This window comes from Vigna unguiculata, chromosome 4 (assembly GCF_037176805.1).
Source record: "Vigna unguiculata cultivar grain cowpea cultivar isolate G323 ecotype 2 chromosome 4, ASM3717680v1, whole genome shotgun sequence".
NCBI classification, from domain to species: domain Eukaryota; kingdom Viridiplantae; phylum Streptophyta; class Magnoliopsida; order Fabales; family Fabaceae; genus Vigna; species Vigna unguiculata.
This window is the reverse complement of record NC_140795.1, coordinates 34,546,611-34,618,699: the sequence shown is the minus strand read 5'-3', so window position 1 is coordinate 34,618,699 and position 72,089 is coordinate 34,546,611. Positions and strand designations below refer to the sequence as shown.

The window sequence follows — 72,089 nt, the reverse complement described above, 5'->3', positions numbered from 1 at the left end:
ATTACACTAAAAATAAGTCCTGAGGCTGCTTTGCACGTGTCTTGCTTGATGTTGATTTTTTATCTTATTTGCCTAATCAAATTTTGATGAAAAGGCTAGGATTTCTGTTTATTGTTGATGTGGGGTATGAGAAATTATAAAATGATTGGTCATGATCTATCTATTTGTAGACGATTACAACAAGATGTGAATGCCCTCTAGGTTCACTTTTAAAGCTTGTGGAGCTTGTGGACGAGCCTATGATGGACCATATCCTTATGGTTGAGCCTATGATGGACCATAATAGGGTGAGTGAAATCATGATAATGTTTCTGTTGTGCATGGATCTTTTGTTGTTAAGATTCTAGGTGTTTCTACTAGTGTTGGTGTACCATTAGATTTTGATTCCTTGGCTGATATGTCTTCTTTGTAGGATGTCACTCCTATTGTCAATAGTTTGTAGGGTTTACAACACGATTCACCTTATAGTAATTTTGAGGCAATTCTTAACTATTTGACTTCTAAGGAAGATCATTTTGAGAAGGAATTCAAAATAGCTTCTAAATGGACTAATGCTTGATGAAATTTATGATTCTAATACCAAAGAGGATGATGAGCTAGTTCAAACTACAAGAAAACCTTATAGGGGTAGGTCAAAGAAAGTTAATACTAAATCTACCAAACACTACGCCAAATTTAACAATAGATAGCGCACTATAGGCATCACTTCTATAATTAAATGCTATAAATGAAGATATCGACCAAAAGATAGCACTTTATTAGGTAAACACTATTAGAATGGGTATACATAGATATCGTTCTTTCAGAAAGGCGTTATGTATGTTTCATTTATATTTAAAAATAAATAAATCATTTTAAATAGATGAAATAGATAACGTTTTATAATCAATTGAGAGCGTTTATGCAAAAGAGCGTTGTCTATGTATCATAAAAAAATTCCCTCTCGCAATACAATCTTTCACGTTTGTGTTTTCTTTTCATTTGTAACCCTCACGTGGTAACAGTAGAAGCCTCGTCTCCTACCACAACAGAAGCAGCTGCATCTCCAACCACAGCAGACACAACCGCGTCTCCAACCACAGCAACAACATTCACATCCTCCAAGCACAACAACATCGATATTTCAAGTGGGCACTATCGATTAAGGGTTTGGAAAATTCGTTCTTCTTCTCCATCGATTTTTGCAATGACGAACCAGTTCTCCTATCTTTTGGTAGTGGGCTAACAACGACGAACTAGCAACCACTGCACAGTCCTTCTTTGAGTACCAAATTCTCTTCCTTTCTCCTCTAATTCTTTGTATTGTTTTTATATATCTTTGCCAGCAATGTGAATATATATGCACTATCGTTAGAAGAAAAACATGGACTTCAAATTGTTTGTAATTTAGGGCAAAAAATTAGGACTCATGTTTGGCAATGGTAGGGGGACTAGGGAATATTTTAGTGGAACAATAATTTTTTTGAGTAAATAGTGATTTTCTAGAGTTTCTTATGTAATCTATGTTTGAACTCAGAATACATTTGTATTTGTTTGCTTAAACTTTTTTTTATATACTTTGAGCATATTTCAAGTTTGAGTTCAAGGAAATACTAATGGATCTTCTAACTATTACTTTAAGGAATTGAAAATCATGAACGACATATGAGACACCTTTCTGAATAATTCTATCTTTTCACTTTTACAATGAAGAAAGAAAAATAGGACAAAGAATGAAAGAAAAAAACTCTTCCTTTTAATTAGCAGCAGGTGTTCCAAGATTTATCATTTAATTAGGTTTATAAAGCTAATCTCCATCTTTGGATTGTATCAATTTGAAAGACAAACAATAACATGTTGGAAAGTTAAGAACTAAAGCAGAGGTTGATAGGTAATAATTATGAAAAGATTCATATAAAATGATAAAATCATAGTTTTGTTTATATATTAATAGCTATTATATGCATGAGGATTGTGAAAATACGACACTACCACTTTTGGGGTGAAGGTAGTTGGAAAAACATGTAACAAATGTTGAACATGTAATGTATATTATACCAATTGTTTTTTTTTCTAGTTTTGAAATCCTTGTTTAGGTCTTCAATAAACAATCTAATATATGAAGTAGCTTGATTCACCCCTGGCCCTTAATTGTATCATATATTATGTAGCTTGATGCTTGTGGTTGGCTGTTAACTTTTTGGCAAGTGTACCAAATCGTTACAAGTAGTAAAGTGGTAGTCCAAGTGTCGTTTTCCCAAGGGATTTGTGTTTGTTAATCTACTCGCGATTATTTACTAGTTTTAGCAATTATGAAAAACATTTTTAATTTAATGTAAAATAAAGCATGCAAAATTTATAAAAATGAAGATGTGAATCGATAAAGAGCATCATTAGGATTGGATTTCATGAATCAACTTAATGTAACGCTACACAATATATACATCCCTTCGTACTCACATTCATGTTGAAAGCATACTTACTTTAATCCCTTAGAAGCAAGTTCTAAATCATATGTTAAAACTCTAATTCCTTAGCCATTTTAGCATACAATTTGCATTAAGATCACAATTCTAGAATGACCAAGAGTTAATGTCTATTCCTAGATCATAACTCTTGAGATGTTCTATCCATGTCTAGTTCCAAATTCATTTTCCAATGATTTAGTAACAACAAATAACATGATATTCCTATCATACACATTAAATATCAAGATAGAACAATTGAATACGAAGGAAATTATATTGCATAGGAAAAGTCACATAGTGTCTGAATTCATTACATCCAATCCTAATGAAAATAGAGACTAGCTACTCCTAATCATCTATAACATACAGATTTGATGATTCGCACGAGTAGATGGAAGAATTCGCTGTAATTTTGTCCACAAGATGCCCTTGACCGAAGCTTTCATCAAGTTTTTCAGCGTTTCCACCACAAAAAGAACCGACTTCTTTCCTTTGATTCTCGAAACTTAACCAACCAAAACGGTCTGCTCGCTGGGCGAGCCCTATCTCTCGCTGGGCGAGATGGTCCTGGCAGACAACTTTGTAGTCTTCCATTTTCCTATACAATTACTTATACAATAATCTAAGAAAATAAAAATACTTCTAACTAAACAAAACACAAAATACTAATAAACTACCTAAGAAATAAACACCAAACACATGAAATAAAGACAAATAAGAGAGGTTAATAAGCTTAAATACCAAGTATTTATTAAGCTTATCAACTCCCCCAAACTTGAATATTTTCATGTCTTCATAAAAAACAAATATATACAAACACAAACAAAAGTACTGACCTAAACTGAACAAAAGAACATGTGATCTTCAAACATATCAACTTTACACAAATTAAAGAAAATTCCCCTGCATTTCCAAAAGTTACAAATATATGGCATGGTGCTTTCATCAACTCAACTCCTCAACTAGCATGACATATGACAACCAGTGAAAGGATTCTTCAACTCTAAACAACAATCAGTGTTTCCTCACAAATGTGTTTGACAAAATACCTCACAAAAAGCATGTTATAAAACTACTTCATCAATTTTTGCACATCATCTCATTCACACACTTCACACACTTTGGTTAGATCAAAAGGTCTTTTTAAGGTTGAAACTTGGTTTGGCTTAGAAGAATCATGGTTTTTCATGGAATCAAATTACCTTGAAAGAGGAGAACAATTATATGCATAAACATTCTTGAACATTCTCACTCCCCAAATACAAACAATACAATCCACCATATTCTTTTCATAGCTCAACCTCACAATTTCATATCATGAACCCTTTTCATTAATTTGCCTTTGGCCTCTCTTTTTTTTTTTCATTGAGAATGTTGAGCTTTTTTCAATCATCACAACTTAAGATTTTCAAGCCACTTACTCCTCATTTCTCAATCACATGTTTCCCCCAAACTTAATCTCAACTTATACCCATGTTCACAACATAAAACTTGTTCTCTTCTTCCATGGTGTAAGGTAAGATAATATCTCACAAGGCTCAAGGTAAGAAACAATACATCAAGGCTCAAAAAGGGTTCACAAATGGTTTCACAATATGCTCAAAGGTTAGCTATTTGGCCAAGTAGCTTCATTACATAACAACAAACAATTGCCTTTTTCATCCCTAACCAAGTGTGTGAGTTTGCATTCAAAGAATCATGCAAAATCAACTTTATCGCAATACCATCTTTCCTCTCATGCTCTCATGCAACACATTCTCAACACTCATACATCCAATCATTGGGCATGTTCAAGCACAGAATAAGGAATGAATCAAAGTGCAACCACATCCAAATATCTTACTCAATCAGATTTGCAGGCAAATAATCCCCAATCATGCAAAACCATATGAAACAAGATCACAATGTTACTACATAACGGAACTACACAATATAACAGTACCAAAATGTCAGAAGTACTCAACAAAAAAACAACTAAACAAACTAAAACAAAAGATAACACCATCAGATATGGCCCTTAGAGCCAACGACTCCAAGCAGGCTCCTACTGCTCTCTTTACTGTTGAATCCATAGTGGATCAGGTTCCTGAGGCTGTTGTGGTTGTTGTTCTTCCTGCTGGTCTTCTTCCTGCTCCTGCTCTTCCTCATCATCATCAAGCACATCACCCCCCCACTAAGATGCAGGCCTGCCCTCAGGCCAAGGAATATACTCCTCAAATTGGGTACCTGTCATGATAGCATCATCTGGAAAGTCTGGCATACCTAACGATACCTGGTACATGCTATCCATGATGGACACCTGGCCACGGTGGAGTGCATTATGAGCAGACCACATATCATCCTGTTTGGCGAACATCTTGGCCATGGTGGCCTGAAAAGTCGCCTCAAAATCAGCCGAAATAGGTTGGGAACAGTGTGGCTGGCGTGTAGGTGCAAGACCATCACGTGGCTGGCGAGCAGGTGTTGGTGCTGGAGCATCAACTGCCCTGTTGGTGCAGTTTTTGTGAAAAAATTTCTTATCCAAGGGAGGAGCTAGAGATAGCAGCACATTAACATCAGAAACAAGGCCCTTCTCCCTGCAAAGTGTTGTTATAATGGCAGGAAAACCCAAGTTTACATTGGCAGCATCAGCAGTATAAGCTATGTCATGTGAGATAAGTGCACCAACATCCATATCTAGCCCAGTGATTATCCCAAAAATGAGATAAGACCTCTCCAAATTCAGATCAGAAGTGTGTGTGTTGGGGCGGAGATTGGTGTAAGAGAATGCACTCCACATTTGAGCCAAAGAAGTCAAGTGTTTCCTGAGGAGCCGCACAGGTGTGCCATTAACACCCAACACAAAAGTATGGCCAAGAAGACATAAGACCGAGGCGATCTCATCAAAATCTTTTTGACAACTCATGAATGCACTGTAGGGAGTGTCCTGGCCAGGAGGAGCACATGTTGTCCTCAAAAAAGTGTTCAAGGTGCGCCTGTCATATTTAATTGTCTTACCGCGCACCTTAGCTTGACGGGGCCCATTTCTGACTTGTTGATAGGCGTTGGTATAAAACTCCTTCACCAAAGTCTCATCTATCTCATTAGGGAGATCCCCTAACACCCGATGCCAATTCCTCCTCTCTAGCTTAAGTCGAAATTCATCATACTCCCCCGGATTGAGCTTCACTTTCCGCTCAGGAATGAGGCTCCGAGACATGATCTCTACAAACCGCTCGGCAGCATCCTCAGAGGAGAACCTGTGTTGGTCATAGTTCTCCATAAATTCTGCCTCCATATAGTCCGGCTGAGGAGCATGAGAGGAGGAACCACGAGTCACTCTCTTCTTTTTTCCCGCTGCAGCAGTCTTGGGAGAAGCCATCTACTCAAATAACACAATAAAAGCACTGAAAAACAATAACAAACGTGAAAGCACAAGAGCAATACATAAAAATCAACACAACAATGCTTAGTCGCTAGGCGAGTTCTCGCAGGACACTAATAAAGAAAACAGAAAGCAGCAGTGGCTGGGCTGGGCGAGTCTAGTCGCTGGGAAACTAAACTCTTCTCGCAGGATGAGCGAGTCACGCAGGCCTAGCGAGCGTTTCGAACAGCCATTAACGAGTAAGGAACTCACAATGGTCACAGTCGCTGGGCGAGTATGAACTGCCAGCGACACACTTCAGAACCCTAAACAAAACTAAATTAGAAATAGAAATTGGTACAGTCGTTGGGCGAGCAATCAACACACCAAGCGACTGCAAATGCACGGTGCAAACACACCCACAACCGAAACAACACGAAAACCACAAAACACATGAACAAAAACAGATTCATCAACCAAAAAAATTACTAAATGAAATCCATAAGCATATTCTAATTCACAACAAAATAAAAGAAGGAAAAGAGAACTTACCTGGCAAAAAGAAATAAGATGAACGGAGAAGATGAGCGAGGGAGAGAAAAGCTGAGAGAGACGGCGCAAATGAAGCAGGAGAAGGGAAAAATTAGGTTAAAGTGAAAACAGAAGGGTGAAACTGTAATTCCAATGGGGCAGCGCGAACGACTCGCTGGGCGCCTAGCTGCGTTCGCTGGGCGAGCGCTTCTTTTCAGCATAAGTCGTCAGCATTGACCCAACTACTCGCTGACAGCAATAAAAGCTGCCACACTTGCTGGGCGAGAAAATTTGCTCGCTGGGCGAGCTTAGGCGTCCAGCGAATTATTTCGTGAATTAATTTCCAAAGTTGAAGTGGTCATTGTCGCTGGGCGAGAGGTTGTTGCTAGGCGAGTCTGCATAATTTTGTATCAGATTTCTGCAGAAAAAACCAGACTCACGTTTTCGCTGGGCGACGAATGTCTCGCTGGGCGAGAGGATCGAAACAACAACTCCAGAAACGAAACTAAGAAACAACAATAAACATTGGGTTGCCTCCCAGGTAGCGCTTCTTTCACGTCACTAGCTTGACGGGTAACAGCTATGGATCATGCACATGAAAAACACTTTTGAGGCATTGAACCTCACCTCCCAAATAATGTTTCAATCTTTGACCATTCACCACCCAACTTCTAAGTGGATCTTCAGATGAAGGATCCATCAACTCAATAGCACCATAAGGCTTTACAGCCTTGATAGTGAAAGGTCCAGACCACTTGGATTTCAACTTGCCAGGAAAGAGTTTGAATCTAGAATTGAAAAGCAACACTTGCTGGCCAGGTTGAAAATCCTTTTTCAAAAGCTTTTTATCATGATAAAGCTTGACTTTCTCCTTGTATCTCCATGAACTTTCATAAGCAGTCAATCTCATTTCATCAAGTTCTTGCAACTGCAGTTTCCTTTTCTCAACAGACAAAGAGGGATCAAAATTCAGAAATTTCAAGGCCCAATAGGCCTTATGTTCCATTTCCACTGAAAGATGACATGATTTGCCATAGACTAACTGGAATGGGGTTAACCCCACTGGAGTCTTCATGGCTATCCTATAAGCCCATAGAGCATCATCCAGTTTCATAGACCAATCCTTTCTAGATGATGCCACAGTCTTTTCAAGAATCTTCTTTATCTCCCGGTTTGACATTTCAGCTTGGTCGTTGGTTTGAGGATGATAAGGAGAGACAATTTTGTGCCTAACCTCATAATGTTTCAAAACCTTGGCTAACTGAGCATTACAAAAGTGAGATCCTCCATCACTGATGAAGACCCTAGGAACTCCAAACTGGGAGAAAATCTGACGTTTTAAGAACTTAATAACTGTCTTGGCATCATTTTTCTAACAAGCAGCTGCCTCTACCCACTTGCTGACATAATCCACTGCAACCAAAATGTACTCATTATTGTATGAAGAAGGTACGGGACCAACAAAGTCAATTCCCCAACAATCAAACACCTCAACCTCTAAGATGGCTTGCAGTGGCATCTCATTTCTTCTTGAAATGCTTCCAACCCTCTAGCACTTATCACAACTCCTCGCATGAGCATGAGCATCTTTGAACAAAGTAGGCCAGTAGAAACCGGATTGGAGCAACTTGGCGGCTGTCCTTTCTCCATTAAAGTGTCCACCATATGGCGAATTGTGACAATGCCATAGGATACCTGTAACTTCCTCTGCAGTGACACACCGCCTCAAGAGATTGTCAGCACCTAACTTGAACAAGTATGGGTCGTCCCAAACAAATTGTTTGGCATCATGTAAGAATTTCTTCTTTTGATGCCATGATAATTCCTCTGGGAGAACCCCTACAGCTTTAAAATTTGCCATATCAGCAAACCATGGCCTTTCCTGAATGAGAAGCAAACTTTCATCACAAAATGTCTCACGAATCTCTCCCTCCTTATATGTTACTTCATCATTGACTAGCCGAGAGAGATGATCCGCGATGACATTCTCACTTCCCTTTTTGTCCCTGATCTCCAAATCAATTTCTTGAAGCAAGAGGACCCAACGTATCAAACGTGGTTTGGAGTTAGGTTTGGTCAAAAGATACTTAATGGTAGCGTGGTCAGTGTAAATGATCACTTTAGACCCAACAAGATAGGATCTAAACTTCTCTAAAGCATACACGATTGCCAAAAATTCCTTCTCTATTATTGCATAGTTGAGCTGAGCACCATTCAAGACTTTGCTTGCATAGTATATGGCATGAAAAACCTTCTCTCTTCGCTGTCCAAGAACAGCCCCTATGGCATAGTCACTCGCATCACACATCAACTCAAAATCTTGAGTCCAATTAGGTGTTATGATCACGAGGGCTGAAATCAACTTCTCTTACAAACTATGGAAAGCCTTCAAGCACTCAGCATCAAACTCAAAAGGAGTATCTTTGACCAGAAGATTGCAAAGGGGTTTAGCTATCTTGGAGAAGTCTTTAATGAAACGTCTATAAAACCCAGCATGACCAAGAAAGCTTCTAACACCCTTCACATTAGTTAGAGGTGGTAATTTCTCAACAACATCCACCTTTGCATGATCCACTTCTATTCCCCTGGATGAAATCTTGTGGCCTAACACAATACCTTCACGAACCATAAAATGACATTTCTCCCAATTCAACACAAGGTTCGTATCTATGCATCTTTTTAAGACTACATCCAGGTTTGTCAAATAGAGATCAAAGGATGTTCCAAAAACTGAGAAGTCATCCATGAACACTTCAATACATTTCTCTGCCAAATCAGCAAAAATTGCTAGCATGCATCGTTGGAAGGTAGCAGGTGCATTACAAAGACCAAAGGGCATCCTTCTATATGCAAACACACCGAAGGGGCAAGTAAAAGTTGTCTTCTTCTGATCCTCAGGAATCACTACTATTTGATTGTAACCTGAATAACCATCCAGGAAACAATAGTAGGCTTGCCCTGCTAACCGTTCCAACATCTGATCCATAAAGGGAAGAGGAAAATGATCCTTCCGGGTGGCTTGATTAAGTTTCCTATAATCAATACACATCCGCCATTCGATGACTGTCCTAGTTGGTATCAACTCATTCTTCTCATTTTGAACAACAGTCATGCCTCTCTTCTTTGGCACTACGTGCACATGACTTACCCATGTACTGTCAGAGATAGGATATATCATCCCTGCCTCTAACAATTTTAGTACTTCCTTTCTCACCACTTCTTTCATGATAGGATTTAATCTCCTTTGTGGTTGTGCTATAGGCTTAAAGTCCTTTTCCATCATGATCTTATGCATGCAATAGGTTGGACTTATGCCTTTCAAATCAGAAATTTGCCAACCTATAGCTCCTTGATTTGCTGTGAGAACTTTTACAAGCTTTTGTTCCTCACTTTTTGATAGAGAATTATTGATTATGACAGGCTTCTTTGAATCATCCTCCAAAAACACATACTTGAGATGATCAGGCAACAATTTTAGTTCCACTTTGCCTTGATCATCTAACTTCCCTTTTTCCAACTTCTCCACTTCATCCTTAGTGGAGTTAACTTCTTTCAATTTGTCCAAATGTTGTGTAGCCTCCTCAACTTCAGATTCCTCATCTAAAGTCAAGTCATCACAAGCATCTATCAATACTCTCTCAAGAGGAGACTTCACAAACATTTGGCTCTTTGCAGAGTCCACTAATTCATCCAAAACTTCCACCCGAAAGCAATTGCTACTATCACTAGGATGTTGCATAACTTCCTTAACATTGAAAGTCACAGTTTCATCTTGCACACGCACCTTAAGTTGGCTATCATCCACATCAATGATCACCCTAGCAGTCTTCATAAATGGTCTACCCAAGATAAGAGGAACCTCATTGTCCTCTTCCATGTCTAAAATGACAAAATCCACTAGAAAAGTGAATTTGTCCACTTTAACAAGGATATCCTCTATAACACCATAAGGACACTTGGTAGAACGATCTGCTAATTGGAGTGTCATTCTTGTTGGTTTAACCTACAAATCACCAATTCTCCTTAACATGGAAAGAGGCATCAGATTGATACTTGCTCCCAAGTCAATCAAAGCCTTTCCAATAGGTAATTTGCCAATGGTGCATGAAATAGTGAAACTGCCTGGATCTTTAAATTTAGGTGGTAGAAGTTTTTGGATGATTGCACTACAATTACCTTGGACTTCTATTGTTTCCTCTTCAATGTATTTCCTCTTCTTGGTGAGCAAATCCTTCATAAATCTTGCATATGAAGGCATTTGTTGAAGAGCCTCAGAGAAAGGAATGCTAATCTCCAATTTCTTGAAGATATCCATAAACCTTGAGAATTGTTTCTCTTTCTCTTTTCTAGAATGAGTCTTAGGATAAGGAAGAGGCTTCATAACCTTTTTACCTTTTCTTGTGACTTCCTCATCCTCTTTTTGCTCTTCTTTCTCTCCATTCTCATCAACCACACTTTGCTCACCAATAACATCATCCTTCTCTTTATATTAAGAAAGTAAAGGGACATGGATCCCATTATATTAATTTTTTATGTCATTTCATTTGATTGCATTTTTCATTTTATTTTCTACTCAATCAAATAATTTTATTTCCCGTTTTTCCATTTTGTTTAGTTTACTTCCTTCTTTCTAGGTTTCCTTTGAATTGCTGATCCTGCTGCTTTGCGCTTCAATTTGGGGTACTAGTGCAAAATCAGAAACTATGCTAATGCTTTGATTTTATTTATGTTTAAGGTTCGAAAGGTGAATGAGAATGGTTGTTGTCTGGTAAAAGAATTGGACCCCTAAGTTCAAAAAAAAAAAGGTGTGGTCGGCCATTGGGAAGGAAAGAGATAGCGCTAAATTGTGATTTGTTTTAGTATATACTATGTAGGTAGTGAAGGAGGCTCATTTTTTTTTTTGCATACAAATTTCATCCTTATCACTCTTTTTCTTCTTCTCTTTTCTTTTATTTTTTTTATTCGGTATTTGATATCAACAGGTGCATCACTTTATTTGGTTTGATATATATGAATTTTTTTCACATAGTTGTATTTTCATAATTTCATTTTGGAATATTCTGTCAGTAAAGATTCATCTCCCGGGTTTGGTAACATTTTATGTTATAAAAACTTTATATAAATTGAAGCAATAAGTTGAGTCATGATAAAAACATGCTTTAAGTATAAACCATTAGGAATAAAAAATAATAAAACTTAATTTAAAAATATATCAAAGTAGGACATTGCGTAACCGTTGCATTATTTATCTTAAGCTTATATTGAAGTAAATAAATTACTAGAATTACTATAATGTATACTAATTATTGGTTTTTTTTAAACAAAATTTATATTGGTGGATGAAACATTATATGCTATAATTTAACTGATCCTTTCATTTTTACTAATTGTATTTTTATTTTTTTTTAAATTTTGCAGTTGTTGACTTTTATTACACACAAATCATAGTGTCTTCAAAGTTGATGTAACATGAATATTATTTTATAGTTTGTTATTGGAAATGGTGTTAGTTTGAAGAATATATGTATGCATGTGAATTTTCCTTAGCTTTCTATTTTAGAGATTAAAATTATTAGATTAGGAATAAGAGTCTTATTATTATATTGTATCTTGACTTCTATATAGCTAATATTATAGTAACTAACATGATAGCTCAAGAAAATATGGATCGGAAATGGGTGTTTCCTAGTCAATTATCAAAAGAATATGAAGATGGGGTGAAAGAGTTCCGTAGATTTGCAGTTGAGCATGCAAAAAACCCTAGTAGAATCATTTGTCCTTGCTTAAAGTGTTGCCATTCAAAGGTAGTGAACGCAAATGAGTTAGAAGCACATTTAGTATGCAACGGAATTGATAAAAGTTATTCATGTTGGACCAAACATGGTGAAAAAAAATGATATAGCACATAATGGGGATGATAGCACAAGTTATGCACCACAAAACTGACACAACATATGACTTAGACCAAGTCGAGGAGATTGGAAACATTATTGAAGAGGATATGCGAGATTGTCCTCAAATGTTTGATAGGTTGACAATGGATGCAAAGACACCATTGTATAATGGTTGTACTAGTTTCACAAGACTATCAACAGTGTTAAAATTATTCAATTTGAAAGCAGGAAATGGGTGGTCTGATAAGACCTTTACTGAATTACTATCACTTTTGAAAGATATGCAAAGACATATTTGGTCTTGATGAACATAAAGAAATCACTAATGCATAAATTGTTGGAGAAATTATTGACTATGCATGGCTTGGTACAACTACAATTTTTATATATATCGGGTACAATATACTACTTTTTTATAATTGACTTTAATCTTTGGTGAGTAGCTTTTATGATTTTACTAACTTTTAATTCTTATATCTTTCTTTTGTAAGGTACCTATATCAAAATTTCATTAAGCCAAATCATAAGGGGTTCTTCTTTTTATCACCCCAAATAACAACACATGAACTACCAATGAAAGAGAGAATCCAAAAAATAGAGAGTATATTTCTTGACAATGGGGTGATTAATAAGTTTGTTCTTGCTCCTATCAATACAGGGTAATACTTTTTTTCCTAACTTTATCAATAATGTATTATTTGCAAAGTTAGATGCACAAAATCTAATTTTGTTGATTCATTTCCAATTTTAGCCAACATTGGGTCTAGCTTGGAATCAATCTTAAAATGGAGATAATTTATTATCTTGACCCATAGGCGAAAGACATTAATATGAGGCAAGATTTGAAGAAGTTGTTTGACATGGAAAAATCTTCTTAATGTGATTCACACATATATGTATACTTTTTGTATATTTTTTTTTACTTATATATACTTCATTTTTTATTTATTAACAATGGTTATACAAACCTACCAAGCTCAAAGAGGGTCTATGGTTTCAAAGTCTAAGTTAAGCAATATCAAGTGGACACCAATTAAGGTAGATTACAATTGTGTATTTGAAGATCAAATGATGTTGTTTTATTTGAAGGTTAATACCAATTGTATTAATGTTTTCTAGTGTCTAAAACATTCCAACGACCATGATTGTGGGTATTACATTTGTCGATATATGAAGGAAATTGTCACATATTGTAAAGGAGGGACAATTCCAATAGATGTAAGTTATCTTAATTGTATGTGTTATTCATTTGTAGTAGGATTTTGATTGACTAATTTAATTTAATTTTTCTTTGTTGTAGTATTTTTCTAGTTGTAGAAGTCGACAATATTCTGACAATCAAATCATTAAAGCCAGGGAAGATTGGTGTTTTATCATATTGTTAGTTGTATAATGCCTTATATAACAAAATAGGGAAGGTTAGGAACAATGTTTTGTCTAAAGTGTTTTGGCCCCAAAGTCTAGCAAAAAGGGAACATGATGGATGAGTACTGCAAATCTTAGTTTTTTTCTAATTTCTTTCATGTAATATTATACTTTTTTAAAAATATATAAACATCATTAAGTTTTTTGTGTAACTATGTAAGAATTTCAATGCCCTTTCATTTCAGTTTTGCTTGATTTCAAGTTCGAAGTCTTTATACAGGCATGTGAAACAAAGAATAGAATGAACATGTCCAAACTTGGAAACACTTTAAACATCATTCAAACCATTTAGGTCTTGATAATTGTGTTATTTGTTTCTGTTGGCAGATGATCTAGTGAAACTGCTCATGTCTTGTTGGTTCCGTTAATCATATTATTAGTTAATTAATCAACATGGTCATCATTGTCCATTAGGGATGCAATACTATCCATGAAACTACTCACTCTACAATCTAAATCACATTTGGTTAGTTTTGATTGGTTGTTATAGTTGTCATAAATGGTTTCTACAGGTACCACTAAAATGAGAAGGAATGAACAAAAAATTAAATAAATTATAATAAAAAACAATCAAACCAATACACAACGCTTATTTTAAAAAATGTTATCTATTGATGAATTGAAAAAGTGTTATCCAATAATGAAAAATAGACAATGTTTGTTTGAACAAGCACTATCTACTAATGAATTGAAAAAGCATTACCTATTGATGAAAAACTGCTCTCATAGACAACGCTTGTTGAGTCAAGTGTTGTCTATGAAAGCTTTGATAGACAATATTTTCTAAACAAAGCGCTATCTGTTGAAAAATATATAGATAAATCTTGTTTAGACAAGCGCTATTTATCAAGTGTCATTAGACAGCGCTTTTTTACAAGCGTTGTCTATTAATAGATACTGCTCCAATAAACAGCCCATAAAAAGCGCTATCTATTAAGAAAAAAAACGTTGTAATTGCCAAATTTGACGTAGTGAAAGTAAGAATTTCTAAAAAATAATAATGAGTTTTAAAGATCTTTTAGAATGTGAGAGTTAGCTAATAATAAATCTTCTTATATGCTGATGAATTTCATTATTAGTTGCTTGGTGTTGCATTAGTTTACTATTTTTCATTGATGTATTTACTTAGTTTTTCTTTTCATTATAAATACCTTTTGCATATGGATGCAATGTAACTTTATCATCGGTTAGGCATGGTCCCCATTGTTCTTTGTTTTTTTTTTTTTTGTTAAAATTTTCATGTAATGAATGGTATCTAGCATGAGTTTATATAGAAAAAAAAGTAAAATTAATAAAAATGACTTAATTAAATTTTTTAATAATATTTAGTTTTAAAATTTAACTTAAAAATTAAAATCAACCTAAATTATTTGTTATTTTATTTTTATTCTTCATATAAACGTTATTAAAATAAATACTAAAAGCATTGAAATTTTAATTTGAATATGATGACATATTCGTCTTTAACTTTATCTATACTCATATATACAAAGGAAAGGAGATTCCTCATTTTGCTATCTACATTTTTTTCTAATTTTTTCTTTTAAATATTTTTTAAATTAAAATAATTATTTATAAATTTTACTTTTTAAAAGACTAATGTTTTAAATTTAACATTTTTTTTCGATTTGATATTTTCTTTAAACTTTATTTTATTACAAAAATAAATAAAAATTATCTTGATTTTATGATTGTAATAATAACAAAAACAATATAATTATTATTATTATTAAAAAGTTGAACCCACGTACATGTGTTTTCATCACTGTATATAATGTTAATAACCTATACAAATTTGTTTTAACTTTAATTATAGAAATATGATATTATATTTTTTAATAACATTTAATTATTGTAATAATTTTATTAATATCGGTTGGATCTTAATTAAATAATTGAATGTTGAAATAGAGTTTTAACTAGTTCAAAAGACCATGTTTATTTTTAATATATTGGTAATATGAATAAATAAAGTAAAATACATAAGAGAATCTTGATACGAAGAATCTCCCTTTGGGATTCTCAAGTGAGTAACATTTGTATATTTCACTTATTTTTGTTAATTGCAATTTAAACATTTAATTAATCCATTTTTTTTTAATTTCAATATCTTAAATGACTCTAACCATTATATATTCTTAACTTAATATTGGGTTAAATATGATTTTGTCGCTTAACTTTAAATGAATTTTGAAATTAGTCAATTTCAAAACTTTGGACTAATTTAGTCATTTATCTTTCGAAATACGTGAATTTAATATTTTTAATCAAATTTCATTAAGTTTATTTGACATTTCAAGTGCGTTTCATAATAATACTTGATTTAACATTAAAGCAAAAATGTGTCAAACAGTATAAACAAGTCAAATATAATCTAAAATACGTACGAAGCATCAAATAAACCTAATAAAATTTGATTAAAATGACTAAATTCACGTATTTCGAAAGATGAAAGACTAAATTGGTCCAAATTTTTAAAATAGACTAATTCTAAAATTCACCGAAACTTAAAGGACCAAAAATATATTTAACCCTTTATTTATTTTTTTTATTGTGCTTAAATCCAGTTTTGATTTTATCATTTTATAAATATGTATGTTTAGTATTTATACAAATGTAATTATACATTTAGTCTATACTAATGTATGATCCGATTTGTAACAGAAAACATTAACGTATCCATCAATAATAACTATTTTAATTTTATTCAAGTAGATTATTATACACTAATTTTAAATAATACATTTTGACGTTTGTTACCACTGAAAGCACCTTTACATTTTTTTTAGTTCATACGCGATAAATTAGAAATGAAGTTCTTTAACTTTTAGTTTAATATATGCACATGTACTTTAATTTGAATCACAGTTTGAATAGTGTATTTATTTGTGTTTGACATATATTCATGTTTAATATTTTAAGATATTATACTAATATTTATCAATAAAATATTTTATCATAAAGTAGAAGATTTTTATGATGATAATATTTTGTAATTTTTTATGACGACAACTTTAATATGTACGATTTTAATTTGGATTTACACAATAATAATTATATATTTATTATATTTTTAAAAATTATTATATATTTTTTAATATATATATATATATATATATATATATATATATATATATATATATATATATATATATATATATATATATATATATATATATCACTATCGTATCATATTATTTTAAAAATAAATGTATTAGTGTACTGGATACATGTCATGTCTTTTATAGGTATCATATCCATACATCATAGGTTAGGGACCATTTTATAAGAAACAAAATTAGTAAAAAAGAATTAAAACTGTGAGAAAAATGATTTAAGTCTATTGATTATATACACAATATTAATTAGTTTTAAAATTGATTTGCTACGACCCCCCGGCTTATACAGAACCGATTCTTAAATGTACGCTTAAATCTTAAGATGATTATTTAAAACTATTATTTTGATTCAATGATTACAAAAACAATTTTTACATATCAATATTTTATTAAGTCTAATAGAAAACAACTCAGCAAAGTAGAATAAATAAATAGTTGGGGCTCATCATGATTTTGAAAGCGTTAAATTACAATTGAGTGTTAGTTCCCTTCGTCTTCAGAAACTGATAAGTGCAATCATTAACAAGGGAATAAGAACAAGGAAGTGATGCTACTTCTCTTGTTCTCCTATGTCTCTTTTTCTTTTTTTTTATGGAAGTTTATTGATAAATCAAATTTAAATTAATCAACCTCATATATATATATATATATATAACCCTACTGAAAGAAGAAAACGAAAACCTAAGAAAAGAGATTTCTGATGACACCTTCATGTTAGCAAAGCTTGTTGTAGGTTGAACATATAATTCAACCAAGTAATTCAATTTTCCTTTAATGGGCAAAATTTTGGATTGTGCGAGGATTCTAGTATTTTACGTGAAAGGTAAGGTTTTTCGCATTCATAAAAGGGTTTAAGTAATAAGTTGAAGTTCAAATAGATTTCCTTATAGAATTGTTGGATGATGTAATTTTGGATCTCGCGACAAATTTATGGATTTCTCATATTATCATATTCTAAGCGTATGTTTGGTCAAATATTGAATAAGTATAAACATGAAGAGTAAGAAGAAAAAAAAACTCACTTACCACTTTATTTAAGATTTTGAGTTATATATATAGTGTATTAACTTTTTTTTATTGTTCTTACCAAATTTGGATGAAGGATGTCCAAAGTAAAAGGAATGGACTCTTTGAATTTATAATTTCAATAGTTGGTTGTCGAGCTATTTGAATAACAAAATTCACCTATAAGTCTCCTACTTGAGACCTAAAAGAAATGCGATTTATTTTTAGAATCACTTTTCTTTTTCATAGACGGTGTCAATATTTTAACTTCATCGACTGAAAGAACATTATTAGGATCAATCACTACATTTGAAATATTGTTTGTTTTGAAACCTGAAATTCTTTCACGTTTATGTCCTTAAATATGTATTTTGAGTGTAAAAGAAGAAACACATTTTTAAATTGTTCTTGACCTCAATTCTTAAAGAATGTGAAACTATTAAATATATTTAAACACTTGTATATAATATTACAACAAAAATTCCTAAATTTACCAACAAAATTTTACTGATAAAAATAAATTTGTCAACAAATTTAATTTACAGACGAAATTTAAATACCAATGAATGTTACTCAGAGAAATAAATTTGTCAATAAATCTGTTAGTAACATACATATCAATTACTAACGGATAATTTTGTCAATAAAATCTTTCCATAATTACATATCTCAAAATTTGTAGGTAAATTCATTGGTAATTCATCCATTTAAAGTTTATTGATAAAAAATTCATTTAAATTTTATTGATAAAATGTCCATTTAAATTTTCCATAAAAGTAATTTTAAATAAAAGAAAACATTTATTCCAAATTTTCTTTCTTTTATAACATGATATTTTTAATGCTATTAATTATCATGTTTTATTATTCTTTTAATTTTTTGTCTTAATTCATTCATTCATTAAAATTTTGTAGATAAACATAATTTTAATTTTAAAAAGTTTATTCCAAATTGTTCTTATAATTTTCGTGTTAATTAATTAAATATGTAATTCAAATGTATTATTTTTGTTACTTGTTTATTTTTATTTTTATTTTTATCTCTCTTCTTATTTTTGTTTTAATAAAAGCTATTTACGATTGTAATTTGTAATTTGTTTTAAAACCTATAAAAACCCTAATGTAGGTGAATTCCTGATGCTCTAACCCAGTTAAAAAATATATGAACATTACAAACCCTAACTACATCTCATCCTTCAAATCATTTACGCTGCCACCACTTCTCCTTCTCGAGGTGTCGTCGTTGGAAGCCCGCGACCATGTTCACTAAAACCAAAACCTCCATGTTTGCGGCTGCGCCTTCATCACTCAAACACTGGTGGTGCTCCTGCTGCTGACGGTCAATGGTTGTTACAGATGTGATGGTTGACAGTTCAGTTTCTTTACAATTTCAGTTTCCTGTATTTGCATATTCAAGTCATTTCCTCCTTTTTGCATTAGGATTGGTTGTTACTTTTCGAAGGATCTGTATTGTAGACAATGAAACATGAGGGGATTGAATTGGCAGGAGAGGAAATAAATGAAACACATGATATGCACACATCTAATGTGCTTCAGAGGCCAAAAGCTATTTACAATTTTTACGATGAGATTTTACACCGAGAGGACCAGAAGAAATGTGATGTGAAAGCATGTTAATAATGCTAACTATACCAATGTAGTTGTTGCAATGAGCGATTCATCTGATGGACCACTTAATTATCTCCACATCAAAAATAAAATTCAATTGTATATTTAAAATTTAAATTTAAAATTGAAACAAAAGAAATTATCAATAGTGATAATTACTGAAAGATATATTCGTAAGTAATTATCGAAAAATATATCCGTTGATAATTATCTAAGGATTCAAATTTCTGTTGGTAAATATTGTCGATTGTGTTTTTATAATTAAATTTTTACCCATTGAAAATCTGGCAGAAAATGCAATTATCATTGAATTTATGTTATTATTGGTGGATATTGATCGTTGGTAATTCTTTTTATTTTTTAGTGTGTTAATTACTTGTTGATCTTAATTATATTGTTTGATGTAAAAGAAGTTAAGTCGAAGATCAATCCTCGTAATCATATTGTGTTTTATAAAAAAGAATAATCTATTATTATGAGAGGGAGCTAAATATGAGTACTATAGTTATCAAATTGGATAACATTATGTAAAAGTTGGTCTACCGGTGGTTAGAAAAGAAGGTGAGAGAGTTTGTTGGTTCAAATCTCCAAATAACAAAACTAATAACTAATATTTATTGATAAAAAAATATCATAATATAAAAAAATATAACATGACTAAGTGCATGTAATAGAAAACACTATTTTTCTAAAGTTCTTTAGATTTATGCTTTTAATTTCTAATCTAATTTTTTTACCTATTCATATTTTTGAATTTTTCCAAATCTTAAATATTGTGTTCATTTAATAGTATTAACTTATAATAAGTTCATTAACTTGTTATGTCATTAATAGTTTAACGAAATAATTATATATAATTTGTTATTCATTATTAACTAAACTCACATTTTGCACTTATATAAACACAACAGATTAAAAATAATCAATATAAACCCATTAATAAGTTTATTTTTTTTATCCGCAAAGTATAAGTGTTTATATATATATATATATATATATATATATATATATATATATATATATATATATATATATATATATATATATATATATATTGGAAGTACTTGGGGTACTCCAATCCGTATACAAAAATATATATAAAGTGTTCCTAGTCATTCTACCTTTATATATCAAGGTTAATGACATGTACATTTGATATCAAAGATCCCTACCAACCAAATAAGTAAAAGTGTTTCTATCACATCTATAACTCATAAAGCAATATAGATTTATGTGTACATTGCTAGGGAAGCATAATCAATAGTTATGATTCCAGGACTTTGATCAAATTATTCAATAGTCTTTGTTTCCATATAGAGGTTTCAAATGGTGCTCTTGGAAACACATTGCATATTTCTTCCGTCACATCAATATCCCTCGTTCATTGCTTGTTGTTTTCCTGATTATGCCTTCAACATGTGTTCATCCCAGTTGTGAGTGTTTTAGCAATCACCCTTTGACATTGTAATAGCATGCCTTCTCCTTGTTTTGGGTAGTTTTCAATTGCCCATTCTTCTAGTCCCTTCTGCCCTTTATATATATCCACACCTATAACCAAACAAACCTGGAATATATTTGTTAAAATTCAACCCCTCCCCCTCCCTCTCGCCTTCCATTTAACCACCCACCCCACAAATGTTCTTACCTTTGTAGTCCAATATTTCTATGGTTTGCTATGATATAGATCTGATACAGTGTATATGACACATGCACCAATCCGAAAAAGAGAAGCTTACCTTAATGCTTTTATGTTTCATCCATGCCCACACTCTTAGTTAAGTTATACAAAATATTTCTTCTGCATCAGATATGGCATTGCTAAACACAACATTGTTCCTATGTTTCCATATACTCCACATGACAACCACCCATACCCCCTTCCGAATTTCATTCCCTTAGTGGTTGAGTTCCAATACATGGAAATGTAGAGAGCTTTTGTAAGGCTGATTATAGTGGACATTCAAGATCCTTACCCATTTGTTGCACGTGTTCCAAACTTTAGAGGCAACTTTACAATCAAAGAACAAATGACTTACGCTTTCTTCTTGCTCTCCACAAAGGGCACAACCATAATTATTCAATAAAACTCTTCTACGTCTAAGGTTTACCTTTGTAGGTACTCCCTTTAACATAACACGCCATGCAAAAAAAATTGCTGGTGGAATAACTTTAACCCTCCATAGGCTTTGAAAGAATGGAAGTTGTTCTCCATTGCAGATGTCTTGCATCTTTTCATATGCTGATTTAACTGTATATTCCTTATCTTCCCCATCCATCCACTGTAGACTATCAACTCGTCTGCTATCAATATTTATCCTCTCTAGGTCTACCATAAAAGATTGAAACAAATTATTTTCCCATTCAAACCATTCTCTCCTCCATCCAAGATTCCATTCCCATTTATCATTTTCCCACTTCCCACATTCGCTTATGGTTCTTTCTTTTTTATTTGAAATTAAATATAATTTAGGGTAAGAATCTCTAAGTGCTTTCTCCCTTGCCCAACATCTTCCCAAAACTTTATTATAGTCCCTGAACCAACTTTCCAAGTCACACTTTCCTCAAACCAAGTTCTTTCTTCACCTAATCCACAAACCTTTCGGAGATCGTTCCACCAACGAGATTCTCTTTGTCCACACTTTCTATCATCCAAGCTTTTCCATGAACCATACTTTGAATCTCCATTAATAAGTTCGTATAACATTTTTTTCTATCACTAGTTAATTCAATTCCTTGACAACAATTTTTTTAAATACAAATCAAAATTTATTATTAGCATACAAGATGTGGCCACAAAATGTGGATAATGCAAATTCAAAATATTCACTTTCGATCAGAAAACAAATTCTACTATTATAAGTGTGAAAGACAAATAACAAGTAGCACTTACAAATAATGAGATCAACTTTAAACCATAAAAATAAGTGTTCATACCTAGATCTAGAGTATGGACCTTTGTAGAGGTGGCAAGATCTAAGTGGTGGTTAGAATGCTCTTGAAGGGTGGAATCGAATCCTTATTGTCTGAAGGGGGGAGATCCACCTGCAACAGACTTTGATGCTCAAGTTAGTAAAAGAGCTTTAGGATCTTTATAAGTATATGTAGGGATGTCAACAGGGCGGGTAGGATACGGGCAGTAGCTCCCCCATACCCTACCCGTTGAATAAATATACGCCCCGTACTCGTACCCATATCTGTCGGGTATCCGTTATATGGGTACCCACCTATTTTTTTCATATCCGCGGGTATCCACGGGTATCCACGGGTACTTGCGGATATTTACAAAATTATTTAAAAACAAATATTTGATCACAAATTCAAATAAAATAAAATAAAATACATCACTGTCATAAATTTTAAATAAAGTTTAAATAAACTCAAGTTCATACAAGTCTAAATAATTATAAAAGTAAATATAAAATGACGTTCAATACAATTGAAAATTCAAATTCTTTCATTAGTGCTTTGATAAAAAAATACACTTTCTCCGATTGATTCCTAAAAAATAAACAAAATAAACAAATAATAAACCTCAATCGTCATATGCCAAGTATTCTTATTTTAATTTCATCATTTGACAACAAGCATACCATAAACGTCATTGTCTATATAGGATTTTATGTATATGTCTAATTTCAAATAGAGGAAAGAGAAGAATGTCAAGGGGGTGTATCTCAAAGAAGACAACATATCAATATTTGAAGTATTGAAGAATGAAGACAAGATGTGCAACGTAGAAAAATTAGGCCAGAATGTTTTTTACAATATATATATATATATATATATATATATATATATATATATATATATATATATATATATATATATATACAAACAAATAGAGGAAAGAGAAGAATGTCAAGGGGGTGTATCTCAAAGAAGACAACGTATCAATATTTGAAGTATTGAAGAATGAAGACAAGATGTGCAACGTAGAAAAATTAGGCCAGAATGTTTTTGACAATATATATATATATATATATATATATATATATATATATATATATATATATATATATATATATATATATATATATATATTCTGAGGGTATTTTTGTGAATTAAGGCGGGTACGGTATCCACGAGTACGGATACTATGATACCCGTACCCGTCCTGTTAACATGCGGGTATCAAAAATACCCGTACCCACGGATAACAGGTATCCATTTTTAATATTTGTTTCCTACCCATTGCGGGTTTTATCCGCGGATACCCACGGGTACGGATTTTTTTGACATCCCTAAGTATATGAATGAGTATGAGAGACTGTGTGTGTTTTTTCAAGAGAATAACTATGTGTATTTATAGGGTTTTTGGGTCCTATGAGGTTTGTTGTAAAAACTGATAGACTTTATTGGTCGCTAGGGTCATTACCATATGTAGTATTATCCATGCCTATAGTTACTCCATGAACATCATTTTCACCATAATTCAGTGGCATAATATAAAGGCAGAATCATGTTGCAACAAAGATTCCATCATTCTATCACCCTTTTGGTTGTTGTACTTGTAAGACCTAGAAAAATTAAATAATTAAATAAATAATTATTTAATATAAATGTGGGTAATGGAATGTTTAGGGCATTTAATGTGGACAGTTATGACAAGGAATAATACTAGTTCAAGTGGTTGAGAGTACTTGGTTATTACGGGAGGAATGAGGTTTGAGTCCTAGGTATGTCATTAGTGTGTTATTTAATTATTTAATTATTTTTGTAATATGCTTGACCATAGTGCGTGATAATATAATCTTAGATGTGTAGGAATTATCATAAAAAATGAATTGGTTGATTGGTTGTGCATTGGTTTGGTAATTGTGTGGTTGTGTGTTTGAACCTTGATTGAACCTAAATAGGTTCCTTTTTCGCCAAAATTCTTTTTGCCATGAATGAGAAGGGTCAAAAACCCTAGCCATCTTAAGGAGCAGAGATGGAAGAAAGGCTAGGAAACCACCTTGTAATGGCCCTTGAATGGTCATTAATCCATTTTTTTAATAATTTTCGTTTTCTTGCCATTAATCCTAATTAAGGAAAATTAAGAAGCAATTTGAGAGAGAGGGTTTAGGTTTTTTAGACTACCATTTGGTGAGGACTGTGAAGGAAGTATTCTGAGCACAAAAACCTTAACCAAGAGACATTGGGGGGAAATTCTGCAAGGGTTAGAGAACGAGTTGGAGTTAGATTAATTATGGTGCAAGAAGGACTCTAGGATTTTCAATTGGAGCAATGAATACCAGGTTAGGGGAGCTACATTGCATCTTTAATTTTATTCTATGTGATTTCCTATTATAATAGATGCATTGTGTGTTTCTGTTCTGAAAAATCTGGGTTTCATCGCGTTTCTGGAATTTTTCCAGAAACCGCCAGGTGACTTTGAAGGTCCGTCAGGCAACTCATGTTGAATAAACCCAATTTCTGGGTTTTTGCTTTGAATTGTTTGGCAGTGATGAACTGTCGCTAGGAGACACGCGTAGGTGTGCTATGTTTTCAATGTTTGTGGGTTTCTAGGGACTTTAGGTACTCGTGGGAGTCTTTGTAACATGGAATACTGGGTTGATAGAAAAATTGTGTAGGGGTGAACCTATAATTACTACAACTGAATGAATTGGAGATTTCATGAATATGAGGGTTTGTAACGATTTGGGGAATTTTGGGTAGCATGATTTGGATTGAAATTGCTTGTGATTTTTCTGTGCCATCTAATGTCAATCAATTATATGTCGAATCGAACGTGTTAAAGAATGGTGGTAAGGGAAATTGGTTGACTAGAATGGATTTTGGGGAAATTAGGATTCGTGCAGGTGTAGTACCAATATGGAATTTTCCAAAAAGTGATGCACCGCTTGGCGACACATAGTTTTGTGCCAAGCGACATCTAGTGACAACAATATTGGAGGTTGATTATGTGATGCTCTAGTTGAGGGGTTCCTTTGGGGGTCCAAGTGGAATTAGATACGGGGAAAATAGGTGAAAATGGAACCCTTGGTAACTTGTATACCTTAAGTCATAAAAGTGATTGGGAAAGTGGAGTAATTAAAATTGGGAGGTGAAAATAAGTGAGGAAAATTAGTGCAAGATGGCTGATATTAGTATTGGATAGCATGAGTCATAATTCGTTGTAGTAACGGGTCTAAGTACTAATCATAAATTCGGTTCTCCTTTTTTCCTAGAGTTGGAATGGCAATTAATGAGGTCCTATTTATAGATGCATGAACTTGTGGTGATGCAAAAGTATGGTTGATACGTGGCATTGGATTAGTTGGAAATTACAGTGATGTTTTGGTATAATGACGAAGTTCAGGTATGTTTGGGTGACTGTGATATATGGGTGAGGAGTATGATTTGTTCTTCCTTAATTCTAAAGGTTGGCATAATTAAGAGAGTAATATATATGGGAATAGGTATGTTAACAAGGCATAAGTGGGGGGTTTCAAGACCCGTTGAAGGGGATGTATGTGACTTGGTAATTATGTTGTGTGTTTGTAGATGCCTTGAGTGAGATTAAAAATATGTTCTGTTGTGCCTAAACTAGTAAACTCGATGTATTAGTGTAGCCCTAGTGGTGAGGTCTGAACTGCCAAGCAATAACTATAAAACAGAGAACTTCTGAAGCGTTTGGCGCCTGGCGCCTGACGAGAGAGGTGATTCCGCTAGGCAATACCTGTGTGGAAAGTGCTCATTAGGACGTATGGTGCCTGATAGTGAGGATAGTTTCGCTAGGCGATATTTGAAAATTCAAAGACTTCTGGAGCGGGTGGCACCTGACGACGAGAGGCTTTTGCCAGGCGGTTTGCAACCAAACTTTGCCTGACAACGCTTAGGCAGTGCCAGACGATAATGCAGGGACATAGGTTTGTTCCAATGGATTGGTGTGTGGTCTACAATGCTTTGGATGATACCTTAAGTTTGGAGCTTGTTGAAGCATTCTTTAAGTTGTGTCTCAGAATGAAGTGTAAACACGTGGCGATCCCAAGTTGTTGCCTGGTGATATTGAAAAATCGGTGTGAGTATGCGAGTTGTGGCTCGTATGGATGGGCTCCACTTGATTAGGAAATCACGAGTTGTGGCTAGTGATGTTTTGAATCTTGTGTTGAGCATACGAATTGTGGTTTGTATTGGGAACTCCACCTAGCGTTACGGATGGTGGTTCGTAACAGGATGGTTCCGCACATGTATCTACGAGTTGTGGCTTGTAGAGGTGGAACCACGAGTTGTGGCAGCAAAGGTTATCTTAAGGTCATCATTTGAGGATGTAGAACGTGGATGAACATGGTTGTTGCCATGTTTTATGGAATCGGAGGATGGTGGTACTCCAACAAGTGTGTGTTCACTTTATTTTGGTTATAAATTATTTATGTTGTTAGCTCACCCTATCTATTTGTGTTTGGTAATAATCGTGTAATTCGTTACATAGGAGCATATAATGTTTCAGGTGGAGTTGGTAACGCTTAGAGTCAGAGAGCATATGTGTTTTTTTACTATCTTTTGTAAACAAATACTTTTTAAATGGACATTGAAATTTGTAATGGCTATTTTGAACTCATGTATTGAAGTTATAGTGCTTTAAATAAAGTTTAAATTTCTTGCGTTTTGAGAAAAAGGTTTATTAAATGCAATTTTTGTATTAGTATTATTTTATTTTATTTAAATTAGTAATATCAGGCCAGGATGTTACAGTGCTCATCAGTCGAATTGGAATCACAAGAATCATATTATAATTATAAATAAAACTCTTAACCCTTTTTGCACATAATCCAACCTTCAATGCTTCATCGTTGCTCATGGTGGTTCTCCCAACTGCAATGGGAGTAGAATTTTGGGTACCTCTACCATATGGTGACTGTTGCCGCCACTTCCCACTCTTCCTTATTTTTGACTATGTTCATCATAAATTTGATCACAGCAAGGAACTCAATCCTTTCTTCTGCCTCGCCAGAACTCATTTTTGACTACAACAAGTAGATTTTGGAGTGATTCAATCCCCCTAGTGACAACCTCCAATTCGCTATTGTCGAAACCATGGGTTGCGAAATGTAATTCCATCTAGATCAACATGAGATTGTATTGGAGTGCATAAGTATATTAAGGGTGCATAATGATTTTTCTAGAATTTGATAATTTTAGACCATATTTTGAAGGTATTTTGTAACTTTGATCTTTATTTTCACACTGTATATGAAGTTAATTTAACTTTAGCTGCAAGAACAAATATTAGAGTATCCAAGAAAATATTTTATGCAAGTCAAATGCTATTTTCGATGCATTTTCATCTCATGAGGCCATAATTGGAACTTGCAGTACTTGTTGAGGCATGTGTTATCAAAGCAATGGAAAAAAAACTAGTTTGACACTAATTATTCATACAACTTGAATAAAACATATTTAATGAAAGAAATAGAGTGTTAATATAGTGTTCTTAAAAGGCATTGCAAACTTCTAAGCATAAATACTCATGGTAGCTAATTGTGTGCAGTTATGGACCTAATGTAAAAAGTAAATACTACAATTGATTTTCTTTACGGTCGATGTAATATTTATTTTTTATATCAACTTAAAAGTCCATTCATATAAAAAGTCATTAAAATAGGACATGATATCACCTTCCTCTTACTTTTTCATTGTGCATGACATGACATGAACTCTTTTCTTATATTTCAATTTATTTTCTATTACAATTTAAAATATATAGAAAGATATATAAATATGGAAATATATAAATATAGGAATTTAGTTATGTTAGCAAAATGATTAATATAGTTCAAGTTATTTTGGTTAAGTGTTTATAACAACTGGATATCTTTGAACCAAAGTTCGATAGATGCAATAACTTCTCTTATGTCAATAGACACATTATTATTGCTCACATATCTTCGTGTGACATGTTTGTACTTAAGACAAATAATAAATTTACTATGTTTTGTAGAGAATGTTCTCTTATCCAATTACCAAAAAGATCTTGCGAAAAATGTAATCTTTAGAAGATCTCTGGAAGACTATGTTAAAGCTTCTTTTTTATGAACAACTTTTTAGGAAGGATTGTAACACCCTAGGTGGATATTACTAGACAAGGCAAATATCATATAATTTCGTTGGAATTAAAATAATATATAAAGTTATCAAGCACAGGAAAATTTAAAACTTATATTGATGAAGTTCAAATACGCTGAATTCTCCTTATTAAAAATCCATAATAAAGCTAAGCATCATAAAAACTTATTACAAAATGTTTACAAATAAAACATAAAGTAATCTTCCATAGTCTGCCACACTCCATCTCTAGGCATCAACGTCCTCACCTTGATTCACATATGCTCTCACGTGACACATACACGATCATTGCCAAACACAAACAGAAATGGTGAGCTAAAAAGGAAAAATAACACAATAAATAAACAATAAGAATTAACCCTCTCCCAATCTATCTTAGCCAAATTTAGTTCATCGACGCCTTTATAACGTTCCACCCCAATCTCATAACCAATATGAGAAAGATCTATTCACAACCTTGGTCCTTAGGGATTATCATGCTTCCATGAACCTACCTGCTCATGGTCCAACTCTACGGACCTCCCCGTCCGTAGTCCAACTCTACGAACCTGCCTGCTCGTAGTCCAACATGCGTGAACACCTGCTATGAACCTCCCCGCTCATAGCAGCCTCAGGTGTGAGCACGGAACATACGAACCTCCCCACTCGTATCCATACACTAGAGTACAACTGATACGGACCTCCCCACCTACATCAATCACGCATTTCCAATCTTCATTACAAACCTCCCCGCTCGTAACTAATCCAGCATTTCCCTAATCAAACCATCAAAATCATCTACAACAGACCCCTGCCCCTGAACTATCGTCTAACGCTACCTAAGCGTCGCCACGCGAAACCCCATTGTAGACCACCTGGCGGTTCCAATACACCATCGGGAATCATACTTCGTAGGACACCCCTGTTTGAAGTTATCACATGGCAGTCCAATCCGCACCGCCAGGCGTTACACCAGTAATGCAATTTTACTGATTTTAAGCACAACATGAACAATTCTAACACCCCAAAACTAATTGAAGAAAAAGACAACGAACACGTGACCCATTTTTTTTTTTGAAAAAGAAATGGTAAGATGAACTGTATAATTACACCTAAACCATTTCTAACGTGAATTGTCCCACCAACACTTTTATTAAACCAAAGTAAATTTTGACTATGTTTTTAAGTGTGCTGCACCTTTCACAAGCAAAGAGAGATAAAAACATATTACATTTGGGCCCCTAGTTTCTAACAAATACCTAATTAAGCATGATGGAAAAGAAAATACCAAATGTATAAAAATAATTGCAATTAAATTTACGTGTGTGTCATTTCTTGTACCAATCAATTAACATATGCATTTAAAGAAAAAAGAAAGAAAGAAAGAAAGAACTAGCCTTAAAATATCAAAACTTCAACACGTGATAATACATTGAAAGTGCAATCAAATGATGATGCGTCATAAGAGTGGTGAGTTTTTGAGCTTTGACCTTCTTGGACATGACGTTGGAGAACTTGTTGCTCGTGACCCACTAGGGCGACATGGCAAAGAAGAGGTGGTCAAGAGGAAGGTAACGAATAGGCATGCCACGCGTGGTGTGCACGTCGATGGTGTTGTCGTCGTCACCACCTCCACCTTCTTGGAATGCCACTACCATGTGCAAGGGTATGAGAATTGAAAGAATGAGTTTGGCTTCGGTTTTGGTTATAAATGAGAAAAAAAGAGAGAATTAGAAAGTGGTGTGTTGTATGTATTTGATTTCGAAGGAAAGGGTTATTGACCAAATAGGTTTGTTTCCCGTCGTGTGAAAATAGACTCACTCCCCACTTTCTTGAGTGAGACTTTTGTTCTAAGTGAGAGAGAGAGAGAGATGCATATCTCTTAAGTTGCGCACATAACAACAACAAATGCAGACGAAAGTTATAGTGGATTGAGGAAGAAGAGATGGGTGCTCTACCTCTGTTCCCACCATGGTTTGTTGGAAGAAAATTGAATGATTAAAAATGGGTAAAGGAAGATGGATTAGTGCGTGGTGTGTACGGTGGAAGAAGATGATCCAAGATAATGGAATGGAGTCGTGTGCAAACACACTCACTCCTCACTCTCTTGTGTGATCCTTTTGTTCTAAGTGAGATTGAGAAAGAGAGAGGTGCATAGCTCTTGAGTTGTGCACACAACAATAACAAATGTAGATGGAAGTTATTATGGATTGATGTAAATGTAGGATCTGATTGTGAATGAAGGAATTGGAAAGAAAAGAAAAGAGATAGGTGCTTTGCCTCTGCTCACATGGTTTGTTGGAAGAAAATTGAATGATGAAAATGGGTGAATGAAGATGGATTGATGCGTGGAGTGTAGGGTGGAAAGAGATGATCCAGGATGATGAAATGGAGAGTAATGTATGCGTAAGGATGATGATAAAAAAATATTGTTCTCACGACTTCACTGCCAAAAAAAAATTCACCACCAATCCAAATTTGAGCGAGAAATTTGTCACTCTGTTTATTGACAGATAAATTTGTCGGTAATAAAAATTTTAAATTATCGACGGATTTTACAAATTTGAAGTTATGCAATTATCAACTAATTTTACCAACAACAAAAATATATCGGTAATTGAAATTTGTATTACTGACGAAAATAAATTTATCAGTAAAAAATTTAAATTTTTAAAATAGAAAGTACTAAATTAGAAAGTTCTAAATATTATAGAATAGATTTATTATTTTCTTTAAATTTAATTTTAATTTTATTATCATAAAAAACCAATATAGTGAAATATTTCTAAAAGTGTGAAAAACAATTGTTCTTTTATAAAAAAAAATCTCCTTTTGGAAGAAATATTTAAGATATCTTATACTATTTTAATTTCACTATTTTGATTTTTGATGATAATACAATTAAAACTAAATTTAAAGAAAATAATAAATTTTATTCCATAACAATTAGAACTTAGTTCTTTATATTTTAATAATATAGTACTTTCTATTTTAAAAGTTTAAACTTTTGAAAACATTATATCATTTTAAATTATCTAATAAAAGTAATATATTATATTTAGGTTGAATAATATTTTTTATTTTTTAAAATAATCTTATATTAAGAAATATTTTATGGTAAGGTACATTTAAAGTTATATATATATATATATATATATATATATATATATATATATAAAATAGACTTTTAATTTCTAGATGTAATATCAAAGAATTTATGTCATATTTTTCGTCAAGTTTATGGAATTTAGTTTTAATAATGTGATTATTTACTAATATTTATACAAGCAATAAAATTAGTATCTTGGAAAAATTTCATATAGCATAAAATATGACAATTACAACGAACTTAATTCTATAATTTAGGCTAAAAATAAAATTTGCAATGAACTTAACCAATATTGATCTCGGCTTGGCCGAAGGCTAATCTTGACAAGATCAAGGTTAACATCAATCTCAGGTTGACTTTTTGGCAAGACAAATATTAGTATCGACCTGACTCAACTAGAGTTTGGTCTTAGTAAGACTAAGATCAATACTGATCTTGTCCCGACCGAATACTATCCTTGGTAAGAACACAATTAGTATCAACCCTGAATTGATCGGAAGGTTGACCTTGACAATGTTGGTGCAAAGTGGCTCTAAAATGGGAGGAGAGTTGAATAAAGCATGTAGACGAAATCTTTAAGTAGTGTGGGAATGGCATTTTTTATGATGTCTATCATAGATTGATTGCTGTTAAGAATGGCATCACCTTCTTCTTCCATAGACCATACTTTTCTCCTTTGAAAACGAGTGGACAAACTTCAATTTGTTGTTCACTAAATTGTTGACAAGAACTTGTCCTTTAGTCCTATTAAGAACTTCCCCAAAACTAGGCTCTAATACAACTTGTTGGTGCAAAGTAGCTCTAGAAGAGGGGATTAAATAGAGTTTGTAGACATTTTACAATCATTTTGTGCAAACATATTATAATAGAGAATACATGATAAGTAGTAAGGTGGAGAAGAATGCACACAAATATGTATACTAGTTCACCTCCACCTAAGGCTTCATTTAGTCTCTTAAGCCACTCGCTTAAGAAATTGACTAATCGACAACAACGGGTATGAACCTCTCCAGGTTACAATAAATCACTCCTCTCAGCTTCACAAGTCACTACAAGAAAAAATGCATTTAATGGGGGTTATTTAGCGGAGGTTGATATAACCTTAGTAATGGATTAACCTAACTGAGGTTTTTAAAATCTCCATTAAATTCCAAAGGTTTAAAGTTAAACTTCTGCAAGATAGTGTAGGTTCTCAAAACCTTGGTCAAATTACAAAGGTTTAACTTTAAACCTCTAAAAAATAGTGTAGGTTTTTAAAACCTCTATTAAATTACAAAAGTTTAGTGTTAAATCTCTAAAAAGAAGTATAGGTTTTTAAAATCTTTGTTAAATTACAAAGATTTAGTTTTAAACCTCCAAATAATAGTATAGGTTTCTTTCAAACTCCAAGTTCAAACTCCAAAAAATGTATATAATTATTACTTATAATCTTTTCTGCCAATTTCTTTTTATGGAAATATATGTAATGTTCTTTAAAAATTATTTATTAAAAAAATACATGTAGATTAGTTTTTTTAAAAAAAGCCTTCCATAATTAATTCACGTAGATTTTGTTATATAAAATTATCCTAAAGTAATTATACTTATTATGATATATTTTTTAATGATTAAATTAAGTATTGTTATCAAATTAAAGAAAAGGTATTTTATTTTTATCATAATGTTTATTTTAATTCGCAACAAACTAAAGATCCATTTTTCAAATTATAAGACATTTTTCCTCTCACATTTGTCAAACGTTGTCTATGTTTCTTCTTCAACCACTTCACAAGACCACGACACAATATTTTTCGCACTTCCTAGCAACGATCTTCAATCTTTATACGCATTTTGCTTTCTCCTTTGCTCTTGGCAACATCATTCTTCTTGGTCTTTCGCTCCTGGCACATAGGTTTGAATTTTGATCTTAGTGGTTCACTCTCTTTTAGGTTTTTTTTTGCACTTTCATTTTCTCTTCTTGCTCTCTCTCCCCTCTCATATGCTCTCTCTGTGATTGACATTATTATTGTGATTTTCACATGTTATTGAAATGGTTCTAGCATTTTATTATTAATTGCTATTTTATTTTTTACAGGTTCTAGTGTTCTGTCATTTTAGAGGTTCTGTAATTTTCATAGGTAGGTTTTCTCACTTTTTCTTTGATTTTCAGTTCCAGTTGTGGTTTAATTGTATTTCTTTTTTGTGTAACTCTCTTGCAGACATATTCTAATCCTTTACACAACAATCCTTGTGCTAATTTTATAGGTTAACTTTTTTTGTATCTTCTAACAATGTAAAAGTTAATGAGAGGGGGAAGTAACATTGTAATATGCAGAAAGAATTGTAGTCGTGTGGTGGTGAGAGTTGGAAGAGAAGGTGATGTCATATATTTTAGTGCTATAACTAGAGGTGGCTAAGTTGATAGTAGGAAACTTTTGCAAATTAAAAGTTCAATACAAAATTTCTAAACTCTTGCAAAAGCACTATGTGTTAAGGATCATCATAAGATTTTAGAAAGGATAATGGTTGATCTTGCATTTATGAATAATTTTGAAAATGGATAATTTTTCTAATCTAATGCATCAAGTTAGATAAAATTTTGAAAGTGGATAATTTTACTAACCTCTTTGCTTTGGATCCTACATTCCGTGGAAGTGCATCCAAAGATCTTAAACATCAGGTTAGCAGAGTGTAAAGATTGAATCTTAAAAGTCATATAGCAAAGTTAGTCTGGCTCCAAACCATTAAACTACGCAGTGCACAATACATTTCTTTGAAGATTGAATCATTTTTCCAGTTACAATATGTTAGCTATGACTTTTCAATTTCGCACACCAATTTGCAATTCAAGTTTCCAATCAAAAGAATATATACTTTATACGCACATTTAGGAGTGCGAATGGTTTAGTAACTATGTGCATTTTTTATTTGACTGGCCATCTTCAATGAAAATTACATTTTATAGATTTAATGCTCTCGTGATGATTCAGTAGAGGCCCATTATCTTGTAGAACTAGTTCATGTAGAAAAACACTAAGAAAATGTGCTATAATATTAAATTCAATATGCAATTCCCAGAGAGCAGTTAGGAAATAATTAAATACCTAAGTTACTCCACGTTTCCAACATACGAGTGTCTTTTGTGTGCAGTTTTTCTTTACAAACCCATTGGGGTGTGACCTCTCTGGTCTACCTATACTCTTCAGAGAGGATGAGGAGTATGTTCAAGCCTACAAACAGATCAAGTAAGTCTTTTTTAGCTATAAAGGTTTCAACAATGGCTTCAGTCATTTTATTACACATATAGATATCCTTCTTCTGTGACATAAGTCTACATGTATATGTGACAGTGATAAATTGTGTATCTTGTATTTTCATAGTCAAAGTGAGCTATATGGGTAAATTCTGTTTTACAGGTACATGAACTATAAAATTCTCATACATATCTGTAGTGTTGTAAGAGTTTAGCATCTAAGAGGCCATAAAGTATACTGTATCTTCTAAAGAGGTATTAAAACCTTGTGCTTTAAGTCTTCCTACTAGTGAATAATGAAAATTTGAGATTTCCCACTCTCATGCTTGAAGGGTTAGATTTAAATTATTGGTTACTCTTAGCAGATGAAATGTGATTGGGGAAAACATTGCAATTAATTCACTGTCTAAAATTAAATTATTTCTCCTTTGAAAGAATAAAACATGGATTATTGTACTTTAGTAGTCACGAGATGACATCATGTTTTCTTGTCACAGTGCAAGTAGTTTGTTCTAACTTTCTATTCCAGTCAACTAACATAATTTATCAAATACACCCCACTAGCCTACCTTTAATTAGACAAAGCAAAATTCCAGTTATTTATTAGTAATACTTGACAGATAAACTAAGAGCAAATTAATAGTTGGGTAAACAATCACTACATATAAGTGGATATCAGAGTTTTATATTCTGTCATGGCAACTATAAAGCCAAATTCTACATTTTTTTATTCTTATATCATTAGGTACATTTTATTCTTTATTAAATATATTTTTGTTCTCATAAATAGACTATTCTTAATTGATTTGCCTCGAAATACACAATACATTGATGGATTGAATAAATTTCTGGACTTTGCATTTTCTTATAAGAGCATTGAGGGTAAGATAATTTATCCATATTCAAAATGCAATCTTAACAAATCGCAAACTCGAGGAGCAACGTATGAACACTTAATTCTTCATCCTTTTCCAAAAGGGTATACATTTTGGCTTCTACATGGTGAGACAAATTATGTACAACATATGATTTCAATATCTCCAATTTTCCAATCGAATGAGGATAAAGGTTTTGCTAATGATCCCATATGTGGCATGGTTAATGATGCATTCTAGAATTTTGTAAACACTCAAAATGCGGACAATCATGAGAATATGCGACCTGAATCAAGCCAAATGATGCTTGATGAAATTACTCAGTATATGAAGTTTATGCATGATGGACAACAAAGTTTGTATGAAGGATGTGACAAATATTCTAAACTTTCTTTCTTGCTCAAATTGTACCACATCAAATGTCTATTCAAAATGATTGACAAGGCAATGTCAATGATACTTGAGTTGTTAGCAGATGCCTTTGATTATGCTAAAATCCCATCTTCATTCAATGAAGCTAAGAAAATCATTAATAAGCTTGGCCTTCATTACACCAAAATTGATGATTGCCCAAATGATTGCATGTTATACTATGGAGAAGATAAAGATAAGGAATTTTGTACGAAATGCAATGAATCTAGATGGAAGAAAACGAAGAAGAGCAATAGTATTGTTGGTGCTACTAAGAAACAAAAGAAAGTTCCAACTAAATTTTTAAGGTATTTTCCATTCAAGCGACGCTTACAACAAATGTTTATGTCTTCTAAAATAGCTGAGCATATGCAATGGCATGCATCAAGAAGTACACATGAAGGCATATTAAGGCATCCAAGTGATTCTGAAGCATGGAAGAACTTTGATCTAATGAATCCTCAATTTTCTTCAGACCCTCAAAATGTTAAACTTGGTTTGGCTACTGATGGGTTCAATCCATTTTGTGATTTAAGTACATGTCATAGTACTTGGCCTATTGTACTTATACCTTACAATCTTCCTCCTTGGATGTGTATGAAGCCAAGTTCATTCATTCTTTCCATGATCATTCCTGGTAAAAGAGCACCAAGAAATGATATTGATGTATATTTAAGGCCATTAATAGAAGAATTAACAGAGTTATGGAACACTGGGGTTGAAACTTTTGATTCACATAAGAAAGAAGTGTTTCATATACATGCAGCTATATTATGGACTATTAGTGATTTTCCTGGTCTTGGAACCTTATCTGGGTGGAACACACATAGTGGGTTGGCTTGCCTTAGGTGTAATTTTGACACAACTCCTAAGAAGATTAAGGGTAAATTTTGTTTCATGAATCATCGACGTTGTTTAAATGCAGGGCATAAATTTAGATTATGTCGTAGTCGTTTTGATGGAAGTGTGGAAAATAGAAATCCTCCTTTGAGAATATCAGGAACAAATGTCTTACAACAAGTTTAGAATGTTAATATTGTATTTGGAAAAGAACCAAAAGTTTAGGAACGAGGGAAAAGACAATGGAAAGGTCACCACCCTACTGATGGCCCTCTATAATGGAGAAAAAAGAGTATAGTTTTTGAACATCCTTTTGGGTGAACAATTTATTGCACCACAATCTAGATGTTATGCACATTGAAAAAATGTATGTGATAATGTGGTCTATACATTATTAAACCAAGGTAAAAAGTCAAAGGACAACCTAAAGACACGAAATGACTTAAAAGATTGGGGTGTTAGACCTGATCTGTGGCCTGATGCAAATAAAGATATCTTCCGGCTATATATACATTGACAAAAGAAAATAAACATATATTTCTGAAAACATTGAAGAACATCACTGTTGCAGATGGCTCTCAAGTAACATTAGTAGATGTGTTGATATTAAACAATCTAAGCTTGGAGGATTGAAAAGTCATGATTCCCATGTTTTGATGGAGCAACTTCTACCTTTAGCAATGAGGAAAACGTTCCCTGAAGAAGTGTGCTCTATTTTGATTGATTTATATTCCTTTTTTAAGCACTTGTGCAATAAAGTTTTAAAAGTGGATGAACTTAACCAATTGCAAAATAGAGTTGTTCTCACATTATGTCACATGGAGATGTTGTTTCCTCCTGCATTTTTTACAGTCATGGTTCATTTGATTGTGCATTTGGTGGAAGATGCCAAGATTGGAGGACCTGTCCAATATAGGTGGATGTATCCCATTGAGAGATATTTGGGAAAATTGAAGTCTTATGTGCGTAACAAGGCTCAACCAGAAGGGTCAATAGCTGAAGGCTATCTAGCTGAAGAGTCCTTAACCTTTTGTTCTAGATATTTAGATGGAATTGAGACTATATTTAATCGAATAAGGCGTGTTGATGACGAACTTGACACCATGGCATCTAGTGTAAGTGATTTGTTTCCACCAGTTGGAAAACCAATTAGGAGTTTTACTTACTTCTCTTAATCAACAAAGGAAAAGTTACAAGCACATCGTCATGTATTGACTAATTGTGCCCAAGTTAACCTTTTTCTTTAGTAAGTACTTTATCTTTACAACTTTTTATTATTCATCTACATTGAGGACTGACCATGTAATTATCTCATTTATTTAAATTAGAGAATTTAGAGAAATTGAACGAAGACAATTAAGAAGTCGTACACGATCATCCTCTATTTTAAATAAGAGAGTTCATAGAGAATTTGTGGAATGGTTTTCTCGTCGGGTATGTTTGATTTACATTCTTAAATTTGATAATATTAAAGATATTCAATTATGTTGATCATATTTTCCTCTTTTTTTAAATAAAGAATGACTTAAATGGATCTTACTCAGATGATTTAAAGTTCTTAGCTATGGGTCCAATTGATTGTGCAAAACGCTACAATGCTTACAATGTTAATGGCTTCAAGTTTCGTATGTTAGAGAGAGATGATGGACTTAAAACACAAAATAGTGGAATATTTGGTACTTTTGGGACAAGGAGCTATGCAAGTAGCATTGACAATCAAATGCAATTTGGCGGTGTGCCTTATTATGGAAAATTGGTAGACATAATTGAGATCAACTATAATGGTCGATCTCTGTTACTTTGTTCAAATCTATGTGGGCTAATACAACTACTTCTAGAGGGATTATAACAGATGACTTGGGATTTAGATTAGTAAACTTTACACGTTTAATACACATTAGTGATAATGATGATGACGAACCATACATTAGGCTGCAGAAGCTCAAATGGTTTATTATGTAATGGATGAATTAGATAAAAATTGGAGCATTCCTGTGCATCTAAAGCCACGAGACTTATATGACATTGGTGGAGATAATGATGTCACTTTCCATGAATGTGAACCATTTGAACAACAAAATTTAGAAACTTTATTTCCAGATGGAGAAGGAAATATACCATTAACAAGGTCATACTGAAATTGAACATTTCTATATTAGTTTTTTGTTTAAATTATCATCCATATTACTTATACATGCATTATATTAGATAATCATAATTTAATGAATGTGAATTGACTTGTATTAATGTTATTGTTTATAGAATTCCTGATGATGAAGAAAATATACATGAAGAAGACTATTAACATAGTTTCAGCCCCTACCCAAAATAGAAGTGGCCAACCATCATCTATAATGTCTCCACCTGCGCTTCATCCATCTTGCCCAAGTAAGTTAACTAAGTTTCACCTATAGTAAGAATTGAAAAGTTTCACCTACTCATACTCCAAGGCCTAGTAATCCACCTCAACTTCCATTTCCGCCACAGTCCAGCATAACACCTCAATTTTCATCTCAATTTGGTATGATGATTATATTTCCATGTTAAAAAGTATCCATGTTGCTTTGGATTTTTTTCTATAAGTAGGAGTAAGAAATGTAGTATAACTTTTGTTGATAGTTTGAGTGTTTTATAATGTTTATGTGTTTTTTACGATTTTAATAATAGATTGTGTTCTAATATAGGTCACTGCATTAAAGTCACAATTGGATGAATAAAATAAATGAAATGAAGAACGTGAGAAAAAACTTGATGCAATCATGAACTTCTTTTCTCAAAATTATCAAGGTCAATTACCTCCTGAGTTGACTATGTTCAATTCTGCACCAGTAATGTTTAAGACTGCATAACTTCTTTTATTTTTCAGAGTTTACATTTCTAATTATGATTCACATTTATACTATAGGTTTCTGATCAAGGAAGTGTGCCAACTAATACAACAAGTTCTGGACATGAGGAAAATCATATACGATAGTTGAAGAATATAATATAATGTGGAAGTTAACTGAATCATTTTATGTTTTGAGAACCATTGCAATACTTCATGATAGTTTTTGCTAACTAATATTGTTCTTGAATTTGAATTTGAATTCGTATATTTGTTATACTTTGATATACATTCAATCATCTATAAATAATTTGTTAATTTGATGAGTTTATATCTATTTATGTATAACTTCATTAAATATAGATTAAAAAATATAATAAATGTAAATAATTGTGACTGAAAAAATATATATGAATACATAAATGATAAATGAGTAAAAAATAATATTAATAATTTAAAAATCTATGGTACTTTACGAAGGTTTTGAAACCTATAGTATTTTACGGAGGTTCTGAAGTCCATGGTATTTTATAGGGGTTTTGAAACCTATGGTATTTTATGGGAGTTCTGAAACCTATGGTATTTTATAGAGGTTCTAAAACCCATAGTAATTTACAAAGAGTTCAAAACCCATGATATTTTATGGAGGTTTCAAAATTCATGGTAATTAACTGGGGTTTTAAACCCACAAAACTTAATTGAGGTTTTAAAACCTCTATTAAATACAAGAGGATATAAAACTTCGGTTATTGATTAGTGCTTCCTAGGGTTTGTAAAAACTCTGGTTAACACATTCTCCAAGGATGGTTTAGCGGGGGAAATCGAAACCCCAGGTAAAGAACTTAGTAGAGGTTTTAACCCTGGGTAATGTAAAAATAAACCTCCGTTAAAACCATTTTTTCTTATAGTGAGTTTATCCTCTCTAGGAATCACAAGTATAAACCTCTCTAGGTTACAATGAGTTTAAGCTCTCCAAGTATTTTGTCCTAATCTCTCATCAAGATCAATAACTCACAATTACAATAATCAAATAATCTCTCACACAAGAGAGTTACAATAACATTCATAAGGTTTCACTTCACATAATGAAGGATATACAATGGTTTTGCTCAATCCAATATACATGTCCAACAAATGAATATGATAAAGTATTCTCTATTTCTCTTTTCTTTTCAAGAATAGATTTGACATAATTTTAGTACTTTGATTTTTTTTTTCACTCTCATTTTTTCTTCATCTAAGTTTCGATATTTTTAGTTGCACTAGACCTTTTAACCATTGATGCAAAATATCTTCATATCTTGAAATATCTTTGTCATTCTTCACTTAGAAGTTCTTGATATCCAATCAAAATGTATTGCTTCTTGTGATATCCAATCAAAGTGTATTGCTTCTTGTAAATTATCAGTTATTTTCTTTTCAACCATTCAACAATTTGAATTTCAAATATCATAACATTGAGGCTTCAATCATCTGAATATACTTTTGCAGTTTTCAAATAAACTTACCAAAATTTGGTTAAAAAGATTAAATTCACACATTTCTAAAGATGGAGAACTAAATTGGTCAAAAGTTTCGAAGATAAACTAATTTCAATTTTCACTAAAAAGTTAAGGAACCAAAAACATTCTTAACCCAAATTTTTATATTTCCTTAACTTTTGAATAAATATTTCAAATTTCTTTATATATGACGTTGACTTTCTTCATTATTTGAATAAGATGAAGTTTACCCCATTTATTTTATTTAATAAAATATTTATTATATTTTCTTTAAAAAAATATTTAAGATCATTTTAAAAATTTTAATTTTTAATTTTCATAGTTCTTAATTTAGGTTTTAGTTAATATAATATTATAAATAAAATAAAGAAAGATAATGTACTTCATTAAAAGTGTAAGAAATGTAAATCTCTATTTAAAAATGAAAGAGAATATAGGTATTAAGTTAAAAATTATAAGAAATGTAAATTTTTATTTATAGTTTTTAATGTCAATTTATTAAAAAGCCAAAATAAAAAGTCAATGTATATTTTAAAATTGAAGATAGTCTAAACGTGGAAAGACAAGTATATATATTTTTTATTATTTTAAATTGTAAACTCTATTTTATTGGATGAATCTTGATTGACCTGAGTTGTAATGTATTTTCTCTAAATGCATTAAATAAGAAAGAATGCATAGTTTCTAGGACTAGTACTAAATAATAATTGTTATGAATATAAATGCTCAAACATCCATAATGGTGACTAACAATGATGAACCAAACCCATCGAATTGGCAATGGATGTCTCAGACGTATTTCCATAAAATGAATATTGGCAAAGTCCTTGGATCTGTCGTTTCTACCGCTCCTCTTTGGATCAAAAGGTGTCAAATCACATAAGTGATTACATTTGGTATATTAATAGTTTATCTATTTTATATTAAGATGTTGCATCGAGGTGTACATGTATTATTACTCTTTATTAGCTAAGTTGTAAGATGAACAAACAATCTTATGTATTGTTGTCAAAGGAACTAATTTATCTCATGATCTAATGTAAAAGTTAAAAATGATCGTGAGAGGTCTTAAAATTTGAGATTATTATCTAATTCTTTAGGCCCATTATACGGTTTAGTATTAAATTATTTTATAAGTTTTGATAATAACATCTTATATGTATTATATGTTCAAATGTGAATCAATTATCTCAACATTCTAACATATGTTTTTGTTGACTATCTAGTATTTATAACAAGTCTCACAATATAGAGTCTAAGAGAGCAAATGAGTTTTTAACATGCGTTTAACTCGTAAATAATTTGTTATAATCAGATGTTTTCTATATAAAACTTAATAGTTGACACATTATTTTTAACATCTATAATATTCATGTTTGGAAATAGTTTATTACAAATGTGTTAGAAATCCAAGTGTGAGTCTAAGTCCCACATTGGCTAGAAATGAGAAGGTAGAGCACTATATAAGGATAAAGACTCATAAACCTATTGCCTTAAGGTTTTTGGTTGAGAATGATATCAATTTCTTATGTGGGGGCTCAGGTTCATTGGTGTTGTAATCTAGTTAAAGATGAACGACGGTACAAGAAAGGGTACTCGTGGTTGGGAATGCTTCCGCTTGAGGGGGAGATTGTTAGGGTAAAACCTCCTCTCTAAACCTTAACAAAATGGTCTTATAATCATCCACTTAAGGAGACAAGCATTAACAAAAAACATGAAGATTCTCATTCAAGTTCAATCAAAAGATCAAGTGTTAACTAAATAAAAATTGCAATGATCATCTTCCAAGCCTATATAAAATATTCAAGTTGAAGATGAAGAACACAACTCCAATTAATATTTTGTCTTATAACGATCTAATACTGTTCTTTGTGGGTAAGTGATATCCTTTGTGCGTTATCTAATAGTTTTCTTTCTTAAACATTTGACACAAGTTCAAAACCAAAGCTTATGAATTTTTCCTACGCTAAGAGGGTCCAAATTCTGTTAAAAAATGTTCTTGAAGCTTTCTTTGTGCAAAATTTGTGATCAATGTTATGTTTGAAAGGAAACATGGAGTTTCACTTGGTTTATTCTTTTTTATTGTGTTGATCTTGTTGTATGTGATATTGTTTTCATTTTCCCACTTTCTTTTGTGTCTTTAGACAATCTCTAGATAAGGTTTCCTTGTATAGTAAACTAATAAGGTATTACTATATGTAAAATAAAATCTTGTTGGGTTGAAGACTTCGTTTCTTGAATTTTGGTTGTATTATTTTAAGACTCTTAAATTTTAGCATTAGCCTAGTGGGACTGAGCAATTGGATGTAGCTTTTGAATTAGAGTGAACTAGTATAAAAATTTGTTGTGTATATCTTTCTCTTTCTCTATCTTTCTTTATCATTTGGTTCTTGGCATTATTTAGTTTTGTTTTTGTGGATAAAATTTAAAGTAATCAAATCCTATATTTATAAAGGATATCACAACCAACTGTTGATCGACTCGAGATGATATCATAACAAAGAGGATATAACTCTTCCTTAATCAACTCTTGATACTAGAAAGGACATATGTTATATGCACTCTAGAACCACTTCAAGAGGATCTTAGCCTTATCTACTCTATAATCACCCAAGAATATCTATGTTTTATCAACTCTTGTTACAAGAACACAACAAATAACCACAGGAAACACTCCATTTGAGCAACAACCAAGAAACACTACTGGAACACTCTAGTTGAACAATATTTAAAAAACAAATAAGGAAAATTCTCTAGAAAAAAAAAACAGAAAGAGTTTACCACCACATAAGCAACACTAGGACTTCATCAAACTAGCATAATCGTTGTTTACTTTGAAAGCACTTGAAAATTGTGTTTAGCTAAGAATATATTAGTGTGATTTTCTCTATATGATGCAAAAGTTATCTAAAGGATTTGAAGTGAATATCTATTAATAGAATTTTCAAGCCATTAATTTAAAACATTTTCTAACACATTTAATCAATTAAATCAAGGTCTTAATTTATTATTCTAATAGAATTTTGAAAAATAGTTACAATGGTTGTCTATAATAATCGATTATCACACATTTCAATCAATTAAACATGCTCCTCGTTAATTTCACCGAAAAAGTTTAACCGATTAAACAATATCTTAATTGATTATTAAATTGAGAGTTTGAAAATACTTAAAGTGCTTTCTAGGTTAATCTATTATTTTACAAGATAATCGATTGTTCTATTTTGAAAACCTATCAAGAAACAATTTAATCAATTATATAAAAATATAATCGATTAAAAATGGTGAAAACCATTTTGAGCTTGAGTTTAGCTTTAGAAAATTGTTTTATCTTTTTATTGTAGGTTATATGCTGAATTAGAAAGTTCTAGTGAGTACCTTGTGTGAAACACACAAACATGACAAAAAAGCTAGACTTTAAAACTTGAATCTTAATCACCAACATCTACATCTTCTCTTAGGTATTTAATGTTGTGAGTGTTGAGAAATATTGTTGGACTAAAGTGATTTAATGAATCCAACCTCAACTTTAACATGTCTTGGTAGATGAAGAACAATAATATAGTTGTTTGTAATGGTCTAGGTTGTTTAGAGTATTGTGTGTGTATGCCCAGAATTTGGATTGTTTGGTTCAATATGATAAAATATCTCAAAATAATTTAGAACTTTCTCATTAACTAAATTTGGTGTTAAAAATAGTTTAGGTGGTTAAAGAATGATTTAAATATGTTAAAAAAAATTGCTAAACATATTAATGACTAAGTCTCCTTATGATTAACTAAAATATTAGTCATCCCATACTTCACCAAAAGAAGAGGAACAAGCTAAACTCTGATTCATGGTTGGATACAAGTCATCTTTAAGTCATGTAAGTTCAATATCCTCCAAAGATGAAAATGATTACTATCAAGTGTTGCATGTATTTCAAGAGTTGTATAATGAAGCAAATAACTTAGTTGTGTCAAAATAATTTATTAAAGGGACTAGATAATTGGCTAGAAAATAATGTTAACAAGCTTGAAGAATAATTAACAATCTCAAAATCAGATTTAGAAAACTTAGAACTGATTTACAAAAGTTCTTCTTACAACCATTATATGAAACTATTTTTGAAGGATTATGAAAATTGTAAAGTAAAGTATTTGATTAAAACAAGCTCGAAGTTGACAATGGCAAAAACTAACTCCGAAGTTGTTCTAGGATCACAAAACTGTGTTTTTGAAAAAGCTAAAATTGGATATAAGCCTACTGATAAATGTCTAGTTCACTTAATATTTCATATGCTTTTGAACACTTATCATGTATGAAATTGACATATTTCTGGGTGAAACACACCCTTTTTTACTTTAAATTACAAAATGAGAAGTAGAGAAGTGAAAAATTGATGTTGTCGCAACCGAGATCGCGGCAGGACAACGAAAATAATTTAAAAAAGTACAGAGGAGTCGCCACCATAGTTTATTATGGGAAACTATTGAAAAACCGTAAAACAAAGGTTTTTGAAGCCAAATTTGGATTCGAGAGTTAGTTACGTGTGGGCAAGGTATTAGCACCCCCACAACGTCCGTCTTAAGACGGTTCCCTATTTAATTAAGTGTGTAAAATATAATTTGATGTTTAAAATTATTTGTTGTTCCCTAAAACAAAATAAGAAAAAACACATACAAAAACATTAAAGATTAAAACAAAATTATTTTTTTATTTTTTTGGGCCCGACGAGGATTGTACCTCGCTCCTACGTATTTCCATTTGGAAAATCAGGGATAACGTATTTCTTTGTAAAATATTTGTTGTTTGATATTATTATGTTGTTTTTTTTAATTTTATAGATTTTTATGTATATGTATATTTTATTAATATAAAGAGAATCCGAGATTCTACATGATAAAGATTTAGTTATCAAACAAATCCGAAATTTGACATGATATTTAAGATGATTTTATAATTTCATTTTTTATTATTACTTATTAAAAAAAGAATTAAAAACCTATGAAAGAGTGTTTTGATTATCAAGCAAGTTCGAGACTTGACATGACATTCAATACTCATATAACAGAAAAATATAATTTTTTATTTTTTTTATTTATTATTATCCTTTTTTAGGTAGAATTAAAGTCTTCGAAAGAAACCTTTTTATTTATCAAGATAAAAATAAAGGGAAAGAGAAAGGTTGAGCACAGTAATGACAAGCCCGCCCAAAATCATCTAACATGAGAACCCCGAACACATTTAATCATACAACAATTCAAACGATCAGATATATGATGTTATAAGAGAATCATGAAAAGCATTAGGAGAAAAGAAAATTTACCTTAAGGTGACCCCTTTTGTGTGTACTCTATAATAAAATAGAGAGGAGTTTTCGAATTTTTTTTATGTCCCCCATTGGAGAAATTTTGTTATGCTTATATAGGCCGCTTGGGGTACCACTAAGATCCTAGTCTTTAATTATAATAAAATATATGGGGAAGGAATTGGTCTTATTAAATCGTTGCATAATATCCACGGTATTGATTATAATTATTAACAAAATATTGTCTGTAATTACTAGAATCATATTTTCTTTCACATAAAGATCGTGATCAAATCATAACATATTATTCATATAATTGATTCTAATTATTACCAGAAATACTTTCTTCTAAATATTAAAATCGTATCATTCTCTAAAAGCATTATTATCGGGAATATTTGCTTCTAATTAAAATAATACCTTCCTAGTCTAACAACACAAAGAGACACATAAGTGTAAATGAACGATATTTATTCAAATTATTATAAAAAAGTTGCTCCTACTATTATTTAAAAACAGAAATTATGAAATGTTCTTTTCTAACATGTCATGCGAAGAGTGTAAATAGCAAATAGTGGGGGTAAAAATATGTAAAACATTTGGCCTCATGAGAAGAGTGTGATAATTAATAATAAATTAGATTCTCATTCTCTTGGTTTTTTTCTTTTTTTTTCTTTTTTTTTTCTTTTTTCCCACGGTAGAATTAAAGTTTAAAAACCTACCATACATCAAAACATATTTTTATTTTATTTTATTATATATTATTATTATTATTATATTATATATTATTTTTATTATTAAAATTCTTTTACCCAAACAAATACATTTACCTGGATGAAATTGGGTGTTGACAGCTGCCCCTCTTTACTTAGATTTGACTAGATAGTATGAAAGTGAAATTTTCATATTATCCTAGTAAAAGATAAGTAAAGATAAAAACACAAATTTCGTTTGAGTTTCAAAAATAAAAAAGTGAACTCGACCATTGCCTCGTAAAGGGCCGATATAACCAAAAGAAAACTTGGGCTCGACCATTGCCTCGCAGAAGGCCAAGATACCAAAACAAAATCTGGGCTCGACCATTGCCTCGCAGAAGGCCAAGATACCAAAACAAAACCTGGGCTCGACCATTGCCTCGCAGAGGGCCGAGATACCAAAAGAAAACCTGGGTTCAACCATTGCCTCGCAGAGGGTCGAGATACCTAAAGAAAACTTGGGCTCGACTATTACCTCGCAGAGGGCCGAGATACCAAAAGAAAACCTTGGCTCGACCATTACCTCGAAGAGGGCCGAGATACCAAAAGAAAACTTGGGCTCGACCATTGCCTCGCAGAGGGCCGAGATACCAAAAGAAAACCTAGGCTCTACCATTGCCTCGTAGAGGGCCGAGATACCAAAAGAAAACCTGGGCTCGACCATTGCCTCGCAGAGGGATGAGATACCAAAAGAAAAATTGGCTCGACCATTGCCTTGCAGAGGGCCGAGATACCAAAAGAAAACTTGGGCTCGACCATTGCCTCGCAAAGGGCCGAGATACCAAAAGAAAACCTACGCTCGACCATTGCCTCGTAGAGGGCCGATATACCAAAAGAAAACCTAGGCTCGACCATTGCCTCACAGATGGCCGAGATACCAAAAGAAAACCTGGGCTCGACCATTGCCTCGCAAAGGGCCGAGATACCAAAAGAAAACCTGGGCTTGACCATTGCCTCGCAGAGGGCCGAGATACCAAAAGAAAACCTTGGCTCGACTATTGCCTCGCAAAGGGTCGATATACCAAAAGAAACATGGGCTCGACCATTGTCTCGCAGAGGGCCGATATAGAAACAATTTGTTACCACTTTGAAAAGGGTTCTAAGAAGGACTCATCACCCCGTGAGAATCAAGTTGATATTTGAGACAAAAAGAATGCATAGATGCATGAATGTATGAATGAATTCCAACCAACCTTGTTTTCCAAAACTTCCTTATGCCAATTTTGTCTTTTCCATTTCCTTATATTTCTATTTACTTCCCTTCTCTCTTTATTATTAATATTTTCATTATTATTTTTTACTAGCATTTATAAACATCTTGTTTCCTCGATCATCGAATCCATCTGAATGTCGCTTCACCATCTCAAAAGATAAGATGAAGGTTGTAACAAATCCTAACACCCAATGTCAACACAAGAAACCATTTGCTTAATATTTCCTTTCGACACATCATGTGATCCCCTAGCGGACCGGAACTGAATGGTGTAATGTAATTGTATTATTCAACACAAGTAGATTTGTGCAGATTGGTGAAGTTGGAGGATAAACTATATGAGGACAAAAAAATTGCCCTTGTTTGGATTCATCGTATAAAAACGTGATTCTGGTGTATTTGTTCTATTGAGTGTTGGTAAAATGGAAAGGATTGCCCCAGGGTATTTTTCTAACAAGCTAATGGGAAGACGTTACCCCAAAGGCTTTATCTTTTCTTTTTCTCTTTTTTTTTTCTTTAGTAACAACAATTACAACCACAGTCTTTTGTCTCAAACTTAAGCTTTATGAAAAATAGAAGAATCATTTTTCAATCAGTGTGGGCTTTTATTAGGCTCGTAACGTGGTCAAGGTTACACAGGTTTTGAAGAAAGGATAAACAAGCCCAAGTAAAATTTGTGGTTTTTATCTTTGAGGCAAGGATTATCAGCCTGTTTGTTTCAACTTTCCTCACAACTTTGATCAGCATCTTTCATTTCCTTTTATACGTATCGTCACCACTTTGTAACTCTTTCTCTTCTTACGTTTTCACTGATGCTGGATCATCTTGATTTCATTTTTTCATTCATTTTATCTTGAATTACTTTTCACTTTTTGACTGATGCTTTCTCACATTTTGATTACTTGAACATTGTATTCTTTAGTTGAACTCTTCATGCTGATAATCCTTGTAGTGGGGATAAATTTGAAGGAAAGTATTGTTGTTAGCCCAAAGAAGGTGCAATGGATATCTCATTTTGTTAAGACAGAAAGACGGCCACACATCATTTTGAATCCTGATTCGCTAATCCTCACACAGATTAAATCTTAAACAAAATTTACTGGTGCTCAAATCTTGTTACCTTTAGTCATTCACTCATGTTATTCATTCCACTTTTTTCTTCTCTCTTTTTTTTCTTTTCTTCTCTTTTTTTTAGCCTCGGGGATTTAATTATCATTCCCATAAACCAAAGTGATACATCCTAAAACCATGTGCCCCAATGTCATATCCTTATTTCTCTTATTGAGCAAATGACTAACACCTACTTAGAGCGACCCCTTTTTATTTAGAGAGAAGGATAGACTTGGGTAATGCACATGATATGTCAAAAGGAAACGTCAACTCTAGCATCCAATATGAAAACACTGAACTGCGAGAAAGTGTAGGACCTTCACCTTTATTTTATGCCATTTTTGAAAAAACATGCATTCGACGACTTTGGTAACAAAAGATTAAACACGCTTTGCATTTTCCACTCTTTATTATTATTATTATTATTACACATTTATTATTATTTCACGACACCCTTCAGTCTTTGTCTCTGTCTGCCTTGAACCGATCTTCATATTTTGTGGATGAACCTCTGGTGCTTATTATCAACAAAATTTTCCTTTACTTAGTGTGACATAAGAAAATCTTAAAACATCAAACCAACTATGAAATAGGCAAATTTGTCATTCATCCTTTACTTAGTGTGACATAAGAAAATCTTAAAACATCAAACCAACTATAAAACATTTAAACAATATCAATATTCCCATACAAGTTTTTACTATCATGGAATCATTATGCATAAAATATTATGACTACATCAGAATTGACTGGTAGCGGTAACTCTTCCCCATCCATCCTTGTGAGAATTAGTGCCCCCCAGAGAACGCTTTCTTCACAACATATGGTCCTTCGTAATTTGGCATCCATTTCCCTCGATGATCCTTCTGCATGGGCATAATCTTTTTCACTACCAAGTCGCCTCTATTGAATTCTTTGGGACGTACTTTCTTATCAAATGCTTTCTTCATCCTTCTTTGATATAATTGGCCATGGCATACTGTCGCCAATCTTTTCCCTTCAATGAGGTTGAGTTGATAAGATCGAACCCGAACCCATTCTGCCTCTTCTAACTGAGTTTCCAACAATACCCTCAGAGAAGGAATTTCAACTTCAAAGGGAAGTACCTCTTCCATCCCATAAACCAATGAAAACGGTGTTGCCCCAGTTGATGTTCGTACTGAAGTGCGGTACCCATGCAAAGCAAAAGGAAGCATCTCATGCCCATCCTTGTATGTCACTACCATCTTTTGTATGATTTTCTTGATATTCTTGTTCGCAGCTTCCACTACCCCATTCATTTTTGGCTGATAGGGAGAAGGATTATGATGCTGGATCTTAAACTCTCTACATCATTCAGTCATCATATTATTATTCAAATTAGTACCATTATTTGTGATGATCTTATTTGGTAACCCATATCTATAAATCAATTCTTTCTTTATGAATTTCACTACCACCTTTCTTGCTACACTGGCATAAGAAGCAGTTTCCACCCATTTAGTAAAATAATCAATTGCCACTAGAATAAAATGATGACCATTTGACGCTTTTGGTTCTATGGCTCCAATAACATCAATTCCCCACATTGAGAAAGGCCAAGGTGCGGTCAAGACATTCAAAGGCATAGGCGGCACATTCGCCTTATCTGCATATACCTGGCATTTGTGGCATTTCCTTACATGAATACAACAATCATTCTCCATAGTCAGCCAAAAATATCCAGCTCTCATAATTTTCTTGGCCATGGCATGCCCATTCATATGTGTTCCAAAAGCTCCTTCATGAATCTCCTTTAATATCAACTTTGCTTCTTTTGCATCCACACATAGTAGAAGCACCATATCATGATTTCTTTTATACAAGGCATCTCCATTTAGTAAGAAACTTAAGGCCAACCTTCTTAGCATTCTTTTATCGTTTTCAGAAGCTTTCTCAGGATATTCACGAGTTTGGAGGTATCACTTGATATCATAATACCAAGGTTTGTCGTCTAACTCCTCTTAAATAAAATAGCAGTATACTGGTTGTTCACGACTTCTCAATTTAATCATCAGTAACTCATCATTTTGATCTACCTCAAACATGGATGACAACGTGGCTAGAGCATCTGCTAACTGATTATCCTCTCAGGGAATATGATGAAATACTATAGTATTAAAATATTCCATCAACCCCCTAATATATGCTTGATAAGGAATCAACTTCTGATCTCTAGTCTCCCATTCTCCTTTCAGTTAGTGGACAATCAAATCCGAGTCACCATATACATTCAAAAACTTCACTCGGGACTCAATAGCTGCTCGTATACCCATAGCACATGCTTCATATTCTGCTATATTATTAGTCCAACCAAAACACAACCTTGCAGTCATTGGTATGTACTAGTTATTTGGATAAATAAGCACGGCCCCTATGCCGTGCCCCAGTGCATTTAAAGCTCCATAAAAAAATAATGTCGACGTATTTTCATGTTGTTTGCTTTCCTCGAAAAGAGCCAAAATATCTTCATCAGGGAATCCATGTTGTATGGGTTGGTAACCTTCAATAGGTTGGTGAGCCAAATACTCTGCTAAAGCACTTCCTTTGATAGCCTTTTGAGTGACATAAGAAATGTTGTATTCAGATAATAACATTTGCCACCGGGCTATCCTTCCAGTAAGAGATGGCTAATCAAAAATGTATTTGATTGGATCCATTTTAGATATAAGCCAAGTTGTATGATTTAGCAGGTATTGCCTCAAACGATGAGTTGCCCATGCCAACGCACAACAAGTTCGCTCCAAAGAGGAATATTTTTGCTCACAACTCGTGAATCTCTTGCTTAAATAATGAATAACATGTTCCTTCTTACATGTTTCATCATGTTTCATCATGTTTTCCTAGAACACAACCCATGGAATCCTCAAAAACTGTCAAGTATAAGATGAGAGGCCTTCCGGGTACCCGCGGACGTAAAATGGGAGGCTCTTGTAGATACTGTTTGATCTTTTCAAAGGCTTTTTGACAATCTTCATTCCATTCCGTGACATGATTTTTACGTAACAGTTTGAAGATAGGTTCGCAAGTAGCGGTTAATTGAGAGATAAACCTAGCGATGTAGTTTAATCTGACAAAAAAACCACGTACTTCTTTTTCTGTGTGGGGAACCGGCATTTCCAATATCACACACACTTTATCTAGGTCAACCTCTATTCCCTTTTCACTTACAATGAACCCCAACAACTTTCCAGCCTTTACACCGAAGGTACACTTTGCTGGATTCAACTTGAGCTTAAATTTTCTCAGTCTTTCAAACAATTTTCTCAAGTTGATAATATGCTCCCCTTCAGATCTAGATTTGGCAATCATGTCATCAACATAAACCTCAATCTCCTTATGCATCATATCGTGAAAGAGAGCCACCATCGCCCTCTGATAAGTTACGCCACCATTTTTAAGCCCGAAAGGCATTACTTTATAACAAAATGTGCCTCATAGGGTAATAAAGGTAGTCTTCTCCATATCTTCAGGCGCCATTTTAATTTGATTATATCCTGAAAACCCATCCATGAATGAGAACAATGAAAACTTGGCTGTGTTATCAACCAAAGTATCAATGTGTGGTAAGGGAAAATTATCCTTAGGGCTAGCTCGATTCAGATCCCAATAGTCAACGCACATCTGCACCTTTCCATCCTTCTTTGGCACCGGAAATATGTTGGCAACCCATTGGGGGTATTTGGCTACAACCAAGAATCCTGCATCAAACTGCTTCTTTACTTCCTCTTTTATCTTTAACAACATCTCAAGTTTCAACCTTCTTAACTTCTGCCTAACTAGGGAACACTCTGGCTTAAGCGGAAGTTTATGTTGAACAATGTTTGGGTCCAACCCTGGCATATCTTGATATGACCATGCAAAAACATCTTTGAACTATTTCAATAAAGCTCATAAATTTTCATGTGTTTCCTTTGACATGTAAGCGCCGACTTTTACTTCCTTTTTCTCATTCTTACCTCCTAGGTTAATCACCACAAATTCTTCTGATGAGGTTTTATCTCCTTAGCCTCTTGTTCCACTAATCTCATCAATTCTTGGGACGGTTCTCAATCATCTTCATAATCATCTTCCACATTATCGACAAGATACTCAAAATTGGGAATATCAATATTATTTTCAAAAGATTCATTGTCAAATCTGCATTATTCAAATATATAAAATAAATAATTGACTTAACCAACGATCAAAACTTAAAACGAAAACAACGATTTTATTAATGTCACACTAAGCAAAAAGTAGAAAAAGTCAACCCATTTAGGGATAATTATTCAAAGCTTTGAAGAAAGAAAAACAACATCGACTATGACATATTACATTTCAGCACACTTAAACACCACGGGCACATCCACCATCTTCCAATTATTGAGCTGCACATTTGGAGGACAAGGCCACACAGAATCTGAGTTTGCAACGTCTTGTTGTTCCTCAATGACTGAAATTTACCTGGTGTTAATCCATCCAGCACTATGGAAGCTCTCTTTGATGTCACAGATGTGGATTCTTCCCATCCTCAGTTCTCGCCCTTGTATGCAAGCTAGGGCCCGCTCTCTCTTCTCTTCTAAGAATCTCTTTTTGTCTTCCTTAGTGGGCTTGTACCCCAGACCGTATTTGTTCCTGTTCTCAACAATATCCAATGGGAACAATGACCCCTGCCCACTCCTTCTTAATCCATTTTCGTATATATACCCTTCTTTCAACAAGGATTTAGCTGTCATTAAAGATGCACTTGACAGTTTATAGGAAAAGATTTAACATAGGCAGTCCCTACAATTTCTAAGGACTGGAAAGATGTTTCCAAAGCCTCCTCATCATCTTCAACGTAACAAGCGAACAATGGACCGCTTACCAATAAATCTTCTTCTCCCCGAAACTATAACCAATTTGTCTCCAATCGTGAATTTTAGCTTTTGATGTAGAGTGGAAGGTACCACACCAGCAGAATGTATCCAAGGTCTCCTTAATAGACAATTGTATGCTGGTGCTATATCCATTACTTGGAAAAGTATTTGAAATGTGCAAGGCCCAATCTGGACTGGTAATTCTATTTCTCCCATAACTTCTCTCCTGCTCCCATCAAAAGCTCTAACCACCATAGCACTCGGTCGCAAGTGAGTCTGATCAAAAGGTAGCTTATCCAACGTAGATTTTGGCATTACATTCAAAGATGAGCAATTATCAATAAGCACGCGTGCTATAAAATAATTCATACAACTCACAGAGACGTGCAAAGCTTTGTTATGCCCCTTTCCTTCGGCTAGGATCTCCTCATCAGTAAAAATAAGGTGATCATTAGCAGTAATGTGGCTGATAATCCCTTCAAATTTATCTAGTGATATGCCTTGTTCCACGTGTGCGCCGCTCAATATCTTCATCAACAACTTTCTATGAGTGCCTGAATGCATTAGTAATTTTAACAAAGAAATCCTAGCCGGCATGCGATTCAACTGATCTACCACTTTATACTCACTTTGTTGAATAAATTTCAAAAATTCACTGGCTTCTTCATCAGTTGTCTCTTTCTTTTCTTTGTGTTCTATCTTCTTTGGCTCTTCTTCGATTTGCACAGCCTTCTCTTTCAAAAATTCTTTTGTTTTTTCACTAATTACCTCTTCATTTCTTTGTCTTTCTTGGTGATCTTGTCCCCTTCTTAGGTCTCTTGGTGCAAATATATGACCACTCCTCGTCATACCTCCAATCCCAACAATATTATCTATTGTAGATGTAGGTGCCCCAGTGTGTTGCTCACCTCCCTTCATAACCTGAACACCATATCTCCAGGGCACCGCTTTCTCATTCTTATATGGGAAAGTGGAAGGAGCTTGTATTACAACATGTTGTCTTCTTTCTGGCATACGTGAAGTTTTAGTAAAGTGGACTACCAGGGATTTGGGCCCATTTATATTTCGTTCATCTCCCATTTGAGCAAAAACCTCTTCCTCTAGATCCTGCCGACTCACCTGTATTATTTGTCTATCTATTAGCTCTTGAAGTATTGCTTGAACCCTAAACAATCCTCAATACAATGCTCATCACCCGGATGGATACCACACTTATCATTGGACTTTGTTTCATACTCCAATAGTCCAATTTTACACAAGGTTTCAAAGATGAATTTCATTGAGCTCCAAACTTTTCTTGCATCATTCAACAGACTATGCTCCTCCCACTGCATGATCGCATTGGTTGAAGCATTCCCATGCCCGGATAGCGAATTATTTTCAATGTTGGGCTTATCCTCTTGAAAAGTCAACCATCCAGAATCCAACATGACTGTACCTTGAATTTAAAAGCCAGACATCTCTCTGTTGAATGACCCACCTCTCCTCCATGATATTCACATTTAGCACCGGGATCATAACTCTTGGGATAAGGAGGTTGCAATGGCTTCATTGGACATATTGCTATCAACTTATGGTGAAGAAGATCTGATAACAATTATGTATACGTTACTGGAAGCGGGGTAAAGTGAACAAAATCTCTCCTTGCATTTTGACCCTAGCTCACGTCATTTTTCCAACCTTGCCTCAACTAATTACTTTGAACAGGTTGTTTCTGATACGAATCACGGGTTTGATAACGATTTTGTTGATTATTTGGTGGGTGATAAGCTGGCCTAGTATTAGCAATATATGGCCCTTGAGTAGAGTGTTGCTGATGGTTATTATAAAGAGGTTGGACATGAGTCTCCCATGAAGGTGTAGAGGATGTTGCATTAGTCTATCCCTCTCTCTTCTTCCCAGTATTAAACCATGTTTTCTTCATTTGTGAACATCCCGTTGAACTATGAGTAATCTTACCACTTTTCAAACCCATTTCAACCCTCTCACCAATATAACAATATCTACAAAATTTGAGGACATGTTTCCTATCATGTGGTCATAGAAAGGGGACTACAGAGTGCCTATAAACATAGCCATTATTTCTTTATCATGCAAAGGTGGTTCTACCTGAGCAACCACCTCTCTCCATCTTTGTGCATACTCTTTAAAAGCCTCATTCTCTCGTTTTGCCATATTCTGTAACTGCAATCTGTCAGGAGCCATATCAAGATTAAACTGATATTGCTTTATGAACGCATCCACCATATCCTTCCAAGAGTGAATACGGGCAGGCTCAAGGTGCATGTACCAGTTACAAGCCATTCCCGCCAAACTGTCCTGAAAGAAATGGATTAACATTTTATCATCATGAGCATGTGCAGCCATCTTCCTACAATACTTGGTTTCGCTCAGTTTCTTTTTCCTATAACTCATATTCTTTGTTCTTCAGAGCCCCTCGCACCATCTGATTACACTATCTTTCGATTCTCATTTTCTTCAACGCCATTTCTATAGTTTGCTTCTCTTCAAGATTTTCCCTTCACAGCCTTTCATTTTCCTTTTCGATTTCTTGCAACCTTTCTTGCAGTTTTCTCTTCTCATTTTCTACTTCTTCTAAAGTCTCTTGTAATGCCAACAACTCTTCAATTTGTACCGGCTCTTCTATTGTTTCCTCATCAACATGTTCACTCTTCTCTGGAAAAGGCAATCCTACTTTGTAAACCCTTTCCTTCAACCATTGACTGTAACCGTATTTGTTATCCTCTTTTGTCCTGATGCTCATATTTTTCTTTACTACTTTCCCCCAACCACGACGTACTCTGGTCAACATTTCCTTATTCTACAGATTTGGGACCAAGAAGGGAGTTATGACTTCTTCAGAAGGTGGTCCTTGGATGGGATGTTTGTGCTGCCTCATTCCTATTATAGGGTTGTAATTGATGCAAGCTCTAGTCCCCATTAGAGATACATTGGGGAAATTGCCACATTGCCAAATCATCTCAGTCAAGTTCTTCCACCTTGGACACTATCTCACATTACTTTAGCCCATACTTGCCATGTAATATTGCCAATCCAAATCCTTTTTGATGCTACAACCCTTAAAATCTTCAATGGGACAAACCACCCCACCACTTCGCTTGAAGATAGTAGTAACCAACCAGACAAATAATATTGGGAGACAACATATTAATTTTTCATTCTTTTTCTCATAACAAACATTCAGTGTATGAAGAGTATCTGCTAGAATAGCTACCACTGGACTTTCTCTTTTATGTTTATAGGCCATGAAAGCATCAATTGCCGCCAAGTCTATAAACTGATCACATCCCCCCGTATATCATCATAGCTAGCACATCCATATAAACCTCCCACTCTTCCCTTGCAGCCATTATCTGAGTTGTTTCTTCCAAATAGGATAGAGGAAATCCTTCCACGTTGTTTCTATTTTGCTTCTTTTTTAACAACTCGCTTTCTTCAATCTTCAACACTGCAGCAATCTTTGCCATGGATGAATAATGGCCTGAGAATAAATAACGCTTCCTATCTCCGAGCGGGCATCTTAGGATCTGCTCAAACTCCTCTATAGTAGGTGCTAGCTGGAAATTCTGGAAAGTAAAACACCTCAAAGGCGGATCATAGTGTTGTATCAAAGCGGCGATCGCATCAATAGACACCTCTATCATTGCCAAATGCAATATATTCCCATACAAGTTCGCAAAAGTTCTTCCTTGTGGCTTTTTCATTAGCTGACTCGTGATTTTCAACCTTTGTACCTCTGACTTCTTTATTTTAGCAAAGATATGCTTCTTTTGGAAAATATAAGTTTGATTTGATCCCATGGTTGCGCGTATGGCTTAAGAAGTTTCAAACCTATATTTTTTTAATAAATAAATAAATAAAAAGGGTTATAAAATGCCGCAATGATATATTATTTTATTATTTTTTTTAGAAAAAATGCATGCCTTATGATAGTAAAACAAAGCTACCACCTATTTTCTTGAAAAAAAAAGAAAAAAGAAAAACCTAATGCCCCATGATGTTATGCACACCTTTTTAAACGTAAACTCACGAGTTATAATAAAAGGTGGTGATGACCCCTAATATTATTTTATTATATTTTTTTAAGAACGTAGGATAAAATAAAATTACCACATATTTAGCAAAAAATAAATAAATAAATAAATAATTCTTAATTTGTTATGTACACTTTAAAAAAAGAGCTTGAAACGAACAAACGACATATGCTCCCACTTGGTGTCCTATTGGGTGTAAAGAGAACCTATTTTGGCGTATAGACTTTTATATGCTTTATTTCAGGGATAGCGCTAAATAATCTCAATAGGCCTCTAGAGTTAAAGTCAACCATTAAGACATAATTCACAACGATAGACGATCTATCAAATTTCACATGTCAAGAGAAAGCAAACTCTAGATGAAGTCTTCACAATAGCCAAGTAGATCTGAGATCTAACATAGCAATCGTTGGACCTCCACTCCTTATGGCTAACTCAGGTCCAGGTATGGGACCCCAATATTAAAATGAATGCACTAGTCTAACATGTGTAGTGTGTGAAGGGAGCAACCTAAGCCTACCCAAACCCACCTGCAAAACAGCCAGAAAATTCCCAGGCAGATATAACAATTGTCGTTTATCCTAGGATTTAATAATTTCATAATACAGTCTCATATGGGCATCATAATAAATAAAGGACATTAAACTAAATACAAGGCATCCATACAAACAAAAATAGATATACATGCATAAAAATAAATAAATAAATAACAAAATAAAATAATAATAATAATAATAATAATAAAAGAAGCAAATATTTGAAACAACAAAAAAAAATTACACACATAACTAAAAGGATCAACTCTCAAAAATGTCCCCAGTGGAGTCGCCATCTGTCGCAACCGAGATCGCGGCGGGACAGCGAAAATAATTTAAAAAAGTACAGAGGAGTCGCCATCATAGTTTATTATGGAAAACTATAGAAAAACCATAAAATAAAGGTCTTTGAAGCCAAATTTGGATTCGGGAGTTAGTTATGTGTGGGGAAGGTATTAGCACCCCACAACGCCCATCTTAAGACGGTTCCCTCTTTAATTAAGTGTGTAAAATATAATTTGATGTTTAAAATTATTTGTTGTTCCTTCAAACAAAATAAAAAGACACATACAAAAACATTAAAGATTAAAACAGAATTTATTTTTTTATTTTTTTGGGCCCGACGAGGATTGTACCTTGCTCCTACGTATTTTCATTTGGAAAATCATGGATAACGTAGTTCTTTGTAAAAGATTTCTTGTTTGATATTATTATGTTGTTTTTTTTTAATTTTCTAGATTTTTATGTATATGTATATTTTATTAATATAAAGAGAATCCGAGATTCTACATGATAAAGATTTAGTTATCAAACAAATCCGAGATTTGACATGATATTTAAGATGATTTTATAATTTCATTTTTTATTATTACTTATTAAAAAAAGAATTAAAAACCTATGAAAGAGTGTTTTGATTATCAAGCAAGTTCGAGACTTGACATGACATTCAATACTCATATAACAGAAAAATATAATTTATTTATTTATTTATTATTTATTATTATCCCTTTTTTAGGTAGAATTAAAGCCTTCAAAAGAAACCTTTTTATTTATCAAGATAAAAATAAAGGGAAAGAAAAAGGTTGAGCATAGTAATGACAAGCCCAAAATCATCTAACATGAGAACCCCAAACACATTTAATCATACAACAATTCAAACAATCATATCTATGATGTTATAAGAGAATCATGAAAAGCATTAGGAGCAAAGAAAATTTATCTTAAGGTGACCCCTCTTGTGTGTGCTCTGTAATAAAATAGAGAGGAGTTTTTCGATTTTTTTTGTCCCCATTGGAGAAATTTTGTTGTGCTTATATAGGCCGCTTGGGGTACCACTAAGATCCTAGTCTTTAATTATAATAAATTATATGGGGAAGTAATTGGTCTTATTAAATCGTTGCATAATATCCACAATATTGATTATAATTATTAACGAAATATTGTCTGTAATTACTAGAATCATATTTTTTTTCACATAAAGATCGTGATCAAATCATAACATATTATTCATATAATTGATTCTAATTATTACCAGAAATACTTTCTTCTAAATATTAAAATCGTATCATTCTCTAAAAGCATTATGATCGGAAATATTTGCTTTTAATTAAAATAATACCTTCCCAGTCTAACAATGCAAAGAGACACATAAGTGTAAATACACGATATTTATTCAAATTATTGTAAAAAAAAAATTACTCCTAATATTATTTAAAAACAGAAATTATGAAACGTCCTTTTCTGACATGTCATGCGAAGAGTGTAAATAGCAAACAGGGGGTAAAAATATGTAAAACATTTGGCCTCATGAAAAGAGTGTGATAATTAACAATAAATTAGATTCTCCTTCTCTTGGTTTTTTTTCTTCTTTTTTTCTTTCTTCCCACGGTAGAATTAAAGTTTAAAAACCTACCATCAATCAAAACATATTTTCATTTTATTTTATTATTTATTATTATTATTATTATTATATTATATATTATTTTTATTATTATTATTATTATTTTAACCAAACAAGTACATTTACTTGGACGAAATTGGGTGTTGACAGATGTATTTGTAGATTTTTTTGCAAAATGTTTTCAAGGAATTTAGGCACATGACACTGAGTCCCAAAGCTAATGTTGAGAATTGAAAGGCGGTTTAGTAAAGATTCAAATATAAGCCCTGCAGTTGAGCAACAATATTAGCGCTAAACCTTAGAGAAGAAACCTTCACTACAAAGAAATCTCAAGCACCAGATCTGCCAACTAAGATTCAGAGGAAACCCTTAAAGGAACGAAAACTAAATAGCTAACCATCAGACCAGAGTCTAGGAGCAAACCCACCAAGGGAGAAAACCTCAAGTGCTAGCCACACTTGTTATGTTATTTGTATGTTGATTTTCCAATTTAGTTCTAGGATATTTTAGACACTCTTTGGAATAAATTTTAGAAGGACAACAACTCCAAATGCTTGTACTTGAATTCATTATCATGAGCAATTAGACTCTCTCTTGTTAGGGTTGAATGTAAACTTCTCCAATTCTGAACACTATTGTTTATTCCAATATATGTTATGTTCTTGCTTTATGTGTTGGTTATTTGACTTATGCTATTGCTTTGATGATTTGACCACTTATCTTACTTCATCAACTTAAATTGTGTGGAAACTAGTATAAGTTTAGATCCAATCAAATTTCCTAATACTACTTGCTAGGAATAAATCTATCTATTTTAGCTGAATATAGAGTCTTGTTCTTAAAGTAAATAGTCATTCAATCAGGGGTGGACGAAGTCTAATAACCTTAGGTCTTAGATGTTGGTAATACATTTAGGATTACCATAAAGAGCTCTTTTAGGAACACTAAGGTAATGAACGTAACCTATAAACAAGTACATAATTGTGCAATAGAAGAAGATTAACTAAGTTTAACCACAACATTTTTATCAACATCAATCACTTTAACCATTAAGCAAATCTTTGTTTTCAAATTTGTCAACACTTATCATTAATTCATCACAAATTCAAATAGATCATAAGTCATTGTGCTCTTCATATTTATCTTCGATTAACTCTCCAATCATATCTCTAATAATATCTTGAATCAAAATTGAACTCTTGAATACTTGCTTCGCTATTTGCTAATATGATTTTTTCTTGATTGATTATGTAACATCCTGGTAGGATATTACTTATATAAATCAAACAAACAATTTATCTGCATAAGTTCCTCATTTATTATCAAATCGTTTCCCAAAAACATAGGAAATTTAAAACTTTAAAACTCGAGGATCGCGATATATGGTCCAAATATTCAAAATCAGTCTTTACAACTCAAAAGTCAAAAGCAGTAAAACCAATAATTACATTAGATGAAAATGTAATAAAAAAATCTTTCAAAAATCACAGGTAATTTGCTTCCGCTCTCTGCCACTAAGCACCTCCTGGCTCACCTGTAATATCATCTGCTCCCGGATAACAAGTTATCTGATCATCGCCACAAATAAACAGATAGGGTGAGTTATGCATATAGATAAAATAAACCCACCAAAATAAGCCTGAGCGAGCACATTACAGTGGCACTCTACGAACTCTCACTTGGCGAGGTCTTTTCGCTTGGGTGAGACTACTATTCGCCCAGAACAAAAGTCTCTCGCTTGGGCTGCGATTCAAGCAGAAATACATAGATTTCCCACGATTACTCGCTTAGGTGAGGCACGCTCGCCTGAGCAAGATGATATGTCGCCCAAAACATGGGCTCTCCGCTTGAGCAAGATGCTTGAGCAGAACCAGGGCCGAGTCTCTGCTACTTTCGCCTAGGCGAGGCTTGCTCACTTGAGGGAAATTAGCAGATGTCTTCCATGTTCACGCACACAAACACTAGAAACAATACCAAACCACAATCCAATCATTACCAAGCAATCTATATCAACAAGCAAATCTCATGAACATGATTTAAACTCAGTTGGACCACCAAAACTTGAGATTGAACCATAAACAACCAATAGTACAAAAACCCTAATCATATTCATACAAAGGCATAAGAGACCTTTTCAAACAAAAACAACAAACCTCTAAATCACATCACATAGAGCATGAGAATTCATGGCACACAAGCATAAAATGATGAGAGCAGGACTCATAATCATAACACATATTATTTACTTTAAAACACGTAAGGACAGCCCCCCTAATCTGGAATCCTTGCTTAAAGTTTGGGAAATTAGGTCTTCCTCCTTGATCACCAATGGCCTGCCTCAAGCTCTCTCCCAATTCAGCCTCTTGTTTCACTCAAACCTCACAGCACACTCTCCAATTTCTTAATTGGCCAAAACAAAAAAGAATGGTTAAATGTTGAGGGTAATTGCCATTCAATGGATCTTAATGGACTATTTTTCAGCTTTTTTGGCTGCCCCTTGGCCATCTAGGGTTTTCCTTACCTTTTCACATTCATGCCAAAGATAATTTTGGCAAAAAGAAAGTTTAATTTGCTTTTACCAAGGTTTGAACTCATAACCATGCCAATATCAAATCAATGCACAACCATTCAACCAATTCATGTTTCGTGATAATTCTTAAGATTCTAAGGTGATATTATCACTCCACATGGCCAAGCATATTATTCAAATGGTAAATAAATTAAATAACACATAAATGGAATACCTAGAACTTAAACTCAAGTCCTCTCACACAATCAAGTACTCTCAACCACTTGAGCTGGTACTTTTTAACACCACATCAATTAACATTTAATGTCATAAAGGTTCCCACTACCCGTATTTATTATTTATTTATTTATTTAATTAATTAATTTTCACGAGTCTTACATTCCCCCCACCTTATAAAAATTTTCGTCCTCGAAAATTTGACTTACCAAGAAAAGAGGTGAGGATACGGCTTCGTCATGAGATCCTTCATCTCCCAAGTCATCTCCTGTGTTGTCTCATCCCAAAGCATTTTCATCGTCCTAATCTCCTTGCCCCTTTGTTGCTTGACTTGAGCATCCAATATGCGAACCGGTTCAGCTAGCATGGTCAGTTCCTCTCGTACTTGCACTTCATTCGCTTCTAACACGTGATCTGGACTTGCAATGTATTTCCTCAACTACGAGACATGAAATACATTATGCAAGTTGTCTAGGTGAGGTGGTAAGGCAATCTCATATGTTTTTGATCCAATCCTTCGTGTAATCTGATAAGGCCCTATAAATCTCGAAGTTAACTTCCTTGATGTAAGAACCCTTCCGATACCCGTGGTTGGAGTAACCCGAAGAAACACATGATCTTCTTCATCAAACTCCAATGGTCGTCTCCTCTTATCAGCATAAGACTTCTGCCTACTCTGGGTGGCTCGCATCTGATCTTGGATTAATTTGACTTTTCCAGTTGTCTGCTGCAGAAACTCATGGCCAAGCACAAAAGCCTCGCCATCCTGATACCAACATCATGGAGTTCTACACCTCCTTCCATACAGTGCTTCATATGGCGCCATGATAATACTAGAGTGATAACTATTATTGTATGTGAATTCCACCAAGGGTAACACATCATTCTAGTTTCCCAAGTGGTCCAGCACACATGATCTCAATAAATCCTCTTGAGATTGGATGGTCCGCTCAGATTGACCATCTGTTTGAGGGTGATAAGTTGAACTCATTCTCAACTGGGTACCCAATGTCGCTTGCAATGATTGCTAGAACCATGAGGTGAATATAGGATCCCGGTCTTACACTATGCTTTTTGGCACTCTGTGTACCCTCATCACTTCTCGAACATATAATTCTGCTAACTTGTCCATCGACCACTTCTGATTCATAGGTAGGAAATGTGCACACTTTGTCATTCTGTCTACAATTACCCAGATGGAATCATGGTCCTTCATCGATCTCGGTAGATGTGTCACGAAATCCATCGAGATATTGTCCCACTTCCATCAAGGTACGTCCAGTGGTTGCAGTTTACCTCCCAATCTTTGATGTTCAATTTTGGCCTTTTGACATACGAAACATTGAGCAACAAAGTCTGCCACATCCGACTTCATTTCGTTCCACCAAAAAGACTCCTTCAAATATTTATACATCTTAGTCATACTTGGATGTATGCCAAGACAACTCTTATGACTCTTATGACTCTTCTTCAGCTCATGTTTGAGTCCTCGCTCAAACTTCAGACACCGTCATTCTTTAGTGATGGCTTGCGAGTAGTACCTCGCCAGGTGTTCAAACTTGTTAACATATTCCTGCACCATCATATTTCTTTGTTGCAGTGCCAGAAAATCAGCTTCCATGTCCTGCTTAGCCATATCTGGGAAATATTTCTCCAGGAAATGAGTCTTGAAGTTGGCCCAGTTCACTTGTTCTTCCCGGGTTTGCATCTATTGCTGCATTCTTGCCCTCTAGTACTCGGCGTCATCATTCAGCAAGTAGGTGGCAAACAAGAGCTTCTGCTCATCGCAGTTCATCACCCTGAAGATTTTCTCACACTTGTAGAGCCATGCATCCGCTTCATCGGGAGAAGCTTTGCCAGTGAACTCTACAGGCTTGTGTCGCAGGAAATCCTCCACAGTTAGCACCTGATTGGTGCAATCACTCCCTGGGATGCGTTGCTACTGGCAGCTGCATCACATCCACCATCCTATGGATACCCTTCACGATGTCGTCAGCGCCATTTCCATTCCTTCTCCTCCTGTTAGCAACCATAGCCTGAATACGCCACATTTTTCAACTATTAAGAACTAATTCAATTGCTTAATCAAAACCACCTACACCTTTGCAATATTTAACACAATTACAACAACCAAGCGTGAAGCTCACTCCCCAAAAGCCCCAAAATATTAAAAATATTTTCAAAACTTTTGCTCTGATACCAACTGTAACATCCTGGTAGGATATTACTTATATAAATAAAACAAACAATTTATCTGAATAAGTTTCTCATTTATTATCAAATCATTTCCCAAAAACATGAAAAATTTAAAACTTTAAAACTCGAGGATTGTGATATATGGTCCAAATATTCAAAATCATACTTTACAACTCAAAAGTCAAAAGTAGTAAAATCAATAATTACATTACATGAAAATGTAATAAAATAAATCTTTAAAAAATCCCAAGTAATTTGCTCCTGCTCTCCGCCACTAAGCACCTCTTGGCTCACTTGTGATATCATCTGCTCCCGGATAACAAGTTATTCGATCATCGCCACACACAAATAGATAGGGTGAGCTATACATATAGATAAAATAAACATGAAATAAACCCACCCAAAAAGAAATCTTCTAATTATTTATCTTTTAAGACAAATAACACCCACTTTCCCAAACTCATAACCATTATGAGTTCATGCATGTATTCTTGACCATGGGACTTTCTTATGCTTCCACGATCCTCCTCGCTCGTGGTCCAACCTACGAGCCTATCGTAGTCCTACTTCACGGACTCCCTCGCTCATCATTCGAGTTCCTCGCTCGGACTCGGACACACATACCCTCTTTTCCTACTATGAACTCTCTCGCTCATAGCATTCTCAAGTTTGAGTATGAAATGAACTCCCTCGCTCACTCATCCCAAACAAGAATACCTCCGGTGAACTAAACCGTTCACGTTTTGCATGCGGTCCACCCAACACGAACTCCTCGCTCGTGACTCAAACCAAGCACATCCCAGATCACTTATGGACTTAGTCCTTCAAGCCCAACATCACAAACATAAAATCCATGCATACCGTCTGAATTTAAAACACTAAACTGCACTCTTCTCGCTTAGGCTAGAAGCCTTCGTCCAAGTGACCAAGACTGTCTCGCTTGAGCTAGGTTCTCTCGCTTGAGCGAGCGCATTACAGTGGCACTTTACGAACTCTCACTTGGCGAGGCCTTTTCGCTTGGGCGAAACCACTCTTCGCCCAGAACAAAAGTCTCTCGCCTGGGTTGCGATTCAAGTAGAAACACACAGATTTCCCACGCTTGCTCGCTTAGGCGAGGCACGCTCGCCTGAGCAAGATGATCTGTCGCCCAAAACATGGGCTCTCCGCTTTAGCGAGATGCTCGAGCAGATCCAGGGTCGAGTCTCTGCTACTTTCGCCTAGGCGAGGCTTGCTCGCTTGAGCGAAATTAGCAGATGTCTTCCCTGTTAGCGCACACTACTTCAATTAACATTTAATGTCATAAAGATTCCCATTAGCCGCATTTATTAATTATTTATTTATTTAATTAATTAATTTTCAAAAGTCTTACAAATTCAATCTTCAATTTCAACGTTTATATTTTTTTATCATATTAGACTTTATTTATATATCACTTGTTGATTTATTAACTTTTTCACTTAGTTTGGTCAATTCATCTCGACTCGTCTAATAATCGTTATACTCATTTAGTGTATGTTTGACTTGACTCGTTTCGTCAAAAATTTTTTTTAGCCATCTAATAATAATAGTAATCGTCTAGTATTACAATAGTTACATGCAATCCACTTATTATTATAGTTACATGCCATCCACTATTAACACACTTCAATAATTAAGCCAATATTTAGTATGCTTTATTCCAAATCACTTTACACAAATGAAAAATACGATGTTTGATTTGATTGTCCAATCACAACCTCTAAAATTGTCACAACAAAAACCACTAATAAATATTATAGTCACTACGAACAGGTCACTATTAAGAAAACATTATAATGAAATTATTTTGTAAAGAAAAATCTAAAATTATAATTAATACAATTTTTATTTCAATCTTTCTATTTTAAAAATTTCCTCCCAAATGAAAAAAAATAATAATTATCTTATAAGAATAAATGACACCATTTAAGCAAAATATTCAAAAAACTAAATTAACGTTAACTTTGATATTTTGGGTAATCTCCCCTCTTAATTTTCATCACATCACTTTATTTTATGTCATATTTCCAAATTAAAAAATTTTCAGTTCACGTAATGAAATTGTTAACAAATTTAACTTATCATAATAATATATTAGTAAAATATTGTTTTATTCATTATATTTTGAGATATTTATTATGTTTATAAATATTTATTTATTATTTCATTAATAGACACACATAAAAACAAAATATAATTTTTTAAATTCTAAATTATATTTTTATTTATTTTTATGTTCCTTGTTACATTTTTAAAAAATTCAAATTAATAATAATAATAATAATAACCATACTATAAAACAGTTATATACTTTTCATCCCTCTGTAATTAAATTTTATACTGATTATAATAATAATTTTCGTTGTAAACTAAATTAAAAAACTGAGATTATATGCTAAACTGTTTCTATAATTTATTTATTTTTAAATTATTTTTTATTTTTCCTTCTCCCAAACCAAATGAAAATTAAGTTTAACTTTTTTGACTTTTTTTTTTTTATATTTCTTCCTCTGTCCATTGTTTTCTAATCCTCTAAAAAATAGAAATTTTTTATTAAAATTCAGTTTATTAAGTAGTTTTTCATCGTGAAATCCCTGTTTAACATTGTAAATTTTACATCCTAAAATTCAACTTCTCAACAAAAAGCAATAGGTATACTACACGAATGACAAAATTTGGCCTTTTACTTCCCGTAACCCCACAATTTCAGTACGCACCCTCCAATATTTTCAATAAAAGTGATTTCTGGATTATATGTTTTGGAAACATTTTGAGACAAGCTTTTCAAAACTTTTAAAATGAGATCTCTGAAATAAAATTTTCAGAAAAAGGTTTTCAAATCACATAAAATGCATTTCAAAACAAGCTTTCCAAAAAAATATTTCTGGAATAAATATAATACCTTCTAAAATGAATTTTTAGAAATATTCTTACATAAAAAAAATCAAATATAAAAATTATGTTCAGAAAGAATTTTTATTATACTCTCTTTCTTATTCTTTCTATACAATAGCTGTGATGATAGAAACCACGACAGTGATACTATAGTACAATAGCAAAGGGTGTTTAAATATTTTTTTATTATGGAAGGATACAAGCTAAGATTTATGTGTAACTTTTTTTTAAATAGATTTATTTTGAAATAAAAAAAATGAACATTAAATATGTATTTAATAACATGTTGAGGGAGCTAAAGATCCAACGTGAGCAGGTGTATTCTCGTAGATCGTGCCCCACCAATTACCGTTTCTTCCCAACTGCACACTCTGCAACAATAGCAGAACTGCAGCATTCAAATTCACACCTCTTTCTTCATCACTTTACCACATACCAACACTAAATCAAACAATTTCTCTATAATTAAAGCCTGAGTTTCTTGTCGTGTATCCGGTACTAACCAATATCACTCACCTTGGATCCCTCTCACAACAAAATGTGTCATATAAAATTTTTAAATATTTTTCTCAAACAATTTTGTATTATTTTTACATTTTTAAATTTTAAATATTGTTTAGATACTCATTAATATTAATGTTGGACTCTAGGGGTCGGTAAATATGTCAAATGTCAATCGGTTGAGGTTGTTCCGAAGAAGATTTTCCTAATAAAGGTTATGACATGATTCTCTTTGATTGTTGTGGTCTGTTAGCGCATATGGAAAGTGGATTATGTTGATCTGTCGATTACTTTAAAGAAAATGTGCAAATTATGAATAATGTCAACTTCAGAGAATACCTCACTTGGTGCCAACAGTTGGATTGTCCCTAGGATTTCACTTAAGTGTCCATTTATCCAAATTAGGTGCAACAACCGGTAGTCGAGCAATGACAAGAGTTGGACTACCCATAAGATCCCATCTTGGGGTCCATTTATAAAAGATATGTAACACCGACCGGTTTCTCCTAGCAATTCCAATAGTTGGACTGTCCCAAGATTGTGTCCTGGTGTCCTCTTATGCAAGTTAAGTGTGACACCTCTGACAGACTTGACCGAACAACGTCTAAGTAAATCAAGCAGCTTTGTAATTATTGTAAACATGTTAGTAATCAGGTTTAAAAATTAATTACGCCATGATTAGGTCAACTCTAATTGCGGACCCATTTATAAAACTATAAATACAGGTCGAATGTATGATTGTTGAAACTTATTCTCCCGTGTTTGTTACAACATTTATTGATTTCGCCCGATCAAACCGCCACTGACTTAAGCATATGAGTGTCTTTAACAAGTATAATCGATTGCTAAACGAATAAGATGACCGAACAAATGACTGAAGAAAAAAATAAAAGACTCAACAGTTTTTTTTAATAGACGTTAAACCCGTACACCTAAACCAAATGTGATAAAAATAAAATGGAAAACCATGTACACATAATTTAATGTTGTAATTAAAAGTGTGATAATCAACTTTATAATTAATATTTCATTAAAATTCTTATTTATCACATTTTTAATATAGTTAATGAAAATTATTAATGGTCTTACATTAATAATTATAATAATAATATTTTATATTATCTTTTAACACTTGCTACTTTTTGAAACATAAAAATAAGTAAGTAAAATAATAAAATAATAATTATGTTATGTAATTAAAGAATAATAATAAAAGTTTAATTGAAAAATATAAAATTTTAGTTAATAATAAAAAAAGTTATTTATCACATTTTTAATATAGTTAATGAAAATTATTAATGGTCTTACATTAATAATTATACTAATAATATTTTATATTATCTTTAACACTTGCTACTTTTTGATACATAAAAATAAGCAAGTAAAATAATAAAATAAAATAAATAATTATTTTATTTAATTAAAAATAATAATAAAAGTTTAATTGAAAAATATAAAATTTTAATTATTAAAAAAAATTAATATAAATATAATTAAAAATATTTAAAATTTAATTTAATTAAGTCTTAATTATATAAAAAAATTTATCCATTTGAAAAATATGTCAAATTTTAGATGGATAAAAATAACGTATGAAAGTTCACATTCACATTGTTAAGAACAAAGTTCTACATCGTTAAGATATTAAGAGATATTAAGATATGATTAGACCTTGATTATGTTGGTAGTAAGTAAAAAATCCATTACAAGTAGTATAAATAGTTAATATAATTTTAAAATATAAAATTATATGTGATTACAAATATTTTACTTTTGGGTTAAATTGTATTTTGTTTTATAACTAATTTTAATTTATGACTTTAATTTCTTTATTTTTTATATTTTAAAAAATCTATAATTCTAAATCAATCAAACTATCAAATTTTATATTTTAATTGTAACACTCTAAAAATTAATTATCCATCCTACTATATGTCCAAATACAACTTCTAACATACACAAAATATATAAACATAAAAAACAAACATATCTACAAAATAGAGTTTAAAAGGAAAGTCTCTATTATCTTCTACATGTTGTTCTAACACCTGTTATAGTTTGTGTAGATAGTACACTCATAACATATCACCCAAACAAAAAAAATATGAACAAGCTATTTAAAATAAATTTCTAATATAAGATAATGTTATCAAAGGAATATTCATTAGAAATGTATAAATAATTGAATTTCAATATGTTACAAACAAACATATTCTATTTATAAACAATTCAATTTCAATCAATAATTACATAAATCACACATAAGACTTAGATTTACAAGCGAATTTAACAAGATGAATTAGAGTAAGTTTATTATAATTCAAATCGCACATCTATATATGTCATAGTGTGTAACAACTTTCCCAATTACTTCTCACAACCTGATATCTTAGTTTATATTACTTAGATAATCAATCAAACAATGATATATTTCTTACAACATAGGTGTCAATATTTAATACACAACTCAAATAATAATTCACATATCAATCTAAATATGTGACCGTAATTTTCATATAATTCTCATCAATCTCGAAGATCATTTTCATATGACATGCAAATTCCATCAATCTTAGTAAATATTGTTATACAACATAACTCATTTCAATAAAATCTTGTAATCATATAATATAGAAAAATATTTGAAATATTAAAGGTTAACTTTAATTATTTTTTGCATATGTAACAAAAATTTACCATCGTTAAAATATTTTAGCTAAGTTTATTTTAATAAAATATTAAATTTAATAATTGAATATTATAATATTAAAAAGTGTTGTAATAGTTTTAAACTATG

The 72,089-nt window shown here is 33.0% G+C and overlaps 2 protein-coding genes and 2 pseudogenes across 2 annotated transcripts; 2 read left to right on the top strand and 2 right to left on the bottom strand.

The window, feature by feature from the left end:
• Positions 1-29,873: 29,873 nt before the first annotated feature.
• Positions 29,874-37,207, top strand: LOC114180666 (uncharacterized; annotated as a pseudogene).
• Positions 37,208-37,542: 335 nt separating this feature from the next.
• On the top strand, positions 37,543-39,191 carry LOC146887076 (uncharacterized; annotated as a pseudogene).
• An 11,183-nt stretch (positions 39,192-50,374) lies between these two features.
• On the bottom strand, positions 50,375-50,866 carry LOC146887075 (uncharacterized). Its single transcript, XM_085672012.1, has one exon. It carries the CDS (start codon positions 50,864-50,866, stop codon positions 50,375-50,377), a length of 492 nt encoding a protein of 163 aa, XP_085528138.1.
• A 2,787-nt stretch (positions 50,867-53,653) lies between these two features.
• Positions 53,654-56,812, bottom strand: LOC146887074 (uncharacterized). Its single transcript, XM_085672011.1, has 6 exons — positions 56,555-56,812; positions 56,144-56,258; positions 55,884-56,032; positions 54,454-55,564; positions 54,051-54,315; positions 53,654-53,744 (listed from the first exon to the last, which is right to left on the bottom strand). The coding sequence occupies exons 1-6, from the start codon at positions 56,810-56,812 to the stop codon at positions 53,654-53,656; spliced, it is 1,989 nt and encodes a 662-aa protein (XP_085528137.1).
• Between the last annotated feature and the right edge of the window lie 15,277 nt (positions 56,813-72,089).

Excerpts from the sequence above, each read along its gene's own strand:
- LOC146887074 (XM_085672011.1), bottom strand. The coding sequence starts at position 56,812 with ATGGCTGCACATGCTCATGATGATAAAATGTTAATCCATTTCTTTCAG. Across the intron at positions 56,259-56,554 it reads GGAGAGAGGTGGTTGCTCAG|CAACACTCTACTCAAGGGCC; the intron begins GTAGAACCACCT and ends AATAACCATCAG. Across the intron at positions 56,033-56,143 it reads TCAGAAACAACCTGTTCAAA|ATCTTCTTCACCATAAGTTG; the intron begins GTAATTAGTTGA and ends AATTGTTATCAG.
- LOC146887075 (XM_085672012.1), bottom strand. The coding sequence starts at position 50,866 with ATGAATGGGGTAGTGGAAGCTGCGAACAAGAATATCAAGAAAATCATA.